This window comes from Bactrocera tryoni, chromosome 3, assembly GCF_016617805.1.
Source record: "Bactrocera tryoni isolate S06 chromosome 3, CSIRO_BtryS06_freeze2, whole genome shotgun sequence".
Classification (NCBI taxonomy): domain Eukaryota; kingdom Metazoa; phylum Arthropoda; class Insecta; order Diptera; family Tephritidae; genus Bactrocera; species Bactrocera tryoni.
In genome coordinates this window covers 35,487,856-35,548,803 of record NC_052501.1, presented here as the reverse complement: position 1 = coordinate 35,548,803, position 60,948 = coordinate 35,487,856, and the positions used below count along the sequence as shown (strand labels likewise).

Genomic DNA, 60,948 nt, shown 5'->3' with positions numbered 1-60,948 from the left:
GAACACACTGGGAACCACTCAGTTTCTGGAAGCTAATGATTTGAAATTTTATAGATTTGGATCTGAAAATAACAATGGATCAATATGGGTAAAAGAGCATACTTGAGAACCATGTGATACCTTTCTGAAGACAATTTAAATTTAAAGTGGATTTTATGCGAGATAACGATCGAAAACATAATTCCCGTCCCCTGAAGAGTTCCTTAGAAAACAAAAAAAATGTTTTGAAGTGGCTGGCTTAGTCTACTAATCTCAATTCAATAAAGAATTTGAAAACCGAAGAACTTAGAAGAAGGAAGGAAGGCTTGGAATGCAATTCCGAAGAGACGATGCGCTATTTTAGTTGAATGTTTAAGTAGCAGATATACATAAGTTATCAAAAATAGAGTATTTTCAACCAAATATTAAAATAAGAATTGAATTCTGTCAAGGTAGGTAGTTTAAAACTTTTCAACTAATTATCGAAATAAATTTGATTTTCAGATGGATACAAAACAAGTGCACTAATTCGTGACCACCACTGTAATATACCCTTTGTTTACCAAACAATGGGAGAATGTTCACCTCAACCCCATCGCTGATGGCACGCGAATAAAAGGGGGCCAACCAAATGCCTGCAATCACAAACGATAACCTCGTCTTGCTCCCCGAGAGCTGAAATTACAAGAATACAGATAAGCGTGCAAGTCTTTCAGAATGATTTTTAACTTCGCAACAACACATACATACATAAGTATATACAAAGCTAGCGACGATCCTACCAACACTAATCGGACGCAATACTCTAATGGTATAAAATGCTACGCTCCATTCATGATAACAAATACTCACAGTTGATTTCGTTGCGATTCCGCTTGGCCAATTTTGCGTTTCTTTACTCTTTTTAGTATTCCTTTGTGACGGTTGTGATAGCGTAAAGGCAAGAGCACTAATATCGATAGATGTCGACGGCGCCACTCCAAAGCTTTGTTACTGTGTGCGTCTCATAATCTCAAAGTGCGGTGCAATGCCGTGAGAAATCTGACATTCTTTTTTGTTAAATAGGTTTTTATGGTCATCGGATAGCCCATCACTGCTAAACAAGCCTTTGGGTTAGTTGAGCGCGCTAATGATCGAGTAGTGGTGAAGGCAGCGGCTCACAGAGGCATTTGAATGTCGCTTTAACGCTTAGCTATGCGACATTTGTGCTTTAGTCGGCTGGCGTAACTGCTTCAAATCGGACCGTCTGACATAAAACGGATATTTCGTCGGTACAAACATTCAATACAACGCGTCGTGTCCCAGCACAGATTTTAGTGCAGTCGGTAGTGAAAGCGCTCGAATGAACTGCCTTATTGGTGGGTTCATATGGTAAATGTGACAAACTTGAACTTCAAAAGTGTAGAGAACAGCTGTTCGCTTGTCGCTTTCAGCTAACTTTAGTGGAAAAACCAGTTTTTGAATTTTTCAACTCGGACTACGGCGATAGTGACCGTACCCACTCCGAAGTATGTATATACAATTGGTGTCGTGAACTGTCAGTGCTTTTTTTTACTTCTTTATTGTCGCAATATTTTTCTTTTAATATTTGACAGTCGTATCTTGAAGTTGCTTATCCAGTTTTGATGTTCCGCGTTGATTTTAATCAGGTGCAATACGGTTCACATATATTTGTACATTTTGATTTCAATAATACATAGAAAAACAATAAAGAACTTGTCGAGCGGCTTATGCCCAACGACCCAAACAGCTGATAAACTTTTACAAATATATTCCAATTATACATATGTATGTGTAGTTGTAAGATTGAGATTATCTACTTAATCGTAACCGATAACCAAATGCGGTTGTTACAAAAAGTCATTATATCGTTATCAGAGTTCGCGTTGACAAGTGATCATTTCTTCAAGGAATTCGACTAAGGCGATGGTCCTTTGATTTGCGTAATTCAGTTTAATGTTTCGGTTGCACCGAAGCTAATTACCCTTCACAGGTGCATTTCTGTTAGTAACTATGTGTTCAGTTTGTATGGAAGCTATATGCTATAGTTAATCGATCTGATCAATTTTTTCGGAGATTACTTTATTGCCTTAGAAAATAACATATACGAAATTTCGTTAATATATCTTGTCAAATGTGAAAGTTTCCCATGCAAGCATTTGATTCCGATCGTGCAGTTTGTATAGCAGCTATATGCTATAGTTAACCGATCTGAACAATTTCTTCGGAGATTACATTGTTGTTTTAGAAAATAATATATACCAAATTTCGTTAATATATCTTGTCAAATGTGAAAGTTTTGCATACAAGAACCTGATTCCGATCGTTCAGTTTGTATGGCAGCTATATGTTTTAGTGGTCCGATATCGGCAGTTCCGACAAATGAGCAGCTTCTTGAAGAGAAAATGACGTTTGCAAAATTTCAACAAATTTCAAGACGGACAGACAGGCAGACGGACATGGTTAAATCGACTTAGCTCACCATACTGATCATTTATATACGTATATACTTTATAGGGTCTCCGACGATTCCTTCTGGGTGTTACAAACTTCGTGACAAACTTAATATACCCTGTTCAGGGTATAATAAAGACGAACTCTACAAATATACTCGAAGTTTAACAAAGTTGTGGTCTAAATACTTCGTGCTCGTGGATACATGATAAATACTCTGCGCTTTTATTAGCCGCTATTAATGTTTGATAAAAGATAAATAGAATAGATTTCATAGATATTGTTTGGGTGCATTTAACGCAATAATAACGGTTTTCGTGGAATTGTATATAAATTTGACTAACGAGGTTGCCGAAATGCTTCACTGCAATAGAATTAAGCAATTTGCTGGAATTACAGATGGAGTAGTATGATACATTACTTAAATTTCGCAGATTTATACTCCAAACTTAAATTAATATAAAAACAAATTTATTTACGTGTATTTTGTTTACATAATTTGAGGGCTTTCGACGTCAATGCAATTTTATTCTCAAGAAGGTCGCTTAGATTGATAACAGCCGATTTAATGCACATATGTATATAAACAAAAGAAAGAAAAGCAATATGTTTGATACTACAAATACTGATAATGATCTAATTAGAAAACTCTAACGCTTTAATCGGAATTTGAAAGTATTTTAAATGTTTACTTCGTGTACGAAAATGCTCACTATGCGTAGGTATAATGGTCCAAGTAAAGTTCAGGATATAAGTAAAAATAAATCTAAAATTTCATAACATGACTCAGAGATTGGTTGCTGGACTCGGCATTTTTTGTTACTTATGTATTTTCATCGCCCAGACTAAATTAAATCAAGAATTGGCATGCTTTTGAGTTAGCATACCCTTAAAGTCTAACGGTAATGCTGTAGTGACTTAAAAGCGTAAATAGAATCTTTTTCACTAGTAAAATTTAATCCGGTTTAATGCTACCTTGCCCTTTCCTTTGGGTATTCCGATATATTTCGATGGTTGTATTATTTGTAACAAGTGTGAATGATCTTCTCGGTTTGGGGACCGCTTTTGATGTGTTGACTAAGTTCACCACAAAGTTTGAACTAAACTAGAGCTCATCTTTAGCGATTGTGTCACATCGCGGACCACACTATCTTTAACTGCATCCTGTTCTCGTTCATAAACCGAAAAAAGTTTTATATTTGTAGCAGTTTCAATTCATATTCATAAACATCTATCATTAACTTATTTATATTTTAATATACATATGTATATACATAAACACATAAGTATGAATTACTCTTAGTTAGTTAATTTAATACAATTTTTTATAAAACCTACTTCTAATCGTGATAATTTTCTAATACTGTTATTCAAAATTAGCATAAAGTGGCTAGAAAGGAAATTACATTAATGACTTAATTAACGTCTTTGATTTATGGTTCAGCCTCTTGAAGGAAAGTTTAATTGATTTATAGTAAATCGGTTTTTGTTTAATAAATGCGATATGTACATATGTATATAATTTATAGAAACATCTGTGCGGGTAAATATGAAACTAGAATGAATACGGTTTTAATTATTAGATTTTATGATGTCTCCGACAGGGCAGCGATTTCAAGGCTGTTGAGATGTAGATCAAGCGGCCGCAATAACGAAACTTTCAGTAGCAAATCGGTCCTGACCAACTTCAGCACATAAAGCAATTTGACCTTCTTTGTTCGAATAATCTAATGTAACCCTGAAGAAATTTGCAATTCTTGGGCGCTGGAACTAATATCCTGGAGGTACTCATAACTCGAAATTGTAGATAATAAAGTGTACTAAGTAGTGTGCCAAAATCCCCCCATTCGAGTTTGTGCAACTTTTTCAGCTTTATGTTGTTTTTGATAACAATAATATTTACTTTAATAACTAAGAACGTCTACAAATTTAATGCAAAAGTACTTACACATAATCTCAGATAAAACAATCTTATGTCAGCAGTGTTCTAACTGTACAAATATTCATATGTATGTATGTATGTAGGTATATTTACAGCTGACTAACTGTTTTATATTTCCTATGCAAATATTTGCATTTAATATGCGCATTCACTTAGTCGCTGAAGTAACAAAGTGCAAACTTATAAATGTGTAGACTATTATAGCTCAGATAACTTGACCTCTATGAACGTTACGTTGTGAAGTACTGATAACAAATAAGCAGATTGGTGAATGCTAGTATTTGCCTCGCTTGCTTTGACTGCGTTCACATGAGGACTCTTTTGCCGCCAAAACCCGTTTTTTGTAAAGGGGACGACGAAATAAGACCATGTCGCTTCTGCTTGTGCGGCTCGGTTTCTGTTCTTATCCTAAAGCTAATGGAGATAGATATAAGGTTATATAAGTACATATATATATATATATATGTTCAGGATGACGAGAATAGTTGAAATCCGGTTGACTGTCCGTCCGTCCGCGCAAGCTGTAACTTGGGTAAAAACTAAGATACCTTGATAAAAATTGGTATACAAGTTCCTTAGTACAAAAAAAAATTCGAGTTCGTACATGGGCGTAATCGGACCACTGCCATGCCCTCAAATCGTCATTAACCGAAATCATATAAAATACCATAGCTAAGCACTAAATTAAGATACAAAACTGCAATTTGGCACAGAAGATCACATTGGCAAGGGACCTCTGTGGATAAAAAATTTTGAAAAAGTGGGCGCAGCCCCGCCCCCTAATATGTTTAATGTGCATATCTCCTAAACCACTAAAGCTACAACAACCAAATTCGCCCGGCACGAATATTACAAGAACTACTAGCGATAGTGTGAAAAGTGAATGAAATCGGTTGAAAATCCCGCCCACTTCACATATAACGGTACTGTTGAAAACTACTAAAAGCGCGATAAATTAATAACTAAATGGGCCAGAGACATTAAATTTTACCGCTGAGGTGGTATGAGAAAAGTTTTCAAGGACCGGGGTAGAAATTCGACAATGGGCGTGGCATCGCCCACTTATTGGCGAAATCCCATATCTCGGGTCCCAACTTCTTTCTTTTCATATTCCCATGTCACTTCGGACAATAAAGTAGGCGTCTTTCTGTCCATATATCACAATCTTAAATTCCACTTGATTCTTTTACTTTCCAGCACACAAATCTAGAAGCAATTAATAGAATGGCATTGAACTTTGCGCGAATAATGCCTTTAGTCTATGCCACCTTATGACAAAAAATTGTTCAAATCCAACTAAAACTGTTCAAGATCCTAGGTACCGAATATTTAGACCCCGGTAGCTATAGTTGACTTTTGATAAAAAAAATGTCGCTCAATGTGTGATATACATATGTATATAACTGAAATTAAGGGATAATCCTTTTCTTATATTGGTAGGTCTGCATATCAAAATGTAATCAAAAAGCATATACTTAATATAAAGAATTTCTAAGGGTGTGTTTTATTCATAAGAGTGTATCTTTGTGCCTAAAATAGATCAATCTGAGCGAAAACTTGGCCTAGCCCCTATATAACTTATATCAGGATTTTCGAACATCCGGCTGACTTTACTAAGTATGATTGATTTTACATCTTAACGCATTCCATTGGCTTTGATTCTTGCAAGTTGCAAGAGTATAAAATATTCGATTGCGCTCGAATTACTCCTTCCTTACTTGTTAATTTTATTATCTATTTTTTTGTTTGTAATGCCCAAATATGCAAATTAATGTTGAAATATTTTGTAAAATATTAATAAGAAAATTGGCCGACTGAAGTTTTCGGACTCGTGTTGCTCGTGTGAATGCAATGACCAACACCAAAAGAGAATTTACCCATAATGAGCGACAAAAGAGCGCTCGCGTGAACGCAGTCTTTCAGCAAGTGTCGCGCAACACTGATTTGAAGTACATGTGAGAACTGCTTGTGTTTTTTTTTATTGGACGGAAATTATGCGCAAAGTGAAGTGCGCGCCGAGCTGATTAATTACAAATAAAGAGAAATCTCAAGTAATGCCGAGTATTACTTGAGGAAATTCACTTATATTATATAGCATTTGAATACATCGATTTTATAAAATATTCAGTGTTGTTATTGTCAATTTGATTAATAATTAACAAACATCTCCTACACTTAAAAATATATATTTGATGAGATCGACTGTTCTAACACTTTAATAATAATCAATTATTTATATAACAAGCCAAAAGACATAAGAAGACATACAGTTGAAAATATTTTTGAAATATTTCACCTGTTTCAATTTTTTATATCAATACAAAACATGCCACAACTTCTATAAAAAAATTAATTATTTCTGAGAAAACTTTGCCCACGTTTACCATTTTTTTTTTATCGTTAAACTGAATAGGATAAAGAGTCAAACATTTTATAAAGGTTGATCCATTTCGAAGTTTCCTACTTTTTTAAAGAAAAAACCCAGAAACTTCAAATTTAATGGAGAATCTTTATTATCATTCGAAAGTACATTCTTTGACATTAATTTTTTTTTTAATTGTGTTTTTAAAACTTTGGCCGTGGCTACGTCTCAGATCGTCCATTCCTTGAGTCCAATTTTCGATGACTCGTTGGAGCATTTCAACTGGTAACTGGCGGCCAATCGACCGGTCCAAGGCGTGAAATTATCTGCTCACCGAAGTGCTTTCTCAATAAATCCATTGATTGATGCGACGTGTGAGAAGTGGCGCCGTCTTGTTGAAACCAAATTCCACCGAGATCACGAGCTTCAGGCATCAAATAGTGACACTCACCGGCATCATTTCATTCATTCACAAACCACATCAAGCCGTTGTTTTTTCTGGATGAAATGGCAGCTCTTGAATCTCTTCAGATTGTTTTTCGTCCCAAATGCAGAAATTTTGCTTGTTTACATACCCATTGAGAGAGAAATGGGCCTCATCGCTGATCAAAATTTGGTTCAAATCGTTGGATCTTCTTGGAACTTTTCAAGAACACATAGAGTGAGGCGATGTTTCTTGTGCTTAGATAAGCTGTATTTTGTACGCTTTACTTACATACGAGTACGTCAGTCCGAGTTGCCGCAAACGCCGCCGTCTTCGTGTACTCTCTCAGCTACGGTTGCTATATTTTCTTCACTGTTTCGAGCGAGTAGAAACTGGCATTTTGTGATCTTTGCACATTTAAATATTTTTTTAAGAAACATATCCTTATTATAAGTAATATAATTCAAGTTACTAAGCTCTAACAAAATTAAACAACTATAAATCTATGTTTTTGATTTTAATTCCAAAAACGTGATTCCAAATGAACACTCGAATATATGAATATGAATATACCTCTTCATTGTTCACCAATCTTTTTTAATATTCTCGTTTAAATTCGGTAAATAGTTCGTTTAAATAATGTCTGTACTCCATTGACTCCATTAAAAACTTAAACTCAGTGGAACAATAGTCATTTTGTTAAAGCTCGATCTTATGGCGATGGATATGTAATGTATTCCTTTATGTTTTATTAAAGAATCTTAATTAGCAGTCTTTCTATTCATGTTTTCCCACTCCCATCCTTTCTGTAGACCACTGTGTACTCAATCTTTCACAACATTGCGCAATGTATGAACTGTAAATAGCTCTAGACAGTCCAATGTTTACTGAATCAATTAAAGCGACATGCTGATAAATTATCATATCGCTCCAATATTGACCGCTGCTCCGCATCATTGGCGTGACGCGCTGGTGTGGTGGTGTACAACATTTTGATTAATGTTGATTGATTTTAAATTAATTGTTTATTACACAAGATTTACTCTTTTTGCATATGCAGCTGTTCGACCACTTGCCATGGAGCTTTGCAGATAACGGTAAATAACACCGAATGAAAAATGTTGTAAAAAAGAGAAAGAAGACAAGCATTTTGATTATAGAAGTTTTTATCTCTCCTAAGGGTGAAAACGGTGACTTTTTGACAAACTTCTCTTTAATTTAAATATTATTAAATGAATATATTAATATAATATCAACATAAAAATACGAAAGTCTAGATAAAAAACTCTTCTCTGAGCGACAAGATCAACTTAGTTCATATTCCAGATTTAATGGATCTATCTCTGCTGTCCTCTCTCGACAAACTCTATAAGTCACTCATAATTCCCGTCCTGCTATATGGTGCAGAGGCTTGGACGATGTCAACAACTGATGAGTCGACGTTGCGAGTTTTCGAGAGAAAAGTTCAGCGAAAGATTTATGGTCCTTTGCGCGCTGGCCACGGCGAATATCGCATTCGATGGAACGAAGAGCTGTACGAGATATACGACGGCATTGACATAGGTCAGCGAATTAAAAGACTTTCTTTCTCCTTTTATGCATTATATAATAATATATGCACGTGAGTCCAGGTGATAAGGAATATGTCTATTACTCAAGATACTACAATTTTTTACGAGAGTTATCCTCTGCTCGATCAATCAAACAGTCTGACAGGTATCGCCATCCTGTTCAATTATGCATGTACATAAGTATGTAAGTATGTATGTATGTATATACTACCCTATATCTATTTCGATATACCTGTATGTATCGTGTAGTTTGTAATACACAAGTATACTTTTGTGCAACATATGGTTTAAATGTACAAAGATAACTGTCAGTTACTTTCAGCGCCGCTCAATTGTTATCGATTGATTTACGTACATAAAAACCTATTTTTATAAATTCTCTGAAATATAAAAAAATCAGTGCATGAAGTACCCTACTTACATAATTATACCTATATATAGTATACATATGTATGTATATCGGTGTGAACCGATAAATACTAAGTCTGCAAAAGCAAAACGAACATTTTGAAAAATTCAGGAATTGGAACATTTATTGATCAACTTATGCCTGGTTTCACAGTCCATACTTAAGTTGGGCTTAGCTCTCTTAGCTAAGCATTGTTGCAGACTGAGTAGTCGTTTGCGTTTCACAGTCAATGCTTAATTTCTAAGGAATTTTATTATGATATATGGTAACTTTGTGGGCAACATACATATGTTTTACAAATGTCATCCATAAAAATATGTTTGAATTATGTAAATTATAACAGACAATACATAAATTTGCGAGGAAAGTTATATCGAAAATGGATGAACAACAAAAGAACCCCGAATTTCACCGCTAGCGAGTCGGAGCACCTATTGAAACTGGTGGAAATCCCAATCCGATTATATATTTTTTCACAAAAAAAAATCGTATTTCTTTTTATTCTTCTTTTGACAAATAACTGAAAATTTAAAACAATTCAAAACAAAAATCATCTGCTACTTAAGCAATGCTTAAGTCTCCCATTTTCAGTACTTAAGCACAACTTAAGTATGGACTGTGAAACCGGGCATTAGTTTTCGATAACTTGGTTATTTGAACCCGTCCGAAAACATGTTTTCTGGAGGTCTGCGGAGGCTTGCGCTGGTACGATGTTACGGTACTATGTATATACATTAGGCCGGATCGATTTGTATGGGTGGAAAAAAACCAACAAAGCGGCTAGCAGAAACGAAAACTACAGAAAATTCTAAGAAAATTTTGCCAATAAACCATGGGTCTAAAATTAATTTCCAGTTCGCGCAGAGCGACTCATTTTGAGGTCATACTTATTAAATTGTACTCAAAAACCTATACTTTCATAAGAAGCAATCCGGAAAATTGTGCTTGATTTCTTCGATTATAATGAGAGTTTGTGCTTCTATGTATGCAGCATACAGATATTCCCATATTTTTTAAAAAATTCTAAAATTGTGGAAAATACGGTGGATCGAAAATAAAATTTCATTATTGTAATTAAGTTTTCAAAAAATTAAATGTTTTTGTGGTGCAAGTTACAGACATTGGTTTTTTTTCTGATGACTGGGAATCTTTTCTAGTTTTAGTTTTTTAAGGTTTTAAAGTCTTTTTTGGATTCCACGCGTGGTGTTGTAGTACGACTTTCTATAGTTACGGCCATGATATCGTCTCTATTCTTTGCAATAGCGCGTCGGGAAACTGTTGTCAGAAGCTGTACACAACTCTCAGTTGCTTGGGTATGACATGGAATCCCTGGGTCAGGAAGCGGCGGATCATCAGACTCAATAAACTGCAACAAGTGTTCGTATGGAATGTTTGCTGACAAAACACTTATATTTCAGGATGAGCGAAGTATGAATTATTTTGGATTACAGTTTTAACAATTTCTCGCAGTGTTGTGTGGTAAGAGTACCGTACGATTGCTTTTTTTGTTGTTTTTTGCTCAGCCACGTAAAAAAAAAAATAAGTTACACAAGCCTGCTATTATGGCATTAGTTGCATGGCATGCTATTATTTTTAAAACTATAGGTTTTTGGTACAATTAAATAAGTATGACCTCAAAATCTAAAGCTTTGCGCGAACTGAGAATTAATTTTAGACCCATGGTTTCTTGGCAAAACTTTCTTAGAATTTTCTGTAGTTATCGCGAAAAAAATTCGACCCGCCCTAATATACATACATATGTACTTTATATTACTAAAATACATTTTTATAAACATTTTGCTGCTTGCAATATTTGAAAACAGTGTACCAATTTTATTGAGACCTCGGTTGAAGGATCTACATAAGATTTTCTTGTCTTAAAACAAATATTTCTTAAGAAAAAACTTTCGAAACCTGTGAAAATCATATAGACTTCTGTTGCTACCATTGACTCATCTGATTTATGTATGTATGTATATAAAATTCTGCATATGCAAATCAATAATGATTTTAACGAGACGCGAGAGTAAACGGACGATATCGTTCAAATGCTACCTGAGTCTGCATAAGCGTGCTTATGTTTTCATCAGTATCCTTACTATATCCCTAGAGAGGTTGATTATTTTGTTTCTATGTTTTTGGTTTATACGTTTATATGGTAACTTTTTTCCTGCTATACCTCTGTGAACGCTAGGTAAGCTAATAGCACTATCAACGATATTTTCAACAAAGACGAGACCCCTTGAGTGCTGCCAGACTACCCCTCCGTACAAATGTACGTTTGATAATTACAATGAAGATTAATCACCGAAATTAGACTAATTGCTGTTTCCATACCAATTGCCACAAAATATTTTGATTTATTAATTATGTATATTATATCTAAAACGTCTTCTGGTACTCAATGCTTACCATACGTGCAAAGATTTCGATTTTGATTGGTTACATAATTTAATACTTTTGTAATATTTGATTATCATTTAGTTATTTATTTATTTTTTCCTTTTTATGTCAACACAACAGTATGACCGAACATAATCCCGCCAAATCAGAGGAACTGGAATCTCTGACCACGAAAAATGGTAAAACAGCGCAAATTGTTTCAGGTCTTAATAGACCCACAGAAAAAGTACCGCTGGGCGAACAGAGTCGTGCAGTACGACGTCAAGAATTAATGGTACTACTTGGTAATATTGGATTACTCTCTACCGGAATGGCGCTGAGTTTGCCAACAGTCACTTTGCGACAGCTGATGGACCCCAATGAGGCTGTTCATCTCAGCGAGTCGCAGGCTTCATGGTTCGGTAAAATAGTTCGTATGAATTGCTTACAGGCCAATTTTCGATTTTTTTTTTTCAATCTATAGCTTCCATCAACACACTTTCATGCCCACTCGGTGGTCTACTCTCTGGATTTTTACTGGATAAAATGGGTCGCAAAAACACACTCTATGTGTTGAATGGCATCGCGCTCGCTTCATGGGCTCTGATGGCTTTAGCGGTGGAAAGTAATGCCGATACTGTTTTTATACAGCTGATGGTGTCGCGATTTTGTATAGGTGAGTAGAAGTGACCACATATATTTTTATCGTCCAACTACAAATTAGGAATTAAATAATTTCACTTATGAAAAACAGTTTCTATAATAAACAAATATCAATAATTTAGATTTTTATCATTTAAAAATTGTAATATACAATTTGACATTTGGCCTTCACCCGTTTGTTTTCTTAAGATTTTCCAGGATTCATTCACACTAGTTTTTTGTTCTTATTGCTTTTAAAAATGAGCTCCTAATATATGTACATATGTATGTAGGTATTAAATTTCAAGTTATGAATTTCTCTTTCAAGGTATTGCTATGGGAATCGCCAGCGCACCAGTCGGTGTCTACTCCGCCGAAATAAGCTTACCGCGCATACGTGGACGACTCATTCTTGGCACATCGGTATCAATTGCTGCGGGTATTCTAGTGATGTATATAATGGGATATTTCATTCGCAATGACTGGCAGTTAATTTCAATGATTTGCTGTGCCTATCAAATAGTAGCGATGCTTTGCGTTATTCCAATGCCCGAATCGCCCAGTTGGCTAGTGTCTAAGGGGCGTTTTGAGGAAGCGAAGAGAGCGCTCAATTATTTTCGAGGCTTGGAAAAAACAGGTAAAATTTTGAAAAGAACATATTTGCTTATCACTCAATTGACGTTGAGGGACACTTGTAAATATAGGCATTATTATGCATTTCACAAACCTCTAAAAATTTAGTGAATAAAATTGTCTTAATGACTTGACATTTAGTTTTAATTTCATTGCTTTCCCTCCCCAAATTCCAGACGAAATCACTCATCCGGAAGTGGCTGCCGAATATAACTTACTGCAGAAATCTATCCAATTGGGTGAAGGTGTAAAGAAACCGCCATTTTTGAAGAGCATACGCGAACCAGAGGTCTACAAGCCACTTCTAATACTCATGGGCCTCTTCGCATTCCAACAGTTAACAGGCATCTTTGTTGTTGTCGTTTACGCTGTGCAAATCTCACAAGAGGCTGGCGTCAATATAGACCCATTTATGTGCGCTATCTTGATCGGCGTTGGACGAGTCGCAACCACAGTTCTTCTAGGAATCATTTTGGAGAAATGGGGACGTCGTCGTTCGGGTATTGTGTCGGCGCTTGGTATGTGCATATGCATGTTCCTATTGGCCGGCTATAACTGGTGTTCATGGCTACAACTAATACCATATTTGCCGGTCATTGCAATTATTTCCTTCATTATCTTAAGCACATTCGGGCTCTACACGTTACCATTCTTCATGATATCGGAGCTCTTTCCGCAGAAAGTGCGCGGAGCAGCTTCGGGCCTGACAGTGGCGGTGGGCATGTGCTTCGCCTTCATCTGCATTAAAACATATCCGGCGATGAAGAATGCATTAGATAAAGACTACTGTTTCGTTATTTACGGTATAATGGCATTCATAGCGGCAGTTTATGTATACGCCGTGCTGCCAGAGACACGTGGACGAACACTGCTCGCTATTGAAGACCAGTTCCGTACTGGCGTTAAGTCTCAGCGTTATCAAGCCGCTCCAGTAGAAATGCAGGAAGTGTCCGTGAAATGAGCCAATCGAGTGCAGAGAAAGTGCTTTAATTAATTACTTGTTCTTTGTTTAATTTAAGGAAGTGAAAGTAATTGTTAATGAAAGCTTTTGTATTGAGTTGTTGCGCTTTACAAATGATGTCTATAAGTAGCTTAACAGTTAACTGAAACCAATTTGAATTTAATATTCGACGCAAACAAAAAGAAAAAACTTTCGAAAAGAATAAAATTTACATATGTAAAACTTAAACTGTGATAGATTTTGGTTCTGGTAGAAGATTTTATTACGTTAAGTGATTTAAAATTTAATATTTAATATATACAACTAAATAAATTTAGAATAAAATAAAAAAAAACAACAACATAGTAATTAATATACATATATTTAACGGATTGAAGTCTAGGAGAAAGGCGGGAGGAAAAATCTACTACCGGATGCTTTCCATTAACTCTACCAGACTGTAATTTAATCGTAGATGGCTGTCATCAAGGAATCAGCAGATGTACAGCTCCGAAGTGCAGCTTCCTTTATAGAGATGTGCATTCACTCCGATAGCAGAGCAAAATGAATCTTGAGCTCGCTTACAGTTCGGTAGCATCCAGCTACTTTGTTATCCGACATGTTAGGGTTACAATGGATTCGCTGGAAACTGCTAAGCATGTAGAGAGGCCCGCTTACACCAATTTGGTCAGTTTGGGGATAAGACAGTAAACCGCTGTTCTCTTGCGCTCAAGCTTTGGAACTATGGACATCCCGCAAGTTTTTCAGATGCTGGCCAGTAACCAGAACTTATGCGACTGCAAGATCCTACTTTATCTCGATCTCATTTTTTTACACCTTAAGCTTTGTACGCTCACTTTTATTCAATTAATCAAAAATCCGTATTTTTTAATATAATACGATAATCAAATATTAGAAGCGGTATCCAGTAAGCTTATGTATATAAGTATGTATATTAGAACAAGTAATGAAGGGCTAAGTACTTTAAGTAGTTTTTAACAGTACCGTTATATGGGGAGTAACATCCGATTTCATCCATTTTCACACAGTCGATAGAGGTTCTTATAAGATTTGAACTCAGTAAATTTGGTTTTTGTAGCTTAAGTGGAGGTATGTATATTAGACTTGTTAGAGGGCGGTGCCATGCCCACTTTTACAAAAAAATTTGCCCACAGATGCCCTTTGCTACTGTGATCCTCTGTACCAAATTACAGCTTTTTACCTTAATTACGTGTTTAGTTATGGCACTTTATATGTTTTCGGTTAAGGTCTATTTGTGGGCGTGGCAGTGGTCCGATTAAGTTCACCTACGAACTCGAATTTTTTTGTACTAAGAAACCCACTTACATAGTTTCATCGAAATATCTCAATTTTTACTCAAGTTACCTCTTGCACGGACGGAAGGACAAACAGACAGTCAACTGGATTTCAACTTGTATCATCATATATACATACATATGTACATAACCATATACTTATCTCGATTAGTTTTAGGTGATACGTACAACCGTTAGGTGAACAAAACTATCATACTCTGGAGCAACTGGTTGCATTAGTATAATGGGTACACCAAACTTCGTTTTTCATACATATTAATGCACAACTTAGAATTCGTGTTTGAGATTTGCAATTTTAATAAACAGTTGCAACACCTTATATACCATCCTTATTTGACAACATATTTTCAAATAAAGCTTATGACGAAGACAGCTCAAGTTGTTTAAGTAATATGATTTCTTAACAAAATAGTGAGTGGGGCCGAACCAATTTTTCAAAGGTTTTTGAATTTTGTACATTTACATTGTACAAAACTTTATATATACATACATATGTAGGTATTTAACGTATTTCATGAATGATTTTGCAGTAATTAAGCACACTCAATTACGACACACACTTTGGCCGAAACACTTCTTGTAATTTTCAAAGCGCTTCTGATACCAACTTTTTGGTATAGCCACAAAATTCTGCCATCGATACAAGTTGTATAAGTACATCTAGTCTTCGTTCATTCATGAATCTCTTCAGAACTTCTATGTCAAATAAATATTTGATCGAGTATTATCTTAGTTCGAAGCGAAAAGATCGTCACACTTGAGATCTTTCTTCCTACGAGAAAGTTTGCTATTCTACTCCAATATAACTAAAGGTTCTAAAAATATTATGAACTTGAGAGCGAGACTCACAATTCACATCTCGTATGCTGTCAGCTTTGTTGAAAGAGCCTCTGCTGGTACCTAGCCTATTTTAAACTGCATCAAAATACATGTATATACATATGTATTCTCGATGAAGACACAACCATCTTAGACAATAGCATTACATAAAGGGTTAAATTAGTTCAAGCTAAATACATTTATACAACACTGTTTGAAGATTATATTTACTATAACGAAAATAAAAAATTTCGAATAAAAATGATAAAACATTAGTTCTATCAAGGCGCCATCTACCGTGGGATAGTCAAAGATGCTTAATTAATTTGGGCATTATTGGTAAAATATTCTCACAGGGATGGCAGCCTTTTACTTACAGCTGATCAGTAATTTGTAATTTCCTAATTACTAAATGCCAACTAATACGATGATTACCATGAAGAAGCTAGCGTTCGTTTGGCGTCATTATATTCATTATATTCAAATGGAAACATAATTCAATAAATTTGCTAATATATTTGGCAATTTATTAAACGCAGCACTAGTTATAAGGTTATAGATCTACATGCATATACATACATATGTATGTAAGTGTGCAGTTATATTAATTATGATTTGAATAATATCATTGGTGGATAAGTTTGCCATTACCCTTATACTAATCTAATTAAATTGATAAGGAGTGATATTATCTTAAATACTAGTGAGTAGGAAATACCTTGACAAATATTACCAAAGAATTCCACTTGCATATTTCTGCAGGACATAAACAAGTAAATGCCTCATTACCTAATTTACCGTGGTGGACGCTCTTTGGAAACACCCGTTGCTTACACTGTGTTCGATCTGCGTGCCATTTTTTGTATCGGAAAAGAGAATTTAAAAAAAATCGTTTAATATACATACATATGTATTTGGAAAACAAACTGCTTACAGAATCCATTAAAGTATGTTATAGATTATTAACATTCTTTCACAGAGCAACAAAAATATTGGAGCTTCCCTGTATTACCTAATTCTTGGCTGATAAGTCCAAACAGAATAATTTAAGAACGATGAACTGTGATCTACAGAGTCTTAAAGCGACGTACGCAATCTCCCACTCGTGCGGCGAAACAAATGCGATTAAATCCAATAATGTACATATATAGACAACGAATAGAAGTATCAAATTCAACGTTTATTTATCGAAAATGTCAATACTTATGTAGAACATCCTTATAGTGTTTATCAAACGTAAAGGCGAGTATCCTTCTTTAATTCTTCTCACAGTTGGCTAGGACATAATAATTTAATATATTATAAAAGAGGTTAAAAAATTGGTCGAAATAAGTCTTCAATAATATTATATAAATTACTTGGCAGTGAATCAGTTAGCTTTCCTCGTAAATTTCACATCACAGAGTTCTTAAAATAATTCGTTTATAAGGTTGTTATGGCAAATATATTTTTATTATTTACTTAATTAATAATAGCTTATGATCTAATTGGAGCTGCACAAGAAAGCACTGTTCAAAACCACGGTAAAGTTTAACATCAGGGTTAATTAGATTTAGATTGGTCTGGGGATGTTTCTCAATATTAGATTTATCTCTCATCATTAAGTTATCATATGATGCAAATAGTTGAGAGTAATAATCGTCTATATAAGTGTGGCAAGTTTTGTAGTCAGTTTCAACGGTCACTGTTAGTGTAGATTTATTATATACAACTGGAAAAATATTCTCAGGCAATAAAGAATAGGGCAACACATTCCAAGACCACTTCTTAATATCATTAAAAGGTTTAAAACGAACTTTGCTCGTTCTATTATTTGAAGATGTTTGGAGCGAAAAAATAACAGGGCAAATCGCTAATAAATCTCCTTCTTCTACAAACTGAAAACCTAACACTTTGTAGCAAAAAATATAGATTAATGATTTACTTTCGCCTTGATTTCTAAAAAAAAAAACAAAAGTTTAGTGACTGTAATTTTTAATTTGACTTTTAGCAAAACTCCTCTGTAATTTCTGTTGTAAAATTATAAGACCGATCCAATTAGGAATGTTAATGAATACCATACTATTATGATATTCGAAAAGAACCACTTTAAATTAAAGATTTTTTTGAGAGCTATTTCTTCTAAACAAAATTTGGAACTGCTGCTTTGTTTGGTCTCAATGAGTATCCAAGATGACGAATATTTCAGTAGGACAATGCGGCAATTCATGTAAGTAGGCAAATTAAAGATTGAATCGCCCGGATTTCAATAACCGTACTCGAGTGGCCGGCATGTTCGCCAGACGTCAATTCAAAATCGCCAATTTAATAGTACAGAAGATATTAAAGCGCCCATAGTCAAGGAGTCAGAAGGGTTGGACTTTGATACTGTAATAACTGCTTTATCCGTCAGCGTTTCAAATAAATCGTTATTTACGACTTTGAATCCAGAGGCTCTCAAGCTAAAAGCAAAATATAAGAGTCTGTAGAGCAAAAGCAGAGTCTTATAGTTTTTTAACACGCGTTTTTTGCACTTTCTTTCCCTTTTTTAAAAGTTGCATATTTATATGTTTCCGCATCACTAGATGTTAGCATACAATATTCATGGACTAAATTTTCTTTAAATTAAACCAATCTTAACTGTTACACTCAACAGCTATTATTTGATCGGTTTTATAAGTTTGCAACAAAGTGCACATAAACTATATATTTTAAATTTTCGTTATTTTTTATTTTGTTGCATAGTTTCACTAATTAATGTTTAACAACGGAAAGAAACGAACTAAAGTCATTAAAGAACGGAACAACAAAGACCCAGCTACAGTTGCAACGAAAATAAGAAAACCAAAATAAATACAACAAAACAAACATACAACAAAACCTGTTACCATACAGCAACATATAATCGAAATGAAGGAAAGCAAAAGTCGATGTTTTTCGCTATCGGCGGCGCAGGTAGTATGTGGAGCAGCGCGGTACGAACATTGGTCGCAGGGGCAGGTGGTTGCGTTTGTGGTTTTGTGTGGCGTTCAAACTAAATTTATAACATTCGAATCAACACACTGCCGCCACGAATCGGCGCACAGTATGACTTTTTTGATTCACATTCGTGAACATTTTTTGGGGGGCGGTAAAATAATTTTTCCAATAAATATTTATTGCAATTGATTTCTACAAGAACAAAATCTACTAAGTGTAACTGCTTTTTTTCGATGCTTGAGCTTTTCTCGTACAGCAAACGTTTTTTGATTTTACACAATTAATAAAAAATACAACTTCGGCGGCTTTTTCTTTCGAAAACTTCAAAAATTATCAAAAAAACATTTATATTTTTTTCCATTTGGAATTAATAACCAACTAACATACCAAATCGATGAAAATGTCTTCTTCCATTTGGTATTACTAATTTTTTAAAAATAACAATATTTGTAGAAATTAAAAACAATTTTCTTAAACCAATTCAATTAAAATTATTTTCTCAATCGCTTTAAAAAATTGTTTTCTTAACGCAATATTTTTTATTTAATGAAAAATCATACACAAAAAGAAAAACATTGAAACTTTTACTTGATCAAAAGTTAACCGTCTTGATCTTCCGCTGCGCAGCATCAAATGTGCTCACTTATATAATAGGAACTTCTATTTTTCTAATTGACAGGAAGTTTAGCTTAACCCAAATAAAATTTTAACTTGAAATACATATTCATAATTATTTGTATCGGCGTTAGTTCTAAACCAAGACACTTACTACTTCGGCATGCAAGCGTATAGGCGTCGAAGGGAACGCTCGTGCTTTGGCTGCTGCCAATGTCAAGTTCACTTGGCTAACGAACGACAACGAACGGTGCTACAAACCGACATCCGCGTACATATTTACTAAATAATGTCTAAATACTTACGTGCGATACTTGTTCGAATCGGTCAACACACACCCAGGCAGCGAAAAACTCAGAGCAGGCAGAATGTGTGGGGCGCTCGTTATGCCACCGATATTGCAAGTAGGTGTTTGCTTTGTGTCGAAGCAGTGACAAATTGTATTGCCGCTTTGCTGTTAATGTAAGCAATAACTGTTAAATTTCTGTATACATTTCAGTTAAAGTTGCTAGTGTTCCGCGTGTGAGACGAGGATTGCTGACGATGATTTGATTTCATTAAATTGCAATTTTTCTAACAAATGTTTGTGTATACTTACATACATACATACATATATTCACGTTGTATTAATTATTTGTATTGGGCTGTGAAACGAAACGTAAGTTTGACGCAATTTTCCAGCAATTGAGAATGCAGCGGAGCAGAGCTAAGCGCAGCAAAGTACAATGTAGTGGCGCGTCGGCTCGCGTGGCAACACGTTACTGATTACCGCGATATTAAGTGAATGGGAAATCGGACAGACTATTAGACGCAAAATTGCATAAATTACCAAGTTGCAATTTGTTTATTGGATGAACAATCCGGTACGCCAGCAATGCAGCGTCTTGTCTATTATATTTATGACTGTTAATGCACATACTTCAATACAAATGTGTTTTTATATTATTTAGCGTGCATAATACACGGTGAGAAACTTCATTGTAAATGATTAACATGACGCGCTGAGGCGATTAAACCCCGCTCGCCTGTCTGTTAATAACTCAGTTTTTAAGATATCGGTCTGAAAATTTTGAACACATCATTTTCTCCCTAAGAAGCTGCTCGGTTTCCGTTACCGCCGATATCGGAATACTATATGTATGTAGTTGTCATACAAATTGAACAATCGAAATTAAGCGTTTGTATGGAAAGCTTTTTCACTTAACGAGATATCGTTACAAAAGTTGTCATAGGGTATAAGTCTGACCTTCGAATTGATTGAACACATCTGATCACTATAGGACATAGCTGCAATACACACCGACCAATCAAAATCAAGTTCCTGTAAGGAATATTTTGTACTTATTTGTGGAGGTACCTTCGGTGCAACCGAATATTTTTTTTTGAAAAATGTTTGAGTAATTATTTTACCTATTTTAAGTTTGAAGCATTTTAATTTGCTTTGAAGCTCAAAATTTTCAAAGTGAGTCTTAAATTTTTGACTGTGTATGCGTCTGTATGTAATCGACCGGTGGAGTGACTTGTGGCTGGTGACTTGATTCGCAGCAATTGAACGGTCAACAAAGTGGCGTTTATGTCGCGTGAGTCCGGCTAATAAGAACCCGCAGCAAGTGCATACAAAAGTATGTGTATATTGTACTTATGTACATAAGTATGTCGCTATGTAGGGTGTCTCTGCAATTTGTTTCATTGTTCATCGTTCAATTGTTCGAATTGAATTTGTTCGCCGGTATTGGCTGACGATTCGATTTGCACTTTGGCTACAGCAATTCATAGGCGACTTGCCATTGTTCAAAAACGGCTCGAAGCACGCGGACGCTTAGCGGCAAATGCTAACAACGTTCATAATTATACTGACAGTATCAAGTTCCTGTAACATTGTATGTGTGTTAACACAAGTCCTTTAAGTTTGTTGCGTTCGGTGTGGGAAATATAATTAAGTGAATCTGAAGGATATTAATATCCTGCCACATCCGTTGGACTAGACAAGTGCCGCGAAGTAAGGACTTCTTGCCACTGAACTTGAACTGTACAATGACATTACATGAAAATATGTTCAAATAAAGGATATAAGGACATAAGTTATAATTAAATGTAAATTAAATATCTAACGCGGAAAGTTTTTAAAAGTAAAGTGTTTACACTAAGGTGATAGTCCAAAGAAATTCATGTGCTTTTTCATTCAAATGTGCATTTACTCGTAAACGGTTTTATTATACAACTACGATCCAGACCAGTTTAAAGGACCAAGTGAAGGTGAATATTGCTAGTTTTACTGAAAAGTTTTAGTTTTTGCAGTCATATACACTTAGATATTTGTATATCACGAACTGAAATATCAATAAAAAAATAAGTTTTTAATATTATAGTGTTGCTTATATCCTTATGAATAAAAAATGCTATTCCAAAGGGTTGCAAACAAAGTTTCATGATACTCATTAAACGGTATTTCTCAAAAAACTGAAAGGGATATGGCTTAGTAAGTGACGCTGAAGCAAGCAAAATTTGAAAAATGAGATTTCAAGAAGAAGAGATTTCAAAAAGGAGATTTTGTCATACTAGCCACCGATAAAAACACGATTTTCTTAACAAATCTTTCCAGCAGAAGTAGACTTCAAAATCTTGCCAAAGAACTGCAAATTAGATTCAATTATGCACATACATACATACAAATGTACATACTTAAGTATACGTTCAAACGTTAATTTATTTATTATCGCTGTAGGAATGCTGTTAACTCGAGTCTTGATTAAGAGTTTAAAAGCTAAACAAAACAAGCAGTTTGAACCACACATAGTCAAGACTCTACTTTTATAAAATGGAATTGGATTGAATATGAGAATAATTAGAAAGATTTTCAATTTCAATTAAACATTTTATTTTGTGACCTCTTATTAATTCTCACTGTGTGATTTTTCGTACTTAATGATCCGATCTCATCGTTGCTATTGAATAATTTTAAGTACCGTTTGATCTAATGCTAATTACCATATTCTCGCTTAATTCTGTCGAGCTAACTGCTATTTAGATATATCCGATATGAACTCAAATAAAGAAACGAAATTTAATATTTTAGATTATTTGAAGGAAAAGTCAACCAGAGTAATTCATTATAATTAATATAAATATTGACCAATATGAACTGGATAAAGTAAGGTGAAAAATTTAAAATTGCTATGTTGAGTATATTGAGGGTATTGAGGGCAAAAGAAGGTCCAACCTTATTACATTTTGTTATAACATTCAGCAATGCTTGAGCACGTTGACCGTTATACATATATTTGGGGTATACGGGTGTATGGTATGCAGTCGACCAAAAGTTTGGAAAACCTTATATTATGGAAGAAGTTGAACTGATTTTATCCATTTTTAGCACCAAGAGACATTATTTAGAAAGAGATATCCTCTCTTTTTGTCGCACAACCCATGTCAAAATCTAAAACTCTTGCTGTTTCCTTTTGGTACCCTGAACAGGATATATTGATATATTTCCTCGAAGTTTGTAACACCCAAAAGGCCGTGGAAGGCTGTATAAGGTTTATGCAAAATTAATCAGTCTGACAAGCCAAGCCGTTCGTCTGCATATACCGAAACTCCCTCAGTTTTCGAGATAGCGACCAAAAATTTTTCACACTGTTTATTTGGGACCAGCCGAGATCTGACCACTATAGCATATAGTTACCATACAAACTGAACGATCGGAATCAAGTCCTTGCAGGGAAAACCTTTCTAATTGACAGGGTATCTTCAAGAAAGTCGGTATAGATTTAAATGTTATTATATTACGGACGACTATAGCATATAGTTGACATACAAACTGTTCGCTCAAATTGAAGCCCATAGATAGAAAACTTTTTTATTTGTCAAGGTATCGTCACGAAATTTGACGTAGATTATTATCTGATATATATAATCCCCGAAAATATTGTTCAGATCGGACCAGGTCAACTGACCGATCAAAATGCAGATACATTTCTTTTTATACCCTTACTTTATACACTCATAGATGTATAGTTTTTTACGGGGCACACAACTTGTCATAATGCATCACAAAATCATAAAATTATAAATTTTACGCTTGTTTAAAAACATGTTGTTGGATTATCTACAAAAATGACATTACGCAATTACAATTCTCAACGATTGGTTATCGGTTCGTTATAACTTATAACTTTATGAGACTATATGAAGCCCCTGCATATGTATTTGTTTTATATTTTTTGCCTTAAACATTTAAATTGTTGTGCGTTTTAAGAATGCTCTTGAAACTTGAGTATCCTTAAAGTTGAAGAACTTGCGTTTAAATAACCTCTCGTTGATAGTAAATACAAAGTACATATTGTGGAGCATTATCAAGTACCATATGGCTTTCTTCGCACTATTCCACTAAAGTAACCGGCCATCAAACAATAACGAGAGCCGTAAAAAAAATATTAATGAGTCGAGTTCAGTTATAACATTTACCTTTTTCGTTGAAGACTGCCTACTGCAAAGTGTTTCAAAATGGCTTAGTTTCGTGCTTCGAATTGCCTTTTCTTATTTGCGTTGGAGAAAGGACTTAATTTTACTTTCATTACAACAAGTAACCATGATATCAAAGATAATAGGGGTATTCAGACCGAAGCCTGTTAATATGGTAATTCGTTAGTTGATACTTCGTTAAAAGGCTTAACTGCGAACATACTTTTTGTTCTACCTCTGTAGTATGATTTTTTCCGAAACAGCTGATTCAATGTTATTAAAGAGTAAAAATGCCTCAACAAGGTGCAAAATCAAAAATTGTCAGTCATTTAATTGAAAATTATGTGGAGCAGATCAAATTTATGACTGGTAAGCACTTTAAATTGATGTACAGAGGAGAAGGAGAACAGCTGATGTCATTTTACCGAGTAACGAAACAATTATCAAGCTTGCCAAATGGATAGTTCGTTACTCGGTAGAATGATAGTCTGTTAATTTTACAAAAACAAAATACATGTAAAAAACTACCGAATAACGACTAACGAATTAACAAGGCTGGTCTGAATACCCCTAATGATTGTATTTATTAAATCCGTTGCAAAAAACTAAATCTATGCAAAGAATAAGGTACATGCAATAGAAGTGTTGATTCAGTGTTTATTAAAACTCCAACTTATGACTTATAACCCTGAGACATTTCAACTCTAATACTTAACTTACTCGTTTAATAATGATGAGAGGCACTTTTTTTTAATATTTTGTTTTGAAGAAGTTTCTTTAGCACCTCTCTATACTCTCAGACAAAAGGTAAAATTAGATTATTACCACACCCACTCGCCATATGACAGCTATGTTGAAACACTTACTGAATAAATGCGCCACAAGCATTAAACTTTACAACCAAGATGGTGGAGAAGAGGTGTAAAAAGTTCAGGAACTACTTGACCAATTTGAACCAAATTTGGCGTGAGAGGTTACCCAGCCATTCCTATCACACACTATGAAAATCGTACAACAACTACGTCAATTTCCCATATAACACAACCTTATCTTACACAACCTTAAATAAGTCCTTTTAAGATATTTAATCTTACGCCCAAAAATTGTCTAAGTCGGACTATAAATTCTGATGGATCCATATACATAAGTATTTGAACTCCCGTGCATGTGGCTGATTTTATAACGATTTTATTAGCTTCTCCTGTATGTTTGGCGCTGAAAAAATTATCAAAATACCCCTAAAAAACATATTTTAGCACATTAAACTAATAAGTGAAAAACAAATTTAGTTTAAAACAAGAAAAAATTTAACTTCGGCTGCAACGAAGCTAATATACCCTTCACAGGCGCATTTCTTTTAGTAACTACATAAGTGTTCAGTTTATACGGAAGCTATATGCTATAGTAACCCGATCTGAAATTTTTTTTTCGCAGATTATATTATTACCTTAAGCAGTCATCCATGTCAAATTTCGTGAAGATACCATGTCAAATGCGAAATTTTTCCATACAAGAACTTGATTCCGATCGTTCAGTTTGTATGCAGGTATATGCTATAGTAAGCCGATCTGAACAATTTCTTCGGAGATTACATTGTTGCCTTAGAAAATAACATGTGCCAACTTTTGTGGAGATACATTGTCAAATGTGAAAGTTTTCCATACAAAAACTTGATTCCGATCGTTCAGTTTGTATGGCAGCTAGATGTTATATACAGATACATTTATATAAAATAACTTTTGCAAAATTTCAAAACGATATTTCAACACTTTGAGCCCCGCGTGTACCACCGGTGGACATTTATGTTTTGACGATTTGGGACAATGTGACCACCGGTGGTCACAAAAAAAAAAGAAAAAAAACAACAAAAATGCATTTGGTTTATCAAAAATAAATATGTATCACAAAGTCACCTCAATCGCAAAAAATCAATAAAACTAAGTAAACAAGCAATAAAACAAAAACAAACAAACCAACTTGTCAACTAAAGCACAACCCTTCGTCAGCATGCGGTCCACCGGTACAGGAAAAAAATGACCACGGGTGGGCACGTGGGGCTCAAGGTGTTAAAAACTGAGGGACTAGCTCGTATATATACAGACAGACAAACGGACATGGCTAAATCGATTCAGCTCAACATACTGATCATTTATATATGTACATACATACATATATGTATACTTTATAGGGCCTCCGACGCTTCCTTCTGGGTGCTTCAAACTTCGTGACAAACTTAATATACCCTGTTCAAAGTATTAAAAGCAAAGTACACTACAAATAGAGACATAATTACTGTATCACCTAACAACAATAATTGACGAAAAGTACTCTTATTACGCCATATTTGCGAGCATCGGGCAACACACGTGTTTCTCAGCGTATCTTTCGTTTTTTATTGTTGTCTGACAATATTAGTAATTATTTTTCACTTTTTTGTTTGAAGAAGTTTATTTTTAACTATATTTATTTTTAATTTGTGTTCTCTTTTATTCTAGAAATTATTGAATTAAAGAATAATGAATAATATTTTTATATGAAATTGCAAACTTCAGATACTCTCTTCAGACGAAAATATGAGATAATTTCGAAGTTACCTCATTACTTTTTACGTGCAAAACCTGACATTTTTGTTACACGAGAAAGCGATCAACGAAACAAAAAATAAATAACTTTTAACTAATTAGTCTAGCTTACATGGATACAAATATTCTAAACGTAATTATACGTACATACATATGTAAATATTTACATTATTTCCTACTTACGTGTTTATGACTACTTATAGATCAGTTCGGTTATGCAATTACATACAAAGTTGTAATCATGAAAAGAAGCAGCAGTTTAAGGTGACTAGCCATTAGTTGTATGTACATACTTATATATATGTAAGTAGTAGGATGTGCAATTTCAGACATTTTTATTCCTTTGTGGACACATAAAAATTGTTTATTTTATGTTGAAAAAAAAGTTACCTGAAAAATTTACCCATTAAATTTGATTTGATTTTTGAAAAACTTAGTAAACGGTTGGTCTTGTCGAAAAACTTTCCAAAGAAAAGTTGTAGGAACCTAAATTTTGGACAAAAAAGATATATCCAGTCCTGACATAAAAGACTATGTTTATAGAAAGTCATTGAAAGAGGATTTAAATGCAAAAACTTCATTGAAACCTTTATTTTTTACTCTTGCAACATGTTGCTACAGAGTATAATAATTTTGTTCACCAAACAGGATGATGAGACGAGTTGAAATCAGGGTGTTTGTCTGTCTGTCCGTACCTGCGTGTAAGCTGTAACTTGAGTAAAAATTGCGATATCTTGATGAAACTTGGTATGTGCGTTGCTTGGTAAAAAACATAAAGTTCATAGATGGGTGTAATTGGTTCACTGCCACGCCCATAAAACGCCATTAATACTATGTTCGGACCGATATAGAAAAAATTTTGAAAACACATTTGTATGTTTTGGAATCTAAGTCATTCGGACCGACAATGTGTGTTTTCGATGAGTTTTCACTGACAACTATCAATAGCACGATGACACAAAATGCAAAAATCTTATACCGAAATATGCAAGGCCAAGCGAGCACCCATTGCAGAATCTAGTGATACTTATATGATGGCACGAAAATAAACGTGGGTTTTGGTCTGACATATTTATAGAAATTACAAATAATTTGAGAGGAAAATGCTGCAATTTCTGCACCGTGCAAGGTTTTGCAAGAGCAACAGAATCCCCCTAATATGAGAATATCAAGCGACAGCTGTTTCTGTATATGGAATGTAAACAAATATCAAGTGACAACTTGGGGCCGGAAGAATATGTCTTCCAAAAACATCGATTAAACTAGAGCAGGCACCGATTATAATGAGTGGAATGTAAGTTTTCAAGTAGTTTTCAGCGAAAACTGTGTTTTCGTTTGACAAATTTTACATGGACGAAAACACAAGTTTTCGTTGTCGGTCCGAACATAGTATAACCGCAAACCTATAAAATGTCATAACAAAGCGCTAAATTAGGATACAAAACTCTAATTTGGCAGATGTCACACCTCTAATAAGTTTAATGTACATACTTATCTCCATAACCACTAAAGTTACAAAAACAAATTTTGCCTAGCACAAATACTATAAGAATTCAAATCGATCAATGACTAAATATGCCAGAGACATAAAATTTTACATCCGAGATGGTGTGGGAAAGTTTTATGGGAGCCGTTATAAAAATTGGACAATAAGCGTGGTACCACACACTTTACAGTGAAATGCTTTATCACGGGACCCGCCTGACCGATTTCGACTATACGTGGCATTTCTCTGACATTTTTATGTTATTCTTCTTTACTGGCGTAGACACCGATTATTCTTTTCGCAATGTGATGCTAATTAGAGATTCCACGAGTAGCCAGGTCCTCCTCCACCTGGTCTTTCGAACGAAGTGGCAGTCTTCCTCCTAGTGACGGGTACTCCGTCGAATACTTTCAGAGCTCAAATGTTTTCGCCCATTCGTACGCCGTTACCTAGCCAACCTAGCCGCTGTTTCTTAATTTGATGAACTATGTCAATGTCATCATAAGTATATGTATCTTAAACAGCTGATCGTTCTATCGAATGCGATATTCAATAGGCAAAGGACCATAAATCTTTCGTAGAACTTTTCTGTCGAAAACTCGTAACATCGACTAAGTGACTTTTTTTGTTTTTGTTCGTCGAGAGAAGACTTTACTTCTCAACTGCCTACCCAGTTAGATTTCGAGGCTGACATTGTTATTGCTGTTAATACTGGTTCCAAGATAGACGAAATTATCTACAACTTCGAAGTTATAACTGTCAATAGTGACGTGGGAGCCTAGTCGCGAGTGCGACGACTGTTTGTTTTATGACAGAAGATATTTCGTCTTGCACTCGTTCACTGCAAGACCCATTTGCTTCGCTTCCTTATCCATTCTGGAAAAGGCAGAACTAACGGCGCAGTTGTTGAGGCCAATGATATCAACAACATCGACATACGCCAGCAGTTGTACACTCTGATAGAAGATTCTACTTGCTCGATTAAGTTCTGCCACTCGAATTATTTTCTCCAGCAGCAGATTGAAGAAGTCGCACGATAGGCAATCGCCTTGTCTGAAACATCCTTTGATATCCAACGGCTCGGAGAGGTCCTTCCCGATCCTGACGGAGCTTTTGGTATGGTTCAACGTCAGTTTACACTGCCGTGTTAGTTTTGTGGGGATACCAAATTCAGACATTGTGGTATAAAGGCAGCTTCCTTTCGTGTTGTCAAAAGCAGCTTCGTGATCGATGAAGAGGTGGTGAGTGTCGATTCTCTTTTCATGAGCATTTTCCAAGATTTGGCGCATGCTGAATATCTATGGGCAGAGGAATCATTTCTCCATATTTCTTCAAAAATTAAGCCGGCCATAATGTGACAGTCAATGGGCAATGAATAACTTTCTCTTGACAGAATTAATGATATTGATTAGACGACCTCTTATTCAATTTATTGAAGGAAATTTTTGGTGAGCGCTTTATCTCGTATCGTGGGTCTGTGGTGTGGCTTGGAAAATCGTGCCACTTAACACCGCTAGACTATTTTTGTGTGGTTATGTGAAGTTGCAGACAAGCCCGAGACGTTTGACATCTTGGAAGAAAATATTTGGCGCGAAATTCCTGGGAAAATTGGGCCTCTTCGCTGGAATTTGTCGAGCCAACCATGCAAGTCACTTCCTGGATATCATTTATAAAAGATAATGACCAACCTTTGTCTTTATAATAAAGCTAAATAATTGGCCATACTATTAAAACTGTTCAAAATCACATGTTTAAAAAAATATGTACATATGTTCATACTTATGTCGATTGTCGTCTAACAGCATGGTTGATAAAGATGAGTAAGTAAGTGAGGGAGAGTTTTATAAAAAAATTGATTTAAGTACATATTGTCACCTAAAATGCAAAATAACGTATGTATGTATGATCAAAAAATTCGAAATTGAGTGTTTCATTGATTACGACCCACTACTTCAAATTACATAGATATACATACTTATGTAAGTACATTTCTACAATATTTTAAGGTTCTGCTATCAGATATTACACAGTTTTTGCCAATATTTAAATTTTGTTTCACTCATGTTCCATTTTATAACGTGTTTCATTCTTTCTCCTGTAAATTTCCGAAAATATTACGTTTTTTTGCACTTTAGGTGACGATATGTACATATGTATATATGTATGTAATATATCGTATGTATGTATTTATTTCAATTACATTTGTCTTTTAAGAAAAATGTATGTATGTATGAACGGAATTCATTTTTCTCATTAGAAAAATACATGCAAATGAAATTAGCCCTTTTTCAGGAGAAGTTTAAATTAATGACTGCAGTTGTGATATGCTTGTATGTAAGTATATACTTTTGTATGTACATATGTATGTCGTATGATCATAAAGAAAAAATAGTCAATTTTATTCAGCCTATACAGGGGTATATACATACTTATGTACTTATGTAAATATGAGCTTAGTGAATCTTTTCTTGGTACTACCATATATGATATGAAAAATGTAAAACACAATATTTTTGTTATTGGTTAAACACACTTACATACCTACATACTTACATTTTTACGAGTTTGTTTCTATTATGTAATAGGAGCTGTTATAAGTCATTTTCAAGCCACTCTGAGACGTCACGTAGTTTGCATGTTGCTCAAATTTCGGTTTGTTAAATAATATTGTATACATATGTATGTATGTATGTACGTGCATACATATATCTTTACCTATTACAGCACTTACCACCTTACTGTGTATAATATGAGGACAGGTATATTTTAAAATATTTTTAATGTATTCTTTAAATATTATTTTAAATCCAAAGTACATACATTTTCATTAGTAGGTATTTTTAACACGTTGGCTGCCAGAGTAACATCGGTGATTACGACAACAAATTACCTATAGGTGCCAATGTATCACCGATGATACACGCCAATGAACTTTTTTGCTTGACACCTGTTTACTCGCGATCGCCGGTAATACACTGGCAGTCAACGTGTTAAGATAAAAGATTTTTATAACAAAGCCTCCGTCGCCATACATAAAGTGTGTGCATAAACTATAATTGGGCTTATTATTGCCACTAGTTATAGTTATTCAAACTTCAGATTGACGATTAATAGTTTTAAAGTAATTTTTTGAAATTTAGAAAATATTTTTGTTAATTTATTAATGCATTTGCAAGATAAATATATATATTTTATATGAAACTAATATATATTCAAAATTCATAATCCACATTAGTCGAAAGAATTATAGTTATTTATTTTTTTGTTATCATTGATTTTGCTCTACCTAATAAAAATGCACTCAACTTAACTAAATCTTCCTATTTCGCTGTCCATGGCTTTACCACAAGTGCATATTATCAGGTAACGGTTTGTTGATACAGAAACAGCTGTTTCAATTAGCTGTAGCAATTCCAATCAAAACAAATGCAAAAGCAGCAAGAATAGAATTTCGTGTGCACTTCGCACTTCGTTTACGTCAGGAAAACCAAAGTCGTAACACATATTATTAGCCGGCTTGCATTCAGCAAATCATCAAACTTAAAAGTTTTTACTTCGGCTGACAAATAGAGTCTCCTTCGCGATATTCACTATTGAATAGCTACTTATTTGGCGAAGTAGAAATTTAGAAGTCCGTTTTACAATTGCGCATTCGACCATAAATTCATGTTCAGTGTGTTGGACTATTTTGAAGTTTCAAATTTTTTCACGTACTTATAACGGTAAAGAGACAAATTAATAAATCAATTAAATATAAAAAGTGGCGTCAATGTGTAACAAAGTTATAAAAATCATATAACACTCGGACATGTTTTTTAATAATTAACAATAATTATTAAAAAGAATTTATTCAATTACATACATATGTATGTAAGTATGTGTTAGTTAAAATACGTAAAAAGTGATAATTTGTTAAAATAATTATATGGTTTTCGCTGAGATATGACACTCGTAAATTAACAAATTCTACGAGAATTGTTTGCAAAGTGTAATGTCACATAATTGCACACATACATACATACATACGCATGTAAAAAATATGTACATACTTATATGCAAGCAAAGTAAACACGCCAAATAAAGCAGCAACAAAGATACTACATAGAAACTTATTAAAATCTCTAAGAAATCGCAAAAAACACAATTTGTTTATGTAAAGGTCATCAAATCCACACCGGAAAGTGCAGATTTTACAATTTTTTTAAAATGCTTGCATTTAATTATTGCATTTATAGTAAATACAAAGCCTGATCGTAAACTTTCATTGCATACAATATAAGTGGTCCACAACCATTTGGACGTTCTGCGTCTTCCCATTTAGCGAGAAAAGCTTCTATTTGCTTACAACTTTGTACAAACAATGCTTGTGATTTTATCACAGAAATACTTAAAACGGAACATAATAATTACAAGGACTACACGCTATCTGTAAAATAACACAGCATTTTCTTTTATTTGAGCTAAAAAAAGAAAATACAAATTGTGATCACTTTAAATAATAAATAATGGGTATGTCACCACTCTGTTGAAATTCAACTCATTCAAACTACCCGATCAATTTAAACAGCACTCGCGAAATAGTGATTGATATTGTGCAATTGTATCGTTCACTTGACACAACAAAAACCAAAATCGGTCTACAATCACGCCTACTTTCAATACAAAACTAAAATTAATGCATCAGCATACTTCACTTTGTAATAGATGTCTCAAGAATAAAGATACATATGTAATGCAGTAGAGTACTAAAAACGGTTCTGATTTATGGCCCAAAATGACATCTATTCATTCTTCCCCTAGCCCTCAAATTCATACTACAGGGTTCGACACTTGAAGTGTAACCGATTAAAAAATCCATAAATTCGGTTTGGAAAATTATTTTTATTTATTTTGAAATACAAAATGTGTGAAAATAATCATAAATTCAGGATAAATTCACTTTTGCTCGATATGACCACCTTTTGCCTTAACTATGGCCTTGAGACGGTTAAAAAACGAATCGCAAGCTGCCCGAATGTGACTTGCCGGTATTTTGGCCCACTCACGGACAATGGCTTTTTTCAGCATCTGGATACTGGTGTATTTTTTACTTCGGACCTTGCTCTCCAAAATGACACAGAGAGAATAATCCATTGAATTTGCATCTGGTGAATACGAGAGCCATTGTGTGGTCGTAATGAAGTTCGGAACGTTGTTTTTCAGCCATTCTTGGTTCACTTGCGCTTTGTGAGACGGTGCTGAGTCTTGTTGAAACGTCCATGGTTTGCGACCGAAATGGTTGTTTGCCCACGGCTTCAAAGCAGCTTCCAGAACACTTTCCAGATGATATGTTGCATTTACTTTGACGCCAGGCTCGATGAAAACAATTGGAGAGCGCCCATCTGCGGTGACAGCGGCCCAAACCATTATTTCTTTTTCAGCAAAAAGATACATACATTGTTTTTAGAAAAACACTCTTTTTTTATTAAGATAGCTTACATATAGACCGATATACGCGGTAAAAGATCAGCCGGAAACACGAAAAATTGTTATGGGGACTAAGGGTATTATTGATCTGATTCAGTCCAGATTTAACATACTCTCATATGATTATTAGAAAAGGAGACTCTCCGATAAAAGGTTCGCAGGAGGAACTGGGGTTTTAGTTCGATTTGGACAATGGTTTGTTTATCCTGTTACATCCATTGGTGATTGCTTTGTATACTAGATATTGAAAGAATCAGAACGAATTGAAATTATTAATTGTCATATGGGAAGTAGGTGTAGTAGTGGTTGTATGGTCCGATATCGCCCATTTTCGTACCTTAATATAATAATATTAGTATATCGAGCAAGGCTCGAGATAAGGATTTACACCTAATTGTGGGCGGTACCTCGCCTTTAAAGCCTTCTTCTATCATCTCGGGCTTAAAATTGTATGCCTCTGACGCATTTATTTATGGATTTATCGCAATTTTAATATTTTTTAACAAAACCGTTACGTATATGTGGAGTGGTCGGTCATATTATCCGATTTCATCTAATTTTACAACATATGTAGGTAGGGGTGCTTAAGCGATTTGTCCGGAGCAAATTTGGATATATACATACATACTTATTTGTCATACCGAATACTAATTTACATGAAGTACATTAAAAGACGTAACATCTAATAGTGGTTGAAGTCAAATCCAAGCAATTAATGTTTACAAAACGGCATTATTAAAAGTCTTACCATGAAATACATATAAAATAGATAAGATCGTTCAGGAAGTCTGTGTAAGTGGCTATGAAACGTGGTCGCCAGAGGGTCTAACCTTCATTTATAGCTCTACTTAGATTCATGGGACAAAGAGTTCAAATATTTTATATGTACATACATACATACTTATGTAAATTTGTGGTTTATTTGAAATTTCGTTTAAAAGATATTAACGGTTGAAATTTGACTATTTTTGGAAAAATTCTTTATTTCTTATTAATTTTATAACTCAATGAAAAAAAATTACTATGAATGATGAAACACATAGATTTGTAGGAAATTTACTGCTCTATAAAAATGGTCTACGATGATATTTCGATTAAGTTAAGCGTTTACGAGATATTCATCGTCAAACATCAATGCATATTAGGGTGGATCAAAAAAAAAATTTTTTTTTTCGTTTGGTACTCTGAAAAATAGGTTCCTAGACACCTCTGAGAAAGCCTTTCCAAAAATCTATTCATAATAATTTTTTTTCATTGAGTTATAAAATTAATAAGAAAAAAAGAATTTTTCCAAAAATAGTCAAATTTCAACCGTTAATATCTTTTTTAAACGGTTGGGTTTACGAAAAAAATCATAAGAGACCATATTTTAGAGCATTCAATTTCCTAGAAAACCTAATTAACAAAATATTTTTTCAAGTAGTTGGAAGCGAGATATAAATTTTTCTATCTGATAATAAGAAAAAATAGAAAACCGTTAGGCGGAGGACCTTCCCGTTACAATTAAAAACTCATATTTGGAGAGGCTTTCTTAGAGGTGTCTAGGAACCTATTTTTGCGAGTACCAATTGAAAAAAAAAAAAAATTTTTTTTTATTTCACCCTAATGTACATACATATATTACATACTTATATTACTTGAATTTACATTACGATTTATATGCTGATTTTATTAGATATCATTTCAGATAAACATTGCAGTTAATACGTAAATCAATCAAAGTAATATTAAAACGTCACACTCGAAATGACGAATCACTCTGAATTGGTGAAATTGCACAACGGTAGTTCAGCACAAAAAGTTTTAATTGTGAATGGACTCGATAAAATAAAGCCACCGAAACCGTTGGGCGAACGGAGAAAAGCAGTATTGCGTCAGGTAATTAAAAACTCAAGAATAATCAAATACATTGATAATTCGTACGAAAATAATATCGTTATAGGAGCTGATGGTACTTCTTGGCAATACGTGTGTGGTAGCATCGGGCATGTCCGTGGCTCTACCTTCTGTGTCGCTCGCTCAACTAACAGATCCCAATGATATTTACCATCTCAACACCGAGGAAAGTAGTTGGTTTGGTAAGTACATATGATGGGTAGTAATTAAATATTCGGAAATCAATAATGATACCTATGTACATATATGTTTTTTTTTGAGCGCAATCCAAAGGTGTTTCTGTATCGTTCGTTAATCTCGGCAATACAGTAACTCGTTGTATTTTGTACCATGAGCAAAAAGTAGTAAGACTTTGTTCATAATTTTAAAATGCTTAATTTATTCTTCAAAGTCTATGTGGTCCCCATCTAACTAACCGCTGTGCTGACGTTTTTTTTCAATCCACGAAATAGTGGTTAAATTCAATTTACATAGCGGAGGGTTAGCGGAGAATTCGGAATGCACCACACTTCGATAATCAAAGAAACCTGTCAACAAAACCTCGATTTTTGACCTGCTTTGACATGGTTCTTTCGGCTTCGGCTCAACTTTGCCACCATATTCGACCGATTAATCGTTTGTTTCCAGATCGCAAGCGTGGGTTCAGTCATCGCCAGTAATAAGACGTTTCATGACCTCCTGGTAGTCGGAAAGCATTGTGCCACGACGTTTATGCGAAATAATATTTCAATATGGGTTTCACTTATCCTTCTTATTTTCAATGATGCCAGTAAGATCTCTGACTGTAAATCGTCGATTCTCAAGCACCAAATCCTTTATTTTATTGACGTGCTGATCATCAATTGTTGTTTATTGCCATCCCGGACGTGGTTCGTCATCAACGCGTTCTCGATACTCTTTAAGTAGTTTATACCAATCAAATATACTTCTTCGCGACAAACAATTATCACCTTATCCAACTTTCTGGACGTTTAGGTACAAGAAATTTGATTCAGTGCACAAAATTTTATGCAACTTCTTTGTTGAAAAATTTCACTCATCGTAAGAATCGCCGAATGCACTTATCTATCTATGTATGTATGTACTTATGTACTTCAGAAAGACAAGCGTATTTAAACACTAATGATAAGTTTGACGTGACATTTCGGTTTGTATGGCAGCTATATGCTACAGTGAGCCGATCTGAACAATTTCTGCCCATATTACATTATTTCTATGAACAATAACTCATACCAAATTTCGTGAAGATATATCGTCAAATGAGAAAGTTTCCCATGCAAGCATTTGATTCCGATCATTCAGTTTATATGGCAGCTATATGCTATATTTAACCAATCTGAACATTTTCTTCGGAAACTACATAGTTGCCTTAGAAAATAATCTATACCAAATTTCGTGAAGATACCCCGTCAAATGCAAAAGTTTTCCATACCAGAACTAGATTCCGATCGTTCAGTTTGTATGGTAGCTATAGGCTATAGTTAACCGATCTGAACAATTTCTTCGAAGATTACATTGTTGCTTTAGAAAATAATCTATACCAAATTTTGTGAAGATGCATTGTTAAATGTGAAAGTTTTGCATACAAGAACTTGATTCCGATCGTTCAGTTTATATGGCAGCTATATGTTATAGTGGTCCGATATCGACAGTTCCGACAAATGAGCAGCTTCTTGAAGAGAAAATGAAGTTTGCAAATTTTCAAAACGATATCTTAAAAACTGAGGGACTAGTTCGTATATATACAGACGGACAGACAGACAGACGGACATGGCTAAATCGACTCAGCTCAACATACTGATCATTTATATTAGTATACTTTATAGGGTCTCCGACGCATCCTTTACTCTGTTCAGGGTATAAAAAAACGAAGTAAAAATACGAAAAACCGTAAACAGTTGAACTAATGGTCATATGTATGTTTACAAATACAAAAGATAAATAAAGAAATAAAGGATACATTGGTACGATCTGAACAATTTTAGAGATGCTTTGGACAATGATCCACATCAAATTTCATGAAGATGTCTTGTCAAATAAAATATCAGATTGTATAGAAAGTATATACTGTAGTGGTCCGATTATAACAATTTCTTTGGGGACTATACCGTTGACTTGGCAATAATTCATGCCAAATTACGTGATGATGTCTAATCAAATAAAGAAATTGTCCGGACAAGGACTTAATTCCAATCGTACATTTTGTATGGCAGCTACATATACTTATTATACTTATAGTGGTCCGACATCGGCGGTTCCGAGAAATGAGCAGCTTCTTTGGAAGAAAAGCACGAATGCAAATTTGAAGGACTAGTTTGGTTATATACAGATGGACGGATAGACAGACGGACATGGCTAAATCCGCTCAGCTCGTTTTGTTGATCATTTGTTTACACAATTTAAAGAGTCTTCAACGTTTCCTTTGAAGTGTTACAAACATCTTGGCAAACTTAATATACTCTATTCAAAGTTTACAAAAAATAACACGGAAATGATAAGGGAGAGTAACAGTATGTGTCCTGAAATTAAATTTGGCCAGTCGAACGAAAAAATAAAGGCTTAGGACTTATTTTTTCTCAAAATTCATAAAAGTGTCAAGTGTTGTTGTTACAAATTCATTTTAGTTCCTAACATTTAAGTTATCTTTCTCGGCAATTTCAGCTTCTATCAATAGTATGGCTTGTCCGCTGGGAGGCTTATTAGTAGGTTATCTCATGGATCGCATCGGTCGTAGAAATACGATGTTGTGCACGAATTTCGTCGGTATTATCGGATTATTGCTGCTTGTCACTGCCCCCCACCAAACCACACGTGATGCTATTTATATACAGTTACTCATTGGCAGATTTCTATGTGGTAAATTACTGAAAAGAAAAGTAAATAGACATTATGCAAACATCTAACAAATATTATTATCGTCAATGTAAATACATACGTAGGTCTTATGATTGGCTTATCACTGTCCCCAATTGGTTCGTATGCGGCGGAAATTAGTTTACCACGGATAAGGGGTCGTCTGATTATGGGTACATCGATAGCAATAGCCAGCGGTATATTGCTTATGTATTTGTTAGGTTATTTTATACGGGTGAGTATTGAGTACATACTCATAGTATGTATCTAGTTTGAATAATTAATAATAAATCGAATTAAAAGAGTACTGAAACATTTCTTCGTTACAGAACAACTTTAAATTAATCTCCATTATATCCGTCGTTTATCAATGCTTGGCGTTCTGCTGTTGCCTTCCCATGCCTGAATCCCCAAGTTGGCTGCTACAGAAGGGCTATGAGGAGCGGGCTCGCAAGTCGCTGAAGTATTTTCGGGGTCTCTCAAAAAATGGTTAGTTTCAAAATCATTACGTATATGTATGAAATATTCTGATTTAATTTCTTGCTAAAACAGATAATAACATTTACGAGGAATTCGAAACAGAATTGGCACTCATCAAGAAAAACTCAGACAGCAGTCGGACAGCCGCTGCCAATGAGTCGCTTTTACAGGCCATAAGAGCACCGGAGGTCTACAAACCACTGCTCATGATGATCGGCTTCTTTTTCTTTCAACAGTGCTCTGGAATTGTTGTTGTGATTGTATTTGCAGCACAAATCGCTACACGCGCTGGTGTCTCTGCCGATCCGCTGCTGGTGGCTGTGTTCGTTGGTGTTGCACGTATAATTACCACTTTTTTCATGGGCATGATTTTTGAAAAATGGGGACGTCGCCCAGCGGGTATAGTTTCAGCGACCGGAATGACGATTTGCATGACATTGCTTGCAGCTAACGGTTGGTGGCCAGTTATCGGCGAGCATGTCCCATTATTGTCCGTTTTTGCCATTGTGCTGCACATAATCTTCTCCACAATGGGTCTGCTAACCCTGCCATTCTTCATGATCTCAGAGGTTTTTCCACAACGTGTACGTGGCAGCGCCAATGGGTTCACACTGTGTGTTGGCCTTCTGTTCTCCTTTAGCGTAGTGAAGCTGTATCCCACCGCGGAAGCTTGGATAGGAACAGCCAATTGTTTCGCTTTTTTCGGTGCGATATCTCTATTGGGTGTGGCGTTCATTTATTTCATTGTGCCAGAGACGAAGGGCCGCACATTACTGGAGATTGAAAACTACTTCCGTACTGGACGGAAAGTGAGCAATGCAGAAGTTGCACGTCGGCAGTCACAAATAGCGATGGAGGAAGCTGCCGGAATATACCGTTCCGAACAGGAACTTAATGAAGTATTCTTGAAATTAAGTAAAGTAGACGAAGACGGCGAAAACAAACTAGACGCCAAAGAGTGATAGACTGTAGTAGTGAAAATCGGCAGGAAATAAGTATATTTGTCGAAACTTTTAAATATGAGTTTAAAATGCCATATCTTTTATAAGAATAACTGTACTTGAAGTAAATATATGTATTAATAATTAGACTGTGATGTAAAACTTAAGGTCTAAAAGTAAAAGGACTTTTTTTAAATCCAACATGATTTTGTGGATATTTTACTTTATACGAAAATCTATTTGAAAAAAGAACCAAATACGGAATACGAGGTTACATATATGTATATACATATAAATGTATGTACATGTATATACATAATAATATAAACGAAAATATAATTGTACCGGCTTTAACCGAATCCTTACTTTTCCACCAATCAAAATTTCCAAGTAGATTCCCTCAAACGTCAACGTCAAACCAGCGATGCAAACTATTAAGTTTCAAAACAACAAGGAAAACAGTAGTTCAGTGGTCACCATCGAAAAAAATGCTTAATTCGCATTATAGTTTTTTGTGAGACGTACATTTAAGGGGGAGCCTGCTTTAGAAGCTTCAAAAAATCGATTTTGATAGTGACACCGCCCACTTTTTGGTGAAATCCCATATTTCGGTACCCGACCAACCGATTTCGACAAAATTTAGTACGTGACATTATTTTCATATTCCTATGCATACTGTAAAAATGGACGAAATCGAACAACAACCACGCCTACTTCCCATATAGCACAGTTTTAAATTCCACTTGATTCTGTTAGTTTCTAGTACACAAATCAAGAAGTAATTAGTATAACGGGATAAAACTTTGCACGAATAACCTCTTGAGTCTGTGCCATCTTATGACCAAAAATTATTTAAATCCAATAAAAACTGTTCAAGTCCCTAGATACCGAATATTTAGACACCGGTACCTATAGTTGACTTTTGAACGAAATTGTCGATTGTCAAGGATAATCCTTTCCCGACAATGTTATGTCTGTATGTCAAAAATGAGTTAAATCGGACCAATACTGCCCTTAGCCCCCATATACATACTTAATATCAAGATTTTCGACTTTAACTTTGTGCTGCATATATCGGCCAATATGTTAGTTATCCCAATGAAAATAAGAGAGCGTGCTTTACTCATGACAGTAGTGGCTGAAATAGATAAATTTAAGCGAAAACATGGCTTAGCCCCCTTATGACTAATATCTGGATTTTCGAACATCCGGCTGGCTTTACTCTATATGATTGATTTTACACCTTAAAGTATTTCCCTGGCTTTGATTCTTGCAAGTTGCGAGAGCATAAAATTACGAGAGTATACATACATATATGGTACGGTTACACCCGAAGAAGGAGAGCTCTGTACCTATAATGATTATATGATTAATGTTGATTGTCCCGATCACTTATGTTTATTGTGGGAAAAATTATTTATCCTTCATAAGTTTAAGTTTTTATTGATAACCGGCATATTCGGCAATTCAAAAAATGATTATATTATATAAAATTCGATTCAAACTGGTCCATTCGAATTGCGTACGCAAGCTGAATCGAAAGAAAAAATTTCTAGATCGGTGGCTAAATAATAACAACAGCACTCACAAAGCAACACTGACACACTCACCACACTTGGTATGCTGCCCATTGCCATTCAGGGAGATGAACTCGTTCGATTATATCAGCTATCGGCGCACAATGGGGCAGCAGACCAGAAAAGTTGGCAAAAACTAATTTTTTCAAAATAGCCGGTAGCACTTTTCGTTTATTGCTTTGGATTTATGAATATAATAGCAACAATAAACCAACGGTTTTTCAATGTCATTTTCACCACCTCTCTTTTCAGAGCCTTACAAACACAGAGCTTATTTTCGCAATAAGTGCAGTTTGATTTTTGTACATTTTCTATTCACAGTTTGAGTATATATTTTCCAGTCGCTGACTATAATTTAGCAACTTTAATTATGGAACCATCAACTTCGGGTATTTATAAAGATTCATTTATATTCACTTTGTGCGTAGTTGTGATTTTCACATTTTGGTCGTTTTTTTTTGGAAACCTAACTTAATAAGTTTATTTTCCTACAGTTTAAGTTTTAAAAATTGAAAAAGTTAGTGAGCCCGGCATGATCGGCCGGAAATTTTTTAATTATCCTGTAATATGTATATTTATGTACTTAATTGGAAAAAAAAATTGTGCGGATTTTTTGCGTTTTGGCATTTGCTCGCATTTATGTATGTGCCTATGTACTACCTTTTGTTGTAGTTTAGTTCGAAGCTTTTTTTACTTTGTTTTGATTATTTGTTTGTCAAACGTCAACTACAAGTACAAATGTGAACTGCATTGATCTTTATTATTTTGGTTGTAAATCGTCAAATAGAATCGAGTGTTGCCATACTATCTTAATTTTATAATCTTTTAGTGGTTGATTTAACTTTTCATTTCAGGTGTTAGTTCAAAAACAATTTTTGTCAATCGTAGGGAGCTCATTGCGTATGTACACAAAGTGGGGATTCGATGGTAGCTCAGGCCATAGCTCATATAAGCAAGTATTTCATGGTATTGAAGCTTCTGATTCTGCTGTTTTCATAACTAGTATTGTGCCTATTCGTATTATGTTGGGCGAAAAAGTTGTTTGGCAAAATCCTGCTCCATCTTCGACGCGCTATTGCAGGCCTTTGAAAATTGAATTTATTAAGGAATCCTCTGAAGTTTCAATAGCGGAGAAAAACAGAGTTACTGAAGAGATTGGAAATCTTAAAAAATCTAAAACGATATGTGATGGAAAATCTACTGAAGTTGAGCATGCTTTACTTTTTTCTATGGTGGATGGGAAAGTTTGTAATGCGATAACCCAGACGAAATCCACTCAAAAGTGCTACATTTGTAATGCAACATCAAAAGATTTTAACAATATTGGCAAAATGGTGAAACGAGAAATACATACAGATAACTTAAGCTTTGGACTATCAATATTGCACGGATGGATAAGATTCTTTGAGTGTCTTTTGCATCTGTCTTATAAACTGCCAGTAGAAAAATGGCAAGTTCGAAATGACTTGGAAAAAAATATTGTTGCTGAAAATAAAAAACGAATACAAAACGAATTTAAAAAACGCTGCGGTTTGATTGTTGATGTTCCAAAGCCAGGGTTTGGAAATTCTAATGATGGCAACACAGCGCGACGATTCTTTAGGGAGGCAGAGGTTTCGGTCGAAATTACAAAATTGGATTTAACTTTGATTAAAAGATTGCACAACATATTAATAACTGTAGCCAGCGGACATGAAATAAATGTTGAAAAGTTCACGTAGTATTGCCAAGACACTGCTAGGTACTTTGTGGATAAATACCCTTGGTATCGTATGCCTCCAACAATGCATAAGTTTTTAATACATGGCCCTGAAATAATTTCTCACGCTTTACTACCAATCGGCCAATTATCGGAAGAAGCACAAGAGGCTTGCAACAAGGATTTTAAAAGATATCGCGAACACCATTCAAGAAAATGCGTGTGGAACTAATATTGACATATTCAATTCATTTATGCTAAGGTCTGATCCGGTAATAAGTTCAAAGAGAAAATTCGAAAGAACTAATAACCAAAAGTTACCAACTGAAGTATTGGAGTATTCCACTTATTCCTAATAACGATGAAGAATATGATGATATTTACGATGATGACGGTCAACAAAACGAAAATTGGTCTAGTGATGAAAGTAGCAATATAAATATATATATAAAATAAAGCAGTCGCCACCAATCACTATATGAACGGTTCAGGTAAATCTGATACAGTCTAAAAACTTCGGTTGTAAGCGCAATATTCTGAAATTTGGTACACATACTTACTTTAGTATGAGGAATCAGGGTACCAATTTCCAACTTCCTAGCTTAAGCCGTTTAGTTGATGCCAACTTTTAGGTCATTCTGCCCCACTGTGCGGCGTCTAAAATAGTATCGGCAAAGACAGAGGAGGGAACAAGAGCATCAAAATGTGGCAGCAGCGGTGCCAATCCTCATTCAAAAACGCTGGACTCATAGACTTATTCCGGTCAACTCCTCGTTGATAGACAGACGACATGGGGACCAGGATTTCCATCTGACCCAAATTCTTAATGAACATGGGTGCTTTAGAAGCTACCTTTACAGATTCCACAATGACATTAGTCAGAACTCGTCAACGTGTACAGCGTATATGGAAGACTCTGAACATGTATTATTTTATTGCCCTCGGTTTTGAAATATAAGGAAAAAACTTAAAACCACACTCGGTGGTAGTTTTACAGTCGAGAATCTAACGACACTCATGTGTCAGTCGACTGTGAAATGGAAAGCTGTTAGCGAAGCATCTGTTTTCATAATGACAAAGCTGCGACTTTTCAACAGATGAGGCATCCGTCAGTCCGCACAATAGAGGAGACTTAAACTTCCTGACCCTCCCACGAAGTGGGAACCGAACGATCGGAATCAAGGGCTGGTATGGAAAACTTTCGCATTTGACGTGGTATCTTCACGAAATTTGACATGGATTACTGCTTAAGGTAATAATATAATCTCCGAAAAAATTGTTCAGATCGGATTACATATAGCTTCCATACAAACTGAACACACTAAAAGAAATGCACCTGTGAAGGGTATATTAGCTTCGGTATGAAGCGTTCAATGCTAGAGTTTTACCAAAAGACCTGAATCTTTTGCAAAAAATGGTGTCGAGTAGAGGTTGCATAGGGTTGAAGTATTCGGATTGGCTTCTAGTAAGCGTCTCGGGAAGTAGGAGGCAGAAGCGAACAATACCCTCTGACAGGCCCTTCCACCTTTAGGCATAAGGTAAATAAAAGGAATGGTTTAATACTCCAGATGGAACCCCCGGAAATGTTCCTAATCCTTTCGTCGACCTTAAACAGGTCGGTGTTCAAAATCAACATAGCTCGCTTTGAAAGGGGGATCTTCCGGTTGGCCATCAACATCGTGAAAGACGTTACAGCTATCCGTTCCATCGGAGAGAGTCTCCCGGAGCTATGATACAGCTCCAAACTGCGCCTTTTGCGTAACGAAGAGGTCCCTAGACCCCTAAAGGCTCACATCTTGATTAAAGGCAGGGAGGCTGTAATGCCCACGGAGTCGATATTGAGTATTTGGCCAAACAGAATACGGAATTGAGGACGAGTCTGTGGGAGATATTCGTTCGATATTCACCCCAAAGTTTGACGTATTGTCAGAGGTATGGACCAAGACTCGTCCTCTTTTCTAGAGTCTGTAGGTGGCAGAGCACACCTACTATTCTCCGCCGTTCACTTCAGGGTTGGTCACCGTCAGGTTGCGACTGCACTTCCATCGGAGATTTGCCCTCCTGTCGTTGCCAACTGTGGAAAGGCAAGTGAAGAGAGGCAGATGGAACTGCCATCGGCCACGATGTCAACGGGAGTACACCTGGAAGCCATGTCATAAAGTTCGCAGATTAAGGGGCATGAAGGTTTCCCCCCAATCCTTCGCCGCCAGGCAAGAGCTGAGGCAGATAACGGAGTACGCGGAAAGCACAGGTATGTAACTTTTTATTGGTACATACAGCTAGGGGTAGCTCGAGCTGTAATGCTAGAGGAATGGCTATGTTGAACTACATTAACTAAAAACCTACTAACATTGAATAAAGGTATATACATATGTATATGCAGTAGAAGTGCGGTGGGCCTAATATCGGATTGGCGGGTCTCTTTAGAGCACTCCTTTTTCAAGCGCAGGTACACTGACTTCGAAGTTAATATCGGAGGCCTAGAGCAACCGATGTACAGAAATACATAGATGCAAAACAAACTGGAATAAATATGTGACCGAACTCGTTCATTCTATAGCTACACTCTCAGTACCTGACCGAATATGTTCCGTGTCAGATTTAGACTCAGCAGTAGGAAAATTTACAAAATGCGTCATGGGTGCGTTTGAAACAGCATGCCCCCTACGAAGGGGGGGTTCCATCATAGACAAACCATGAAACCTAAGAAACCTGTCACGGCAAGGCTTTGAACTAAGCCAGGCGATTCAATAACGACCATTGTTGGGATTCATATAAGACTACATTCCAAGTAAACAGCGTAAGTAGTGCAGCAAAATTTAAGAAAGATTTTATAGAAAGACCACATGCAGTCCGCGCTAATGGTTCACACCCAGAAGTGCAGAGTACGTAACATGGAGGATTATGCAAAGATATTATTATGTACTCATTTTTCACGGTCGGATGAGAGAAATTTTCAACCTGTCATACTACCCAGCCAGTATGATGGTCTCATGTTCACCCATGAAATTGTTATCAAAGCGTTAAGCAAAATACTCCTTGCCAAAAGACCAGACACTCTAACATCTTTCCTACCAAAAATATGGTGAGGATCTGCGACGATGTTATCAAACGCCAAATCTCACGGAACCGTTTGAAGTTCAGGCAGCAGCGCATGTGAAAGGAAAAGCTGTTGATACTGCCCTACATGAAATAGCGGGGACAATCGAAAGTTTCTTAAAAAAACGAGAATCCACCCTAGCAGCATTCATTCACGTGGAAGGTACATTCAACAACGCTAGCACGGCTGCACTGTTATTCTTTTGACATTATTCACAACCTGTCATGTGCTAAGTAATAGACAAGCAATATAAGATGGGCAAGGTATAAAAATCACTCAAAAGATCACTTACTGTGGGTCACCTTGATCAGCGAATTATTACTTCTCTTTTATTGGGATAACTTGAAGGTTTTCTGCTACGCGGACGATCTCGCTGTCCTCTGTTCAGGGTTGAATTTTAATCGCATATCCTGGCACAGAAAAAGTTCTTGAGATCTCCGCTGACTAAGCGCAGGGCCACGGACTAACTGTTAATCCGGAGAAAATAGGAATCTGTCTCTTCACAAGAATGATGAAAACTTTGCAATTCAATCTCTTCCCATTAAATGGTGGAGCTATTTCACTATCGATTTCGGTCAAATATCTCGGTGTTATCCTAGATAAAAACTAAACTAGAGTAAACACATAGAGAACATGGCTTCCAAAGCCCTTCGAATCTGTGGCTGCTGCAGAAGAGCCATTAGGCCAAAGTGTGGTGTATGACACTATACAGTCTTTTGGCTCTATGATGATGATGACTGATTTTAGGCTACTGGAGCCAAGCTAGGCGTCGCTATGGGCCTGGCCTCATACTCGACCTTGTTAATTGGCTTGGCTTTAGCTGGCAATGCAACTAGGTAAAGGAGACCGACGAGTAACTAAACACATCGTTTTCATGCCCCAGTAAAGAATATTGGGCTAATGGTTCTATAATCGACATTTTCAACGGCAAAATCTACACATATTCACTGATAGAACTAAGGGTGAAACAGGAACAAAGTGGACATTTTCTGTGACAATCCATACGCGGAATGTAGTTTCAAACTGAATGACTACAATTCGATTTTGCAGGGCGAAATCCTGAAATTGTGGGCGTAACAGAAGGTTCCAAGTAGGCTTCTGCTCTAAGCAGCAAGTCCATAAACATTCTAATGGATAGCCAAGCAGCAATTAAGGCCAAACGTAGTGCCATATAAAGTCTATATAATATAATATATGTACATATGTATATGTATATTAAAAGTAATTGTAATATATAGCAGTAGCAGAAATTAAAATATAGTGTAAATTAGTATTTAGTGGAATATCATTTTGTTTAATAACAGCGTACAATTGCCGTTTCATAGACTTCACCAACTTTTTCGTAAGTTTTCTTCTACTCCTTTTGCAGTGCTTTTCTTAGTTGTTTCTCGTTCCTAATAATCTAAGTTCTATGCCCTTTTTAAACAATTGACCACAAATTTTCAATTGGGTTTATATCCGGGCTTTGCAGTTTTGTTTTTAGGTAAAATGAACAGTTGTATAAGATCCATAGACGACTATCCAGCGAAATATGTTTGGGTTCATTATCTTATTGAAACAGATATCGATCCCCTAATCCAAACTTATATTCACTTATACCATGTTCAGACCGACACTTAATCACACGATTTCGGCTGTTGAGTAGTTTATCCCACTAATCTTATAAATTTATCACGATTTCACCATACAAAAATGTCAGTTCAAAACCCCTTCATCGAAGTGGTTTGAAACTGATCCACACTAATAGCGGGATTCTGTAACCAGTCTCTAATCTCTATTTGAGACATTTTGAGGTAAAAGTCTCAATTTGTGACTAGTTACTATTCACTAAACAGTCTCCAGCGTTAGTCTCAAAATTTTGACTCAAACTTGAGACCTGGTAATTAGCAGGTCACAAAACCAAAAAGAACTCTTGTCTGCCATTTTGAATACACTGAATAGAAATCATCACAGATATTATTCGATTGTCGTTTTTTTATATTTTGTAAGCAACTCAAACACGAAAAGATTAAAAATATATCAATTTTACATAAATTTTGTAAATATTATGAAACAAAGTCAACATATATTTTTATTTTTATGGATGATTATGTTTTTGACTATGTTATAGAAAATTTAATATTTGTTATCGACATATTTATTTTCATTCATGTATTAAAAACTTATCTCTGAAATGTAATTGATTTTGTGACTGTCACTTACAGATTAGCAAAATCGCCTCAAGTCTCAAAAATTGTCTCTAACTCAAAATCCTCAAATTTAGAGATTTGAGCCTGTATCACAGTACAGAATCGCACGGTAAATCTCTTGGTGCGACTCTGATTTTGCGCCATCTACTTGTCAGTCTTGGAAATCTATTACATTATCATAGCTGATTTAGACACTACAAACAAAAAAAATGTTAATACAGTAGACGCTCGGAAATTAGAACCACTTTGTTTTTGGGGTAGTTCTAATTTCCGAAATGTTCTAATTTCTGGACGGTTTTTTTTAACGTGAATAATAAAACTAAGAGTTAAGCCACTTCCAAAAACTATATAAAAACATTTTTTTTTATTTCTTTTCTTATTTTTTTTTTTTAAACATAACAATTCAGTTCATTACATAACAATTATTAAAAAAAAAAACAACTAAAAATTTCAGAAATTAATTAAAAACTCAGGATAAGGGCTCAGTTCAAAATTAATTTTTGTTTGACATATAATCAGTAATATTTGTTTGTTTTTTTGGTTTCTTTAAATCCGATATAACAATATCGTTACGGAGGGCCAAAAGATTGGCCATGTGTTTACTGGAAGACAATTCACTCTTGTTGCACCAATTTATTAAATTGTTAACGCTTTCAATAGCTATAGCATTTGAAATAACTGGTGTGTCATCAACAATATCGTCTTCACTGCTATCAGAAAACTCATCACCGCTACTTAGGTCATAACCAGTTCCGTTTTCAAACTCATCTTCATGTTTGGATCAATTTTTGCTAAAAGAGTTTGATTTGTTTGGAGAGCTTCATTGCAGTCCTCATTTTTGTTAAGCAACTGTTCTAGTGGCACATCACACAACTTGGCACAACTTTGACCAAGAATTCCTCATCACTGTTTGCGTTATCTCAACCCATGCCTTTCGGATGGAATGGGATTTCAACAGACTATTCAGTGCAGCACCTTCAGCTATTATTTCAGGAAGTAACTTATTTCTGTAAACAAGTTTTGTTAACTTTAAGGGATTTTGATCCATTGCTTGCACAGCAGCTGTCACATTTCTTCTTCTTCTTAATTGGCGTAGACACCGCTTACGCGATAATAGCCGAGTTAACAACAGCGCGCCAGTCATTTCTTCTTTTCGCTACGTGGCGCCAATTGGATATTCCATTGGAAGCCAGGGCCATCTCCACTTGGTGCTTCCAACGGAGAGGAGGTCTTCCTCTTCCTCTGCTTCCCCCGGCGGGTACTGCGTCGAATACTTTCAGAGCTGGAGCGTTTTCGTCCATCCGGACAACATGACCTAGCCAGCGTAGCCGCTGTCTTTTAATTCGCTGAACTATGTCAATGTCGTCGTATATCTCGTACAGCTCATCGTTCCATCGAATGCGATATTCGCCGTGGCCAACGCGCAAAGAACTATAAATCTTTCGCAGAACTTTTCTCTCGAAAACTCGCAACGTCGACTCATCAGTTGTTGACATCGTCCAAGCCTCTGCACCATATAGCAGGACGGGAATTATGAGTGACTTATAGAGTTTGGTTTTTGTTTGTCGAGAGAGGACTTTGCTTCTCAATTGCCTACTCAGTCCGAAGTAGCACCTGTTGGCAAGAGTTATCCTGCGTTGGATTTCTAGGCTGACATTGTTGGTGGTGTTTACGCTGGTTAAAAGATAGACGAAATTATCTACAACTTCAAAGTTATGACTGTCAACAGCGACGTGAGTGCCAAGTCGCGAGCGCGACGACCGTTTGTTTGATGACAGGAGATATTTCGTCTTGCCCTCGTTCACTGCCAGACCCATTTCTTTTACTTCCTTGTCCAGTCTGGAGAAAGCAGAACTAATGGCGCGGGTATTGAGGCCGATGATATCAATATCATCGGTATACGCCAGCAGCTGTACACTCTTACAAAAGATGGTACCTTCTCTATTTAGTTCTGCAGCTCGAACTATTTTCTCCAGAAGGAGGTTGATGAAATCGCTCGATAGGGAATCACCTTGTCTTAAACCTCGTTTGGTATCGAACGGCTCGGAGAGCTCCTTGCCGATCCTGACGGAGCTTTTCGTGTTGCTCAACGTCAGTTTACACAGCCGTATTAGTTTTGCGGGGATACCAAATTCAGACATCGCGGCATAAAGGCAGCTCCTTTTCGTGCTGTCGAAAGCAGCTTTGAAATCGACGAAGAGGTGGTGTGTGTCGATTCTCCTTTCACGGGTCTTTTCCAAGATTTGGCGCATGGTGAATATCTGGTCGGTTGTTGATTTGCCAGGTCTGAAGCCACACTGATAAGGTCCAATCAGTTTGTTGACGGTGGGCTTTAATCTTTCACACAATACGCTCGATAGAACCTTATATGCGATGTTGAGGAGGCTAATCCCACGGTAGTTGGCGCAGATTGTGGGGTCTCCTTTTTTATGGATTGGGCATAGCACACTTAAATTCCAATCGTTGGGCATGCTTTCGTCCGACCATATTTCACAAAGAAGCTGATGCATGCACCTTATCAGTTCTTCGCCGCCGTGTTTGAATAGCTCGGCCGGCAATCCGTCGGCCCCTGCCGCTTTGTTGTTCTTCAGGCGGGCAATTGCTATTCGAACTTCTTCATGGTCGGGTAATGGAACGTCTGCTCCATCGTCATCGATTGGGGAATCGGGTTCGCCTTCTCCTGGTGTTGTGCATTCACTGCCATTCAGCAGGTTGGAGAAGTGTTCCCTCCATAATCAAGGTATGCTCTGGGCATCGGTGACTAGATCACCTTTGGGGGTTCTACAAGAGTATGCTCCGGTCTTGAAACCTTCTGCAAGCCGCCGACATTTGGCGGCAAGAAATATGCAACTATGTTGCCATCTTTGCTTTGAAGATGCTAAATTGGTGCAGGCGCGGAGCAGTTATCGATAAGCAAAAGAGCCTTCGGAGGCAAGTTATTTTTTTGAGAAAACTGGATGACCTGTAAACAAAAAATATTTTAAAATTAAAGAAATTAAAAGCAAAATTATTTCCTCTTACTTCATTAATAAATATCTTGTGAAACGAATTATGAAAGATCCGAGACGTCATCAAAGCATTTTTGGAAAAGTTGTAATGAAGTGGATTATTAAAACCTTTGAAGCTCTGGGATTTTTTGCTTTTCCAATAACTAAGGGCAATAATTTGTGAGAGCCATCAGCATTTGAACCAAGTAAAATTGATATTCGTTCTTTTTGAATTTTGTATCCAGGCGCACTTTTTTCACAAGCAGTGACATATGTTTTATCTGGTAGGCAACGATAAAATAATCCGGTTTCGTCCACATTATATAATTGCGACTCCATTAACCCCATCTCAGTGACTTTTGCATGCAATCTGTGAGTAAATGGAGTGATCGAGGCAATATCACTAGAAAGAATCTCGCCACCAATTTTTAAAAAACGAATGCCGTGTCGCTTTTTAAATTTAGTAAACCATCCATCGCTTGCTCGGAATGCGTTTTCATTTTTATCGGCGTATTCTTCACCAAAAATTTGTTTAGGTTTTTCCTTTAATATTGTGCCTGTGTACACTTCCTTTCGCGTTGTTTTAAAAACCACTCATAAAGGCGACTTGCATTTTCGGATATTCGGCACTAGGCATAGTTTTACATTTAATGTAGATGACCTATTTGACTTGATATAGCTGATGGCAGATTTGCTCACGTTGAAATCTAGCGCTAGACGATTCCCTTGAACACCTTTGTCCAGCTTTTCTAATATCTTTACTTTGGTTTCCAAAGATAAAGTGTTTTTTTACGTTTATTTGACATTTTTGGTAAGTTATTTTTAGTTTTCGGTAGAGTCTCGCAAAATATGTCCACGCGTATCAAATTTCACATACGAATGACAAAAACACCAAAAATATGGCAAAACAAAAACTAAAATATAACTTGGGGATTCCCCTTTCTATTTTACATTTGTTCAGTAATATAAAAACCAAGAATGGGAATTCCCCTGTGTTAAAAATGAAAAAATTTTCAAAGAGTGAGAAACAAATGATGAGTTCGTAGATGGGCGTAATCGGACCACTGCTACGCCCACAAAATGCAATTAGCCGAAAACGTATAAAGTGCCATAAATATACACAATTAAAAAAAGAAAGAACCGGAAAAGAGCCCGGCTCACTCCCTATATAACGGTACTGTTAAAAACTTCTAAAATCGCAATAAATCAATATCTAATTACGACAGATACATTCAATTTTAGATCCGAGATCGTATGAGAGGTGGCACCACCCACTTTTTGGTGCAATCAACCAACCGATTTCAACTAAATTTAGTATGTATGTAGCATTCTTCTCATATTCCTGTATCACAGTGTGAAAATGGGCGAAATTGGAATACAACTACGCCTACTTCCCATATAACACATTTTTGAATTCCTTTTGATTCTTTCACTTTCCAGTACGCAAATCACGAAATAATAAATATGACGGGATAAAATTGAGCACTAATAGTCCCTTTAAGGTATGCCACCTTATGCAGATATAGTTTCTTCCTGAAAATAGTGATTCTGTGTATAAAAAAATGTACACCCCCATATACTACGTAAAATAAAGATTTTCGAACTTCAGTTTGATTTTATGCTGTCGGCCAATATTTCAGATATGGCAACGAAAATTACAGAACGTGGACGAAAACTTGACCTACCAACCATCCCCCCTCCCTAATACCTATTACCAAGATTTTCGAACAACCGGCTGACTTTACTCCGTATGATTGGTGATTGTATGTGAGGTACCTACATAAATGAACCCAGGAAACATTTTAGTATGTGGCATTTTGATAGCTAACAGACGAAATCGAGTCTACCCTAATTCATATACTAAGTATAATTCTTTGATTTTCTAAATCGTATGCCGAATATGTAGATTGGTATAAGTTATACATATATATTAAGGCATATATCTATGTATAAACTGCTAAGATTCAGATTCTGGTTGACGTTTGCCATCTGCTTATATCCAGCTCTCAAGAATTAAAACTTCATATAAAAAACGAAATGGTCCAGAAGATTTATGGTAAAATGTGCAGCTCTGAAGAAATCTAGTACTAGTTGACAGACGACCAAAATTGGCTCAGAATCCAATATCTGTTGACGATTATTTGACCAAAATACCAAAAGTTGTTTATAAATGCCGAATCTAATTTTTTCAGCAGTGGCGTCATTGGCAATTGGGTTATAAAAATTGCTTTGACAGCTCTCTCTCGAACCAAAGAGATTCCTATCAAGTTATCTATGGAATGGTTGCGGCAATACTGACATAGTACACAAATTATAGAGCAGAAATTTACTTCATATCGGATTTGTACAGTTGTGTGAACAAAAAGAGGTAACAAGATTTTGCAGGTTTTAGAGTTTCGCATTAATATTTTTTTATTTACCTTTGTATGGTGGGAAATCCAAATCACTGTTAAGAAAAAATTTTATAAGTTATCCTGGTATCTAATATCAAATTTATTTAAAAAGGAAACAGCACATTTTAAAACGTTACAATACCTTATGGTTGTTCCTATTTTGTTCACACCACTGCGTATGTAATAAAACCGTTAATGGTGATGATGCCAGTTGTAAAAATTCATTTTAGTTACAATTGGAAATTTCAAGTTGTGGACTTTATATCATGTACATATAAGGCAGTTTTATATATTCATACATACAGGTATAACAGGTGAAAATTCTTTTTAAAATGATGAAAATGAAAACATTTGATTCCGCTTAGATTATTTTTTAGTTTTAAATTTTTACATCGTCGAAAATATGATCATAAAATGGTCACAGTTGATGGTCATTTAAGTCCTTTTTATGGCATTTTCCATCACTTTGGCTAGAACTTCCGGCGATAGGTCCTGCATCTTGATTTGATATTATCTTTATAGAGCTAAAAGAGTCTGAGGTTTGACGTGTCTCCAAAAAAGTCCCAAAAGAAGTTCCAGAGTGGTCAATCAGGCGATCTTGTTGGCCAGTGCAAATCGCCAAACGGTAGATTAGCGCCCGGGAAATGGACCTGAAGACATCATTAGAAAATGTAGTGTAGCGTACCATTAGGTATTTGCGTATTTCTGCATGTGCTCACTACACAAATGTCAAAACAGAACTGACTAGAGACAATTGCAAATTTATAGCATTCTTGATCATTTTCATCTTTAGCACCCTGTATAAAAGAAAAGATACTAGACTATAATATATATTTTTAAACATATATGTCCATTTAATGAAAATGTTTATATAAATAGTACACATATATGATTTGTGATATTGATATGGTTGTTTTTGCCAAAAATATTCAAAGAATTGAGGTTTTTTTCCAGTAATTGTTGTTAAATTTAAAGATCTATGCCAAGACATGTCACTGAAATGTATTAAAAGTATTATTTAGAACGAACACATATTTCCAAAAATGAGAAATCACCAATTAAAAATATATTTGCGCGTTATATAATATTAATTGAGGTATAATAAATAGAATACGACGCTAATGCCGAACAGCGAATCGCTTCCTTCGAGCGACAAGCGTTTTTTCGTTTTCATTTTGAACAACCCCGTATCAGAAAGAGCAATAAGCTGACTCGTTTCTACGGAAACCCACCGTTGGAAATTATGTTAAGTAGAAGCGGTGTTGGCTAATCATTTACATTGCGCTCTCTTAAGATTCATTTGTGCGTATGGATGTTTGATGAAACATGGTCTAAAGGAAGAGCATGAAATTACCTTTTTATATAAACCTGTTTAAGAAATATTCTGTTTAAAACCTTTTTGCTTCAAAAGCACCTACACCTATGAATAATTTATTTCAATAATGCGTTGCTCACTGTCTTCATTTTCTGGACCACGATTCTTCATCTACCTTCAAAATGTGCACGTCTCAACGGTGCAATGCCACTGAGTGCTAATGTCCAACCTGGTATAAGTATTACATCCAGAGGATCACTTGAAGGCGACAGAACAACATTGTTTATTAACTCTTTAAAAATTCATAATTTAATAAGAAATACTTATACTGCTTCTACTTTATTTCAGCTGATAATTGTTGTTTCGTATAGATCCGAATTATTTTTGGAACTAGTAGAACTAGTACTTGCTACAGTAATACGGTGTCAGAGGAGTTGTTCAGATCTAGTCATATTTTTCAGCAAAATATAACAACATTCATACATAAATACATATGTATGTATTAAGAATTACGTATAGTTTTTGAACTTTTAGATAATGTCCAGTATGGTAACATAGCCGAGTCAAGACATATAAGAAAAACATACATACATATGTAAATATGAAAATTTATGACAAGGTCTCTGTTTGGTTCATCTATGATGAAGTTGCGACGTATGATTGATTGTTGTTTGCTGTTTTAATTTGTTATACATACATATAAACATTTGGAAGTAAAACTATTAACTGATAATGGAAGCACAGTTCAGCAAAGTGTTTTGTGAAATCACTATAGTTGGCGTAATAAAAAGTACTTTGTTATACAAATTAAAAAGAAATAAGCCTAAAACCTCTACAGGAGTTAATTGAACAATTATTTGGCCTTGTTTGATTTATGTTAATTTAGATGGAATTACCACAAAATAAAAATTTACCACATTGATTATTAATCAAATTGAAATCCAGCTGAAACAAGAATGAAAGTCTATGAGATGAAGGTATAACATTCTGTAACATCAAATTAAGGATATTAATACCTAATTTTGAAGCAAAGAACACCAGCATTCCAAGGTTTCAGTCAGGACGCTGCATAGCCTTTGTTGAAGAGCAAGGGCTTATTTTAACAGAGAAGTTTTGTAGAATGCATAAATTGTCGAAGGTGCTCTCTCTCTCGTCAGAAATAGCACTGTCGATGCGTTTAGATGCCGTAAGCGTTGCGCGATATCGCTATCCAAAGAACTTGTACCTTTGCCGCAAATATTCTATCTGATGTTTTGATACCCTTCACGTTGATCGCAGAAAAAAAATATAGTCAGGAAATCTAGTTTATAGAACATCAGGATGGCAGGTAAAATTATGGCCTTAAGTAAAAAAGTACAAGTTTTATGAAAGCAAATTTGAGAAAATAAATTAAAGACCAGGCAGTGAAGAGCTAAGTTCCGTGCCACCGAACATTTTAGAGTACTCTACAACCAGAATCAAACCAGGGAAATACTTTTGGTGTAAAATCAATCACATAGAGAAAATCAGGCGGATGTCTGAAAATCCCACATAGTTACTAGGGTTAGGTCAAGTTTTGCCTACAAATTTATCTATTTAGATACACTCTATGAATAAACAACCTTCTTATTTTCATTGAACTCACATATTGGCCCATATGGCACAAAGTCACCCGGAAGCTCACAATTTTTACATAGTATATGAGGGCTATTGTCTGATTCTACCCATTTTAGCATGCAGACTCATTTATTGCGTTGAGAAGTACTATCTTATTAGGTAGAGATGATGGCGAGCAATGCTCACTTTTCAAAATTTTTAGACCATAGGTGTCTTTGTGCCAATTACAGTTTTATATCTTAATTCAATGTTGTTATGGCACTTTATAGGTTTTCTGTTAATGGCGATTATGACCTATGAACTTAAATTTTTGTGCTAAGAAACTCACATGTGTACATATGTATGTAAGGTACAACTAAATATTAAGTTAAATAAATTATTACTCGTTACAACTTACACGACGGAGACGACAGACAGACAACTGATTTCAACTTTTCGTCACCCCGATTATATACACTATTATTGCAATTAGAAACGTTCCTTTATGTATGTAGGTTGATATGTTATAAAAATTTTGAACACCGTTATTTATATTCCAAAAATCTGCATCGTTGTATACTTATCTACTACTAAAATCACTCTGTTTTAGAAGAAGATCTTGGTCCCAAACAGTAAATGCGTAACGATATAAGCATACTTATGTAGAAGGTCAATTAAGTGCGTACAATTAGAAATGTTGTTTAAAATTAAAATTCTGTTAATTTGTTAATAATATTATTGGATTGGTATGTGTGGTTAAAGTTTTGGTTTAAAATATTAATAGTTTTTAATGAGGAAAGGCTGCAGTTGACCTACCCTTCGCAGCTACATTTTTGACTTTGTCGGTCTGAAGATGCAAAGAAATTGAATTACTATAATTCCTAGAAACGACGCACAGCCTGCTGGATCATATATAGACAAAATAACAAACACCACAATTGGACAGTACTTGATTATACTTATATGCTCACCTAAGTAAGAAATGCGCAAAATATTTAATGGTTAACTACAACAAGTTTAATCAGTGATGTTTGCTTATCATTTTTGCTTTCACTAAATAAAATACAATATAATAGTGATTTAACACGGTTTGGAGAGAAACACCACTGTTGATGAAATGGAATTTAATTTAGTTGCAAGGTATGTATATTTTATGCAGTTTGGGCAATTTGGTTTACTTTTAGCTAATACTGCCAATGGGTTTGAAACTCATATAAAATGTTTGTGTTCTTCATTTTCAAGTTTTAACAAGGCAACTTTTTTTATCCACATATCCAATAATTCTTGAATATTGTATAACGGCAGTTTTGCTATACAATGACCTTTGATCGAGTACCATCTTCCGCCATTTTTTTTCCAGATCGAGTTTGTCTATTTCAAAACATATTCGAAGAATGGTAAATGTAAAACAGAGCTGGAAATAGTGATTATGTTTTGACAAAATGAGTGTTGATTAACGCCTGATACACAGAAGGACATAAAGCTGTACTGAGTGTTTCTTCAAAATTTTCCAAAAATGGACTGAAGAAATATGATGATTGGAACGTTTTTATACAAAAATCGCAGCTGGTTAGAAGGATCAGATTTACAATTTCACCTACAATTGAACATCCTGTTCTACCTCATCAACTGAAGTAATCGATTCTGGCAGACCAAAAATTTTGAAGAGTCGTTCTTTAAAACGAAAACGAAGAGTTGAAGACTTACCAGAATCGCGAAGCGCCATCGAGCGACCGTACGCTGAAGTAGCAAATCGCTTGCGGTAATAGAAACATGGCTACTGATTAGAAAGCTTGAACCACAGAAAAAGAAGTTCAATACCATGCGAAGGTAATTGACAAGATGAGCATTAGCTTATTATGGATCGGCGTACAAGTTAATTGTATAAACAGACGCGAAATGGTCATTGGAAGGCGGACAAAAGTTTTTCCAATTCCATTTTAGTTACGGTTCAAAATTTAGGTTACCTGTGATGAGCATATCTTGGTAATAGAAATGCGCGCCGAAATCAAACTTCAAGCCATTTTTGGATAAAACAGCAACGTTTAATTAGCGTAAAGAAGTTTCAAAACATATCTTCAATTCATTCATCAGCAAATGATGATGGAGCTCGGCCATAGCTTATAAACAGAAAACACTTTTCACAAAAATGTTACATCTGGTGCTACTCCCAACTGATGAATGGCGAATTAAAAGACGCGAGTGGTTAAAAGAGATCACAGTTTCGGTTTGTCTCACTTTGCACGCCTGATTCGTTCCTTTGACGCGCGTTACATTTGTTATCGTTTGGACATAAAAAGTGGCAAGCTAAGAGCGATATATAGAAAAAGGGCTAGTGTAAACAGCGTTCGGAAGAAGTAAGGCAAAAGTTTAAAACCAGATGGGACTTATGGTAGACACCGAAACCTGGATGTGGAACTTAATGATGGAAATACGGCCCGCAGGTTCTTTGGCGAATCCGGGAACCGAGTGGGAGATTACCGATTGATATCACCCACTTAGTACTTTTGGCACTTTTATTGGAGAACGGTATCTTCCGGCTACGATATTAATTGGCACATCGAAAAATCTTTGTTCCATCAACCAGAACCTTTGATCTTAATTCTATTATCGTGGTACTATGTACATGCCAGTCACCGTGCACAAAATCCTGTAGAGGGTACGGAGGTAATTAGAAATTGTATTTTTCCACCGGGCAACTCTCGGAGGAATCTCAAGAGTCTGCAATAAGGACTCGCCGGTAGATTTGGCGAACACCACACCAGAAAACAGTCACATGCTTTTAATAACATCCGATCCGGTAATAAACCCACTCAGAGTAGTTCCTAGAAAGAGAACAGACAAATTACCGGGTGGAAGTTCTAAATTTAATTGTCCCACCTTCAATACCATCAGTACCACGTCAGGTAACATGTGACCATGACGATAAGATGATTCAGTATCTGATTCAGATGACCTAACAGTGATGATGAGTCATTCAATGAGTAATGATAGCAGCATTTAAACATTTTGTTCTTGTGTGTGTGCTATTTTCTATGTTATTGTTATTATTAGGTCTGTCGTACTTTACCACCATCGCGTTTTCATTAGTTGTGAAATGCAATGGACTTATGTATTAGCACGCATTTATATATTCAAGCAACGTGTTATCGTACGTTTTGGAAATTCTAAAAATAATTAAATATATTTTTACACAATTTTTGTTTCTCACTTGTAAATCTAAAAATATATACTAATTTTTCAATGAAACTTAAAATCATTAATCAACACGACCAAAACACTCAAATTTCATACTAAAATATTTTTGTCCCCCTAGCTTGTATTAAACGATACACTGTGCGACGCGTAGACTTTGCCAACTCTTATTGGTCTAAGATAACAAATCAACGGAGGCATGTCGTTTGAAACGATGTAACAAAAATTAATCGCTTAGGTCCTGATGGTCGCAGGTATGAATGTATATTCGCCGTCCTATAATTCAAGAATTTGATCCTCGCTATGTTCCACGTGTAGTTTAGTATGGTAGAGGCTCAATCATGGTAGGGGGATGTTTTATCTGGAATGGTGTTGGTCCACTACATAAGATTAATGGAATTTTAAACAAGGAGAAATATGAAAATGTCATGTTGCCATGGGCTGAGGAAAACTTGCCTGTTATAAGGAAGATAACAATTAAAAGCATAAGCCTAAGTTGACACAAAAGTTGTTTAATGAAAATTCTATCAATGTTTTGGAGTGGAAATCGTTCAGACCAGACTTAAACCCTATAGAACATCTCTGAGTGATGTCAAAAAAGCCATATGCACCAAAAATATCCCAAATATGATGTTCTTTGTGATGAAATCATAACGGCATGACAAGCTGCATACATACACCGACAGCGGTGCGCTGTCAGAGTCTTATAACGTAAAATTTTTGCTATTGGAGTTTAAGTTTTAGACAGGTTTCAGTAAAATAAGTGAAAATACAATAAATATACATAAGTGATTTATTGGAAAATTACATCACTTAATTCAACATAGGTGTCGTTTCTAATTAGCTGTCAACAGCTGCATATACAGTATTGGACAAACTAAAGCACCCCTGACTGCGTTTTTTTATGTCTAAATTTTTTAAAAATACGTACAGTTAGGGACTTAAGTCTTCATACATCCCCATAATTTACATACACCCTTTATTCTTAACTAAAACATGTTCGCACATACATTTTCTAGTCTCATTCGACTGATTTTTTTTTGCTAAATAGATAAATAAACATTCGTGCATCTTAATACCGTTAAATTTACCCCTATGCTTGGCATTGTCGCTGCGAAAGAGAAAAACCCCAAAAAACGCATCAAGAAAGTTTACATACACACAGTACAGCCTAATTTGTTTATATTCACTGAACGGTACAAAGTTGTTGCATTCCCATTATTGTTGATTGTAAACAATTATAATATTGAAATGGTAAGTTTAATATGCGTTTTATTGTCATTTTA

General features: G+C 35.5%; 2 protein-coding genes across 7 annotated transcripts; both read left to right on the top strand.

Moving 5' to 3' along the window:
• The first annotated feature begins 1,033 nt into the window (after positions 1-1,033).
• LOC120770492 (facilitated trehalose transporter Tret1) lies at positions 1,034-13,941 on the top strand. 4 transcript variants are annotated; one of them, XM_040098009.1, is made up of 5 exons: positions 1,034-1,350; positions 11,665-11,945; positions 12,008-12,199; positions 12,494-12,802; positions 12,975-13,941. In XM_040098009.1, the coding sequence occupies exons 1-5, from the start codon at positions 1,322-1,324 to the stop codon at positions 13,757-13,759; spliced, it is 1,596 nt and encodes a 531-aa protein (XP_039953943.1). In that variant the 5' UTR covers positions 1,034-1,321; the 3' UTR covers positions 13,760-13,941. The 4 variants fall into 4 exon arrangements, with proteins under 4 accessions (XP_039953943.1, XP_039953944.1, XP_039953946.1 ...); XM_040098010.1 differs by having other exon boundaries at positions 1,037-1,350; positions 11,657-11,945; XM_040098012.1 differs by having other exon boundaries at positions 1,037-1,487.
• A 7,312-nt stretch (positions 13,942-21,253) lies between these two features.
• Positions 21,254-39,833, top strand: LOC120770491 (facilitated trehalose transporter Tret1-2 homolog). 3 transcript variants are annotated; one of them, XM_040098008.1, is made up of 7 exons: positions 21,254-21,723; positions 35,150-35,340; positions 35,405-35,540; positions 38,020-38,214; positions 38,298-38,446; positions 38,541-38,700; positions 38,764-39,833. In XM_040098008.1, the coding sequence occupies exons 2-7, from the start codon at positions 35,209-35,211 to the stop codon at positions 39,651-39,653; spliced, it is 1,662 nt and encodes a 553-aa protein (XP_039953942.1). In that variant the 5' UTR covers positions 21,254-21,723; positions 35,150-35,208; the 3' UTR covers positions 39,654-39,833. The 3 variants fall into 3 exon arrangements, with proteins under 3 accessions (XP_039953942.1, XP_039953940.1, XP_039953941.1); XM_040098006.1 differs by having other exon boundaries at positions 35,138-35,340; XM_040098007.1 differs by lacking the exon at positions 21,254-21,723 and adding an exon at positions 31,475-31,718 and having other exon boundaries at positions 35,138-35,340.
• The last annotated feature ends 21,115 nt before the right edge of the window (positions 39,834-60,948 follow it).

What these genes read in the sequence shown, in the direction of transcription:
- LOC120770492 (XM_040098009.1), top strand. Translation starts at nt 1,322, where the DNA reads ATGAACTGCCTTATTGGTGGGTTCATATG. An exon ending in CTTATTGGTGGGTTCATATG is followed by an intron (nt 1,351 to 11,664) that starts GTAAATGTGACA and finishes TCAACACAACAG; the next exon opens with TATGACCGAACATAATCCCG. An exon ending in GTCGCAGGCTTCATGGTTCG is followed by an intron (nt 11,946 to 12,007) that starts GTAAAATAGTTC and finishes TTCAATCTATAG; the next exon opens with CTTCCATCAACACACTTTCA.
- LOC120770491 (XM_040098008.1), top strand. Translation starts at nt 35,209, where the DNA reads ATGACGAATCACTCTGAATTGGTGAAATTGCACAACGGTAGTTCAGCA. An exon ending in GAAAAGCAGTATTGCGTCAG is followed by an intron (nt 35,341 to 35,404) that starts GTAATTAAAAAC and finishes ATATCGTTATAG; the next exon opens with GAGCTGATGGTACTTCTTGG. An exon ending in TGTTAGGTTATTTTATACGG is followed by an intron (nt 38,447 to 38,540) that starts GTGAGTATTGAG and finishes TCTTCGTTACAG; the next exon opens with AACAACTTTAAATTAATCTC.